The 72089-nt window shown below is 48.3% G+C and overlaps 2 protein-coding genes and 1 long non-coding RNA gene across 5 annotated transcripts; 2 read left to right on the top strand and 1 right to left on the bottom strand.

Moving 5' to 3' along the window:
• Window positions 1–30925: 30925 nt before the first annotated feature.
• LOC142905386 (uncharacterized) lies at window positions 30926–39231 on the bottom strand. Of its 2 annotated transcripts, none has more exons than XR_012929533.1 (4): window positions 38977–39231; window positions 36099–36179; window positions 34230–34285; window positions 30926–33894 (listed from the first exon to the last, which is right to left on the bottom strand). It is a non-coding gene; the product is annotated as an uncharacterized LOC142905386 (long non-coding RNA). The 2 variants fall into 2 exon arrangements; XR_012929534.1 differs by having other exon boundaries at window positions 30926–31881.
• Window positions 39232–40039: 808 nt separating this feature from the next.
• Window positions 40040–50799, top strand: LOC142905383 (uncharacterized). 2 transcript variants are annotated; one of them, XM_076051940.1, is made up of 7 exons: window positions 40040–40193; window positions 44840–45013; window positions 47157–47298; window positions 48040–48143; window positions 48707–48860; window positions 49698–49828; window positions 50586–50799. In XM_076051940.1, exons 1-7 carry the CDS (start codon window positions 40184–40186, stop codon window positions 50792–50794), a joined length of 924 nt encoding a protein of 307 aa, XP_075908055.1. In that variant the 5' UTR covers window positions 40040–40183; the 3' UTR covers window positions 50795–50799. The 2 variants fall into 2 exon arrangements, with proteins under 2 accessions (XP_075908055.1, XP_075908054.1); XM_076051939.1 differs by lacking the exon at window positions 40040–40193 and adding an exon at window positions 42483–42764.
• Window positions 50800–52488: 1689 nt separating this feature from the next.
• Window positions 52489–55076, top strand: LOC142905373 (uncharacterized). Its single transcript, XM_076051878.1, has 3 exons — window positions 52489–52616; window positions 53535–53674; window positions 54437–55076. The coding sequence occupies exons 1-3, from the start codon at window positions 52489–52491 to the stop codon at window positions 54898–54900; spliced, it is 732 nt and encodes a 243-aa protein (XP_075907993.1). The 3' UTR covers window positions 54901–55076.
• The last annotated feature ends 17013 nt before the right edge of the window (window positions 55077–72089 follow it).

Below are 72089 nucleotides of genomic sequence, written 5' to 3'. Positions count from 1 at the left end.
GTCTCTCTCTGTTTGTGGGTTGTCCCTCTGTGTGTATCTCTCTGTGTGTGTCTCTCTCCATGTGTATCTCTCTCGTTGATATGCTGGTCTCTCCTCGTAGTTGCTCCTGCCCGGCTCTGACATTGACATGCTAATCTTCTCATTGGCACAACCCCCGGTTGCTGGAGCCGTCTCACATTGACATGCTAATCACCTACATTTACATACAAATTCCATCTCTAGCTCCGGCCACGCACCCTTGGGTGAAGCCCACCTAGAGCCTATATAACCTCTTGTTGCAGCAGCTCTTTCTCATGCGTCAGCAGTTCTGCGGGGGCTGCTGCCCCCCGCCTCCTCCGTATCATTCATACTGCTACCCGACTGCTCTGTCGGGTTCGGGCTAACGCCTCCTGACTCCTCGTCCCCCTGTGCTCCCGCCTTTGTGGCTGCTTGCGTAGGCATGCCTCAACCGGTAGGGCCGACGGCTTTACGTTTATGCACACTCTACGTACCCAGGTGCTACGCGGGTTCACTGGCGGCGTGCTGCGGTGAGCGTGCTCGCGAAGCACGACTCCGTCCCGCACGTGAACAACCGGGTACGCCGACGCGTGACTCCACTCTGATTTAAAGGGGCCTTTAAACAGCCGCGCATATACGCGCACACCCGGCGCTTAGCTCTCTACCTCGCTATAGACAGCAGCCGCGCATGCATGTGACCGCAAAACAGTCGCACAGGTACGCGAGCGCTAAGCACCACCAAAAACAGTCGCGTAGGCGCGCGCACGCTGAACACTCCGCCTCGTAGTAAACAACCGCGCATGCACGCGAACACCAAGCACGCTCCCCCCTCCTCTTCACACTCACAAAGACCATACGACACAGTTTATCCCCCTACTAGTCATTTTATTTACCGCGAGTAACCCGTTTAACTACTCGTGATTGTGTGAGTCAGCAGGCCCCCCTAGCCTATCCTTCGGGAAACCTAGGCTCAATTCACCCTGCCTATAGCTCCACTTTCTACCCTCGAATAAATAACCCAAACTTACCTCTCTCTCTCTTACTCATGCTTACTTCCACTCTGCTGTGCTGGAAGCTGTAGAAGGGCGATCCGTAGAGGATTGAGCCTGGCTGCGCTGAAGCTCGTCACACAGACGACTCGAACGGCTGACTCCAATGCTCCGTGGACCGCGATGATTTTTGAAGAACTCTGGTCCCGCTACCCTAAGCCTCCGCGCATTTATCCACCCTAAAGGCATTCCATTGCTCTCGCGCTTGCCCACCCGTGCTCTTTAATATTCGGATCCATGACCTTACCTAGAACAAAAGGCATTCAGATGCTTCCGCACCCATGCCTGCCCTGTCCATTCAGAGGCCGAGTTATTCTCGTCTCTTTCACATTCGGATCCGAAATCTTACCTGTAACAAAAGCGTTCCGCTGTTCCCACACCCCGTGCTGCCTTGTCCATTCAGATTTCGGAATGCTCCTGTCCCGTTGTTATTGGGGTCCTAATTCTACCTATAACAAAGGAGTATCGCTGTTCCCACGCCCCGTGCCGTGTGTGTGATTTCATCCGCGGTGGCTTTACTGACCCTGCCGTAACCATGTCATTATAATATTGAGTCACGGCGCCGCGGTGCGGGCCAGCCTCGGTGGCAGGTCGCCCAATTTCCCGGCCGCAGAAAACCATGAAGCTTGATCCCATTAGGGGCTTCTGGATAAAAACCCGTCGGCCGGGTGACCTTCCCTCCCGGTCCTACGTGGGGTGTGTGTGCGATCGTGCGGGGGGGGGGGGGGGGCGGCGAGGGTGCGCCGCGTCGGCGTTGTCACCCCCCGGTGGTGGTGTCACGGCGGTGGGTACGGCCCCCGACGGAGCTGCTCCGCTGCGGCGGCACCACAGTTCTCCTGCTGTTTTTGTCTCACCTGATGACGGTTGCTTGTGTTGCTATCGAAACGTCGTGATCTATTAATTTTCTATCTACGTGACTTTACCGAAAGAACCAAAGCTTAAGTATGCATCTGCAGCAATCGTGCAGATCGACGTTGTAGCGAGTGGCCATTGTGAGTCGCCCCTCGTTCTCACCCCCACCCTTTCGTTCAGCCCCTCCCCCCAGTTCGGCACTGTATAATGCGGGGGGGGGGGGGGGTGACCTCGTGAGAGGATGGGGAGATTGACAGGAGGGGAAAGGAGTGACAGGAGGGAGCCAGGAGGGAGATAGAAGCCGGCGTGGAGCAGCGTGGTGTGGCTGTGGAACACAAGGAGGCGGGTGCCTCTATCCATGCACCCTCATTGTGTGCTGCTGGTGCATCGAGAAGCTTGACGCCGGACTGCCGAGAGATTGATAGAGAAGGAAAAAAACGCGAAAGGAGGGGTGAGGAGGGATGGCGCTCCATCTTCTACAAGGGGGGTGGGCATCTTCTACAGGGGGAGATAGGGAGTGAGTGGGGTGGGGGAGGCGGTGGGGTGGGTGGGATGGATGGATGGGTGTGGGGGTGTGGGTGGGCACCTATAGTGGGCACTTATGAAGAGTTGTATATTGGCGTGGTGAGCGCCTCAACCAGCCACATTTTTATTCTAAATACTGATGTTTACACAATGCACCAGGTGGACATAGGAAAGGCCCAAGATACCGTTCAGATATCATTCATTACAGATGAGGTCACTGGATTCATAGTGCAGTGCGGAAATCCCTGCACCACTGCTCCAAACACGTGGCAATTGCCATTCACCACGGCACTTGTGTGAGGCTATATGTATTTCAAGGTCACGTGATGTGTCAAAAAACCACACATCACTCGCTATTCGCCACTATGTGGAGTGACATAACCACGGTGCCTGTGCCAGACCAGGTGCACTTTGAGGCCATGTAAAGTGTCGAAGGTTCGCTGACAGGTCACCTGATACAACCAGGTGCCATGGTTTGACTGAGATGACTGGCAGATGCACCAGCTGGTCCCCCCTGCTGTGCCAACTTGCTGTATTTTAGCCGCTCGGCATTCCGCTCGTCATTGTGAGCGTCGCTCCTTTTGACACCGCTGGTACAAGTCTTTGGCGAATCCACTCAGCTCCACACCCTCCTGTAACACATCAGCCCATCTATTTTCCAGCCAGTATTATGCCCGTTTAGCCCCCTCTACCTGACCAAACGGAAGATGCTTAGGCATACAGTGGCTGGACATGCCGGCTACGTGACCCAGCTAATGCAGCCTTGCTTGCCACAGGAGCTCACTGATGGGAATGTTTCCAGATCTTTCGTGGATTTATGAGATCCTCACACAATACAGCTTGGTTAAACGCAGGATGGATCATAGCCAGGCCAGTCTGAATTTTCTACCTGGCATAGATGTTCCATTAGAGGGATCCATGTTTCACAAGCAGCATAGGTAAGGGAGGGCATGACTAGAAGAGAAGACGTGAAGCTTTGTGTAGAGCGATAGACCAGGACACTTCCACACAGCAGTATGCAGACAATGAGAAGAGAATGCCGCCTAACTGATTCGGAGTGAGACCTCACCTGTCAAACCAGAGCTAGTCATAAGCATACTGCCCAGGTCTGGAAAACTCTCCACTCTCTCCACAACTACTCCATCACCAGTGGGGAGTTGATGGAGTGGATTGTTAGATGGAACAAAATACCCAGGCAGATGCTTAGTTTTGGTGAGACTGATGGTAAGACGCCACCTCTTAGTGGCACACTCCAGGTACAGCAGCAGTGCCTCCAACTCCTCCTCTGAGTGAGCAGCAATTACCCACGACAGCCTGGAACTTAAGAGCTTCCCATACCTCACTGCCACACTCCCCCACCGCCTTCATTCTTTTGTTCAAAGGAAGTGCCACTCCTTGTTGTTTGGCAGTTTACTGCCCCGAGTGGAGAAGTGTTCACTCCTCATGACTGGAGCCAGAACCGATCCACTGGACCTCCTGTATTCCATAGAGGTCCAGGTGGTACCCGTCCATATCCTGACAGAGGAGTTGCAGCCTCTCCTCCACAACGAGAGTTTGGACATTTCATGCGGCCAATCGCAGCAATAACCTATTCCTGCAGGAACCCCAAAATGGGGGGTTCATTCCGTCTCTGCTAAATGGAGTTTGGCCAGTAGGCGTCATAAACACTTGTCCTCTGGGGCCTCCAGCTTATTTCAGCGTTTCCACCATGGTGCTTGGTAGAACAAGTGCCAGGTGGAAGGGTTAGCAGCCCCTCGCACACACATGTCCATACAAAGACGTACATACAAGTCCATTCACAAACATGAGCTAATTAGCAGATGAACGTTGTGTCCGTTTCACCCTACAGTAGATGTGTACAAAGACGTACATACAAGCGCATGCAAAAAAATGAGCTAATAGCAGATGACCGTTGTGTCCGTTTCACCCTACAGTAGATGTGTAGTGGGTCCAACTGAGTCGCAGACATTAACTTGGGAGAAACACTGTTTATTCAACACAACAGCAGCAACATAACATAACCTACGCTCAGGTCTTGAATGCCCATCTAGCCTTGTTACGGCAGAACTAGACACGGTTTGCTATCCCGGTTCGGACCACAAGCTGGGTTCCGGACCGCGTGGCTAGAGGCTTCTTCTCCCCGACGTGGATGTGCATCTTCGAACACCAACATTTAAAGAACCCCGAGCTCCTCACGGAGCTCCTGTTATATCCTCCTGGGCTGGGGCTGGCTCCGCCCTTAGCCCCGCCCACCTTCCAGGCTTCTTGGGCCCCTTCTCGAATGTTCCTGAGAGCTCTCCGGGACCACGTGACCGCTCCTTGGCCCCTGTCCACCGGTGCCCCCCCTCCCCTCCAGTATCGTCCGGTCACGTGACAACAGGTCAGTCAGCGTTTCATGCCCCAGAGTAAGCATGGCTGGCTGGCTGACGCTCGCTCTAGCTCCCTCCCTGGGAGCCGGCACCCCACACTGCTCGCGGTGCCTTCATGCTAACCAGCGCTCACACAACCACCGCTAGTGTTGGTACTGCAGCCCGCAATCCGGGCTGCCCGCAAATGACAACATTACCGGCCGTGACTTCGCAAGTCCCTGCACCACACAGTGACAAGTACAGTCACTACAGATGTGCTGTTCAAGGTGGGGAAGGCCAAATTGCTGGGCTACAGACTCTTCCAAATTTCGTCCATGCTGAACTCGATAAAGACTGGTACTGTTTTACCCGTCACTATGTACAGGAACCTCATCCCAATGCTGGGGGAATGGTACGTATGATCCATACCAACAGACAGAACCCTGTGTCCGTTATATTTGTATTTTCTTGAAATAACAAGGATACAGATATACCAAGAAAAAGGAAACGCACTCCCAAATTTTAACAAATGAGCATTGCGGGAAGACATACTCGCCTTTTAACTGTATCACCACGCTATGCAGACATGTTATGCACCCAGCAGCCCCAGTATTGAATTGCACATTAACTGCAGTAGTATGGAATTTCACCATCCACAATTGGCTTGTGATTTAGATGATGTCAGTGGTGTTTTTGCCTTACCCTTAGAATGTTTCTCTTCATTTTTTTGCAAATAAACACTAACTCGTGCATTTCGTTCCCATGCTCACCTGTTTAGTATATTTTAATTTGAAATAATCCTAGCACTACCCAGTGGAGGTTTTTAAAATATTTGGCATAGATATAAAATTCTTATCTCTTGATTGTCCATCCAAGAGAATCCTCCCTTGCACCATGAGCATCAAAACTGAAAGGTGGGCATTTCCTGAAAAGCGGGGATAGCCAAGTACCAAAGGTGCGGTTGGGATTAAAGGTAGGGTTGGGATTAAAGGTAGGGTATTGGGAGGTCTTATACCGCCTGTCTATTTTTATATTCTTTGGTTCTTTCAGTGAAGTCACGTAGAAAAACCCGATATTGTGTTATAGTCTAACTGGGGAAAGCAGTGGTTAGCGCGCCTTGCACTATGAAACTTGCGTCAGAGCTCAATTGCGAGCCAGGGTTAGCATCATTGGTGAGTGATATCTGACTTGGTTCCTGCATGCTCTCCCCTGTTCACCAGCACTGACTGGTGAGGTGGAGTGTGGTCAAAACAACCACCAAGACCCATGTGTCACGTGGAGGCATTCATGTGGCAGTGGATTCGCCAAGGGGCAGTGCATTATTTAAACCAGCAATGCGATGCGCGTCGTACCTTCAATCCCAGAAATCCGCAGAGGAAATAGTAGTACCAATGTGGCTGGCTTTTGTCTATCACAACTTTATCCACAGCAACATTGTAATCGCTGCAAGAAAGAAGGCGCATCAACGTTAATTGCACCCAACACTTCGGTATCTGCTTCAGCTTTTTGCACATGTCCACTCTGGTGGACTGCTATGATGTATTTATATATACACATTCGGAGGGGGGGTTCCTTTGACTCCTATAATCACCTTTAACAAAGTAAATGGCTTTTTGCCTTGGTTATTCTTACTTGAAAGTTAAAGTAATGATTCTATTCGACTGAAATTTACTGAAGCAAAAAATATTACTTTCATAGTTATCACATTTCTTAAGCTGCACCGCCATCTAGTGGTTACAAAAAGACAATAAAAACTTTTTTAACACAAGGTGGCACTGCATGATTTATTTCGGGGGTTAGCACGTGACCACGTGTACAAACTTCGGTGGGGAACGTATCCAGTTTACGACTTAACATTCATAGGCCACTGCCACTTGTGGCCTACAATTTCGAAATTATATCTATCCACCATAGCAAGCATCTTAGCTGCATTGATCTAGAACTAGAGGGCCATGTGTTTGACTCGGATAATTTTTGCACATTCACTCAAACTTGACTTAAAGCTTTCGGGGACTGCAGGAATTCATATTCTTGGGTATTTCGGTAAGGCCACGTAGATAGGTTCAAAGAAAAAAAGCAAAAATAACAAAACAACTACGACGTTTTGATCGCAACACAAGCAATCGCCATCAGGAGTAAAAAATAGCGGGAAAGCTGACCCAAGAAGAAAGAAAGACCCAAGAATATGTTCAGTCACTTCAAGAGCGTCTGCAATTAACTGAGACGGTGTGTTCATGTGTTGCTCGCCACAGGTATTTGAAAGTCCGATTTGGCCCACAGTAAAGAAAGGGTTCCCCACCGCGAGTCTAAAGCAATGTCATGCAGCTTACGGATAGACAGAGTTTTTGTTGGCCAGGTTGACAATTCCAGAGGTATTTTCAGCCACCGCTGTCACGATGTCTTGCTCAATGGCCATGGGCAGCACGGCATAGCCACAGTAATCTATCTGCTCCCCTTTGGGACAACAAAACACACCTGCATGTCAACATTCCTGCCCGTCCACGTGAGTGAGGCATGTGTGCAATTATTGCCATTAGCTGCAGCTTCCCTTCCCACTGCTAGTGAGATGACATCACTGCGTTGAGGTGGCAAACCCAGCTGGGCACGGGGAACATTATGAGAGATTGTGGCGGAGTGAAGGTGCTGCACTGAGTGACGACCTCCGAACCCAGAGGTGACACCGACGCTTGGATGGACTGCTGCACCCACAGCACTTTCATTGCGTTCAGCTGACTTAGATTATTAAGTTGCCCCCATAACGACCTGGCGTCATGTGATATTTTGTTTATGCGTCGTAAACAGGTTTAACGGACTGAGCTCATAAGCATATGGGCCTCACGTGAAAATGTATCAGATTTTAACAAATGTGATGCATACATCTCAGTTGCAGGCAGGCAGACTTCCCAAACACATAATCTGGTTATCAAGTTGGCAAGTGCAAAGGAGAACGGCGGTAGTGGCTCTGTGCTATGAACCTAGTCACCGGAGTCCAATTCCTGGCCACGGTTAACATCAGTGGTGAATGACATCTGAGCCGGTCTAAATCAATCCCCTCCCCACCTCCCATTCAGCAAGCTGTACTGACCAGCGTGGCACTGTATGGTCTAATAAGCCTCCATGATCAACATAGGGTGGGGAGGGTGTCAATCAAACAGTGGATAGACAAAAGGACTGTAATCTGCTTGTTAATAATCAGAATATCTATTTATACTGGAGGAATCCGATGAGCTATGAAGCTCATTTTCACAGATGTCCAGTAGTTTTCACAGATATCAGTAATGACTAATTGCATTACAAATCTCCATATATATAAAAGGCACAGTTGTGAATGTGTGTCTGTTCAAAATGTTTAGCGCACTTCCCGACATGCAACAAACTTGAAATTTGCCATGTGGGTACTTTACAGACTGTACACCATGCAAACATTATAAAAATAAACTTTTTTTGGGGGGGGGGGCTCAATAATGCATTTATATTTTTTGCACGGCAAGTGAGCTGTGCAGTCAAATCTGTCATGTGACCCGCGCATGTGAAAGCGTAACGCATTGTAGTGTAGTGGTTAGCGCACCGTGCTACGAACCCGGCGACCAAAGTTCGATTACCGCTCACGGCCACCACCGGTGACGATTATTTTTACCGGTCCTCCCCTAGGTCGACTCAGCATCAAACGAGTAACTGCTCTGTTGTGTGAACATCGCCACTGGGGAGACTAAGGCGGCGGATGTGGATCTTCGAACACCAACACTTAAAGAACCCCGAGCTCCTCACGGAGCTCCTGTTATATCCTACTGGGATGGGGCCCCAGAGTAAGCCTGGCTGACTGACGCTCGCTCTAGCTCCCTCGCTGGGAGCCGGCACCCCACACTGCTCACGGTGCCTTAATGCTAACCAGCGCTCACACAACCACCGCTAGTGTTGATACTGCAGCCCGCAATCCGGGCTGCCCGCAAATGACAACATTACCGGCCGTGACTTCGCAAGTCCCGACACCACACAGTGACAAGTACAGTCACTACAGATGTGCTGTTCAAGGTGGGGAAGGCCAAATTTCTGGGCTACAAACTCTTCCAAATTTCGTCCATGCTGAACTCGAAAAAGACTGGTACTGTTATACCCGTCAATATGTACAGGAACCTCATCCCAATGCTGGGGGAATGGTACGTATGATCCATGACAACAGACTGAACCCTGTGTCCGTTATATTTGTATTTTCTTGAAATAACAAGGATACAGATATACCAAGAAAAAGGAAACCCACTCCCAAATTTTAACAAATGAGCATTGCGGGAAGACATACTCGCCTTTTAACTGTATCACCACGCTATGCAGACATGTTATGCACCAAGCAGCCCCAGTATTGAATTGCACATTAACTGCAGTAGTATGGAATTTCACCATCCACAATTGGCTTGTGATTTCAGATGATGTCAGTGGTCTTTTTGCCTTACCCTTAGAATGTTTCTCTTCATCTTTTTGCAAATAAACACTAACTCGTGCATTTCGTTCCCATGCTCACCTGTTTAGTATATTTGAATTTGAAATAATCCTAGCACTACCCAGAGGAGGTTTTTAAAATATTTGGCATAGATATAAAATTCTTATCTCTTGATTGTCCATCCAAGAGAATCCTCCCTTGCACCATGAGCATCAAAACTGAAAGGTGGGCATTTCCTGAAAAGCGGGCATAGCCAAGTACCAAAGGTGCGGTTGGGATTAAAGGTAGGGTTGGGATTAAAGGTAGGGTAATGGGAGGTCTTATACCGCCTGTCTATTTTTATATTCTTTGGTTCTTTCAGTGAAGTCACGTAGAAAAACCCGATATTGTCTTATAGTCTAACTGGGGAAAGCTGTGGTTAGCGCGCCTTGCATTATGAAACTTGCGTCAGAGCTCAATTGCGAGCCAGGGTTAGCATCATTGGTGAGTGATATCTGACTTGGTTCCTGCATGCTCTCCCCTGTTCACCAGCACTGACTGGTGAGGTGGAGTGTGGTCAAAACAACCACCAAGACCCATGTGTCACGTGGAGGCATTAATCTGGCAGTGGATTCGCCAAGGGGCAGTGCATTATTTAAACCAGCAATGCGATGCGCGTCGTACCTTCAATCCCAGAAATCCGCAGAGAAAATAGTAGTACCAATGTGGCTGGCTTTTGTCTATCACAACTTTATCCACAGCAACATTGTAATCGCTGCAAGAAAGAAGGCACATCAACGTTAATTGCACCCAACACTTCGGTATCTGCTTCAGCTTTTTGCACATGTCCACTCTGGTGGACTGCTATGATGTATTTATATATACACATTCGGAGGGGGGGTTCCTTTGACTCCTATAATTACCTTTAACAAAGTAAATGGCTTTTTGCCTTGGTAATTCTTACTTGAAAGTTAAAGTAATGATTCTATTCGACTGAAATTTACTGAAGCAAAAAATATCACTTTCATAGTTTTCACATTTCTTAATCTGCACCGCCATCTAGTGGTTACAAAAAGACAATAAAAACTTTTTTTAACACAAGGTGGCACTGCATGATTTATTTCGGGGGTTAGCACGTGACCACGTGTACAAACTTCGGTGGGGAACGTATCCAGTTTACGACTTAACATTCATAGGCCACTGCCACTTGGGGCCTACAATTTCGAAATTATATCTTTCCACCATAGCAAGCATCTTAGCTGCATTGATCTAGAACTAGAGGGCCATGTGTTTGACTCGGATAATTTTTGCACATTCACTCAAACTTGACTTAAAGCTTTCGGGGACTGCAGGAATTCAAATTCTTGGATATTTCGGTAAGGCCACGTAGATAGGTTCAAAGAAAAAAACCAAAAATAACAAAACAACTACGACGTTTTGATCGCAACACAAGCAATCGCCATCAGGAGTAAAAAATAGCGGGAAAGCTGACCCAAGAAGAAAGAAAAACCCAAGAATATGTTCAGTCACTTCAAGAGCGTCTGCAATTAACTGAGACGGTGTGTTCATGTGTTGCTCGCCACAGGTATTTGAAAGTCCGATTTGGCCCACAGTAAAGAAAGGGTTCCCCACCGCGAGTCTAAAGCAATGTCATGCAGCTTACGGATAGACAGATTTTTTGTTGGCCAGGTTGACAATTCCAGAGGTATTTTCAGCCACCGCTGTCACGATGTCTTGCTCAATGGCCATGGGCAGCACGGCATAGCCACAGTAATCTATCTGCTCCCCTTTGGGACAACAAAACACACCTGCATGTCAACATTCCTGCCCGTCCACGTGAGTGAGGCATGTGTGCAATTATTGCCATTAGCTGCAGCTTCCCTTCCCACTGCTGGTGGGATGACATCACTGCGTTGAGGTGGCAAACCCAGCTGGGCACGGGGAACATTATGAGAGATTGTGGCGGAGTGAAGGTGCTGCACTGAGTGACGACCTCCGAACCCAGAGGTGATACCGACGCTTGGATGGACTGCTGCACCCACAGCACTTTCATTGCGTTCAGCTGACTTAGATTATTAAGTTGCCCCCATAACGACCTGGCGTCATGTGATATTTTGTTTATGCGTCGTAAACAGGTTTAACGGACTGAGCTCATAAGCATATGGGCCTCACGTGAAAATGTATCAGATTTTAACAAATGTGATGCATACATCTCAGTTGCAGGCAGGCAGACTTCCCAAACACATAATCTGGTTATCAGTTGGCAAGTGCAAAGGAGAACGGCGGTAGTGGCTCTGTGCTATGAACCTAGTCACCCGAGTCCAATTCCTGGCCACGGTTAACATCAGTGGTGAATGACATCTGAGCCGGTCTAAATCAATCCCCTCCCCACCTCCCATTCAGCAATCTGTACTGACCAGCGTGGCACTGTATGGTCTAATAAGCCTCCATGATCAACATAGGGTGGGGAGGGTGTCAATCAAGCAGTGGATAGAGAAAAGGACTGTAAACTGCTTGTTAATAATCAGAATATCTATTTATACTGGAGGAATCCGATGAGCTATGAAGCTCATTTTCACAGATGTCCAGTAGTTTTCACAGATATCAGTAATTACTAATTGCATTACAAATCTCCATATATATAAAAGGCACAGTTGTGAATGTGTGTCTGTTCAAAATGTTTAGCGCACTTCCCGACATGCAACAAACTTGAAATTTGCCATGTGGGTACTTTACAGACGGTACACCATGCAAACATTATAAAAATAAACTTTTTTTTGGGGGGGGGGGGGCTCAATAATGCATTTATATTTTTTGCACAGCAAGTGAGCTGTGCAGTCAAATCTGTCATGTGACCCGCGCATGTGAAAGCGTAACGCATTGTAGTGTAGTGGTTAGCGCACCGTGCTACGAACCCGGCGACCAAAGTTCGATTACCGCTCACGGCCACCACTGGTGACGATTATTTTTACCGGTCCTCCCCTAGGTCGACTCAGCATCAAACGAGTAACTGCTCTGTTGTGTGAACATCGCCACTGGGGAGACTAAGGCGGCGGATGTGGATCTTCGAACACCAACACTTAAAGAACCCCGAGCTCCTCACGGAGCTCCTGTTATATCCTTCTGGGCTGGGGCCCCAGAGTAAGCCTGGCTGGCTGACGCTCCCTCTAGCTCCCTCGCTGGGAGCCGGCACACCACACTGCTCACGGTGCCTTCATGCTAACCAGCGCTCACACAACCACCGCTAGTGTTGGTACTGCAGCCCGCAATCCGGGCTGCACGCAAATGACAACATTACCGGCCGTGACTTCGCAAGTCCCGACACCACACAGTGACAAGTACAGTCACTACAGATGTGCTGTTCAAGGTGGGGAAGGCCAAATTGCTGGGCTACAAACTCTTCCAAATTTCGTCCATGCTGAACTCGATAAAGACTGGTACTGTTATACCCGTCGCTATGTACAGGAACCTCATCCCAATGCTGGGGGAATGGTACGTATGATCCATGCCAACAGACAGAACCCTGTGTCCGTTATATTTGTATTTTCTTGAAATAACAAGGATACAGATATACCAAGTATAAGGAAACCCACTCCCAAATTTTAACAAATGAGCATTGTGGGAAGACATAGTCGCCTTTTAACTGTTTCACCACGCTATGCAGACATGTTATGCACCCAGCAGCCGCAGTATTGAATTGCACATTAACTGCAGTAGCATGGGATTTCACCATACACAATTGGCTTGTGATTTCAGATGATGTCAGTGGTGTTTTTGCCTTACCCTTAGAATGTTTCTCTTCATATTTTTGCAAATAAACACTAACTCGTGCATTTCGTTCCCATGCTCACCTGTTTAGTATATTTGAATTTGAAATAATCGTAGCACTACCCAGTGGAGGTTTTTTAAATTATTGGCATAGATATAAAATTCTTATCTCTTGATTGTCCATCCAAGATAATCCTCCCTTGCACCATGAGCACCAAAACTGAAAGGTGGGCATTTCCTGAAAAGCGAGCATAGCCAAGTACCAAAGGTGTGGTTGGGATTAAAGGTAGGGTTGGGATTAAAGGTAGGGTATTGGGAGGTCTTATACCGCCTGTCTATTTTTATATTATTTGGTTCTTTCAGTGAAGTCACGTAGAAAAACCCGATATTGTGTTATAGTCTAACTGGGGAAAGCTGTGGTTAGCGCGCCTTGCACTATGAAACTTACGTCAGAGCTCAATTGCGAGCCAGGGTTAGCATCATTGGTGAGTGATATCTGACTTGGTTCCTGCATGCTCTCCCCTGTTCACCAGCACTGACTGGTGAGGTGGAGTATGGTCAAAACAACCACCAAGACCCATGTGTCACGTGGAGGCATTAATCTGGCAGTGGATTCGCCAAGGGGCAGTGCATTATTTAAACCAGCAATGCGATGCGCGTCGTACCTTCAATCCCAGAAATCCGCAGAGGAAATAGTAGTACCAATGTGGCTGGCTTTTGTCTATCACAACTTTATCCACAGCAACATTGTAATCGCTGCAAGAAAGAAGGCACATCAACGTTAATTGCACCCAACACTTCGGTATCTGCTTCAGCTTTTTGCACATGTCCACTCTGGTGGACTGCTATGATGTATTTATATATACACATTCGGAGGGGGGGTTCCTTTGACTCCTATAATCACCTTTAACAAAGTAAATGGCTTTTTGCCTTGGTAATTCTTACTTGAAAGTTAAAGTAATGATTCTATTCGACTGAAATTTACTGAAGCAAAAAATATCACTTTCATAGTTTTCACATTTCTTAATCTGCACCGCCATCTAGTGGTTACAAAAAGAAAATAAAAACTTTTTTTAACACAAGGTGGCACTGCATGATTTATTTCGGGGGTTAGCACGTGACCACGTGTACAAACTTCGGTGGGGAACGTATCCAGTTTACGACTTAACATTCATAGGCCACTGCCACTTGGGGCCTACAATTTCGAAATTATATCTATCCACCATAGCAAGCATCTTAGCTGCATTGATCTAGAACTAGAGGGCCATGTGTTTGACTCGGATAATTTTTGCACATTCACTCAAACTTGACTTAAAGCTTTCGGGGACTGCAGGAATTCATATTCTTGGGTATTTCGGTAAGGCCACGTAGATAGGTTCAAAGAAAAAAACCAAAAATAACAAAACAACTACGACGTTTTGATCGCAACACAAGCAATCGCCATCAGGAGTAAAAAATAGCGGGAAAGCTGACCCAAGAAGAAAGAAAGACCCAAGAATATGTTCAGTCACTTCAAGAGCGTCTGCAATTAACTGAGACGGTGTGTTCATGTGTTGCTCGCCACAGGTATTTGAAAGTCCGATTTGGCCCACAGTAAAGAAAGGGTTCCCCACCGCGAGTCTAAAGCAATGTCATGCAACATACGGATATACAGAGTTTTTGTTGGCCAGGTTGACAATTCCAGAGGTATTTTCAGTCACCGCTGTCACGATGTCTTGCTCAATGGCCATGGGCAGCACGGCATAGCCACAGTAATCTATCTGCTCCCCTTTGGGACAACAAAACACACCTGCATGTCAACATTCCTGCCCGTCCACGTGAGTGAGGCATGTGTGCAATTATTGCCATTAGCTGCAGCTTCCCTTCCCACTGCTGGTGGGATGACATCACTGCGTTGAGGTGGCAAACCCAGCTGGGCACGGGGAACATTATGAGAGATTGTGGCGGAGTGAAGGTGCTGCACTGAGTGACGACCTCCGAACCCAGAGGTGACACCGACGCTTGGATGGACTGCTGCACCCACAGCACTTTCATTGCGTTCAGCTGACTTAGATTATTAAGTTGCCCCCATAACGACCTGGCGTCATGTGATATTTTGTTTATGCGTCGTAAACAGGTTTAACGGACTGAGCTCATAAGCATATGGGCCTCACGTGAAAATGTATCAGATTTTAACAAATGTGATGCATACATCTCAGTTGCAGGCAGGCAGACTTCCCAAACACATAATCTGGTTATCAAGTTGGCAAGTGCAAAGGAGAACGGCGGTAGTGGCTCTGTGCTATGAACCTAGTCACCCGAGTCCAATTCCTGGCCACGGTTAACATCAGTGGTGAATGACATCTGAGCCGGTCTAAATCAATCCCCTCCCCACCTCCCATTCAGCAATCTGTACTGACCAGCGTGGCATTGTATGGTCTAATAAGCCTCCATGATCAACATAGGATGGGGAGGGTGTCAATCAAGCAGTGGATAGACAAAAGGACTGTAATCTGCTTGTTAATAATCAGAATATCTATTTATACTGGAGGAATCCGATGAGCTATGAAGCTCATTTTCACAGATGTCCAGTAGTTTTCACAGATATCAGTAATGACTAATTGCATTACAAATCTCCATATATATAAAAGGCACAGTTGTGAATGTGTGTCTGTTCAAAATGTTTAGCGCACTTCCCGACATGCAACAAACTTGAAATTTGCCATGTGGGTACTTTACAGACTGTACACCATGCAAACATTATAAAAATAAACTTTTTGGGGGGGGGGGGCTCAATAATGCATTTATATTTTTTGCACGGCAAGTGAGCTGTGCAGTCAAATCTGTCATGTGACCCACGCATGTGAAAGCGTAACGCATTGTAGTGTAGTGGTTAGCGCACCGTGCTACGAACCCGGCGACCAAAGTTCGATTACCGCTCACGGCCACCACCGGTGACGATTATTTTTACCGGTCCTCCCCTAGGTCGACTCAGCATCAAACGAGTAACTGCTGTGTTGTGTGAACATCGCCACTGGGGAGACTAAGGCGGCGGATGTGGATCTTCGAACACCAACACTTAAAGAACCCCGAGCTCCTCACGGAGCTCCTGTTATATCCTACTGGGCTGGGGCCCCAGAGTAAGCCTGGCTGGCTGACGCTCGCTCTAGCTCCCTCGCTGGGAGCCGGCACCCCACACTGCTCACGGTGCCTTCATGCTAACCAGCGCTCACACAACCACCGCTAGTGTTGGTACTGCAGCCCGCAATCCGGGCTGCCCGCAAATGACAACATTACCGGCCGTGACTTCGCAAGTCCCGACACCACACAGTGACAAGTACAGTCACTACAGATGTGCTGTTCAAGGTGGGGAAGGCCAAATTGCTGGGCTACAAACTCTTCCAAATTTCGTCCATGCTGAACTCGATAAAGACTGGTACTGTTATACCCGTCACTATGTACAGGAACCTCATCCCAATGCTGGGGGAATGGTACGTATGATCCATGACATCAGACAGAACCCTGTGTCCGTTATATTTGTATTTTCTTGAAATAACAAGGATACAGATATACCAAGAAAAAGGAAACCCACTCCCAAATTTTAACAAATGAGCATTGTGGGAAGACATAGTCGCCTTTTAACTGTATCACCACGCTATGCAGACATGTTATGCACCCAGCAGCCCCAGTATTGAATTGCACATTAACTGCAGTAGCATGGGATTTCACCATCCACAATTGGCTTGTGATTTCAGATGATGTCAGTGGTGTTTTTGCCTTACCCTTAGAATGTTTCTCTTCATATTTTTGCAAATAAACACTAACTCGTGCATTTCGTTCCCATGCTCACCTGTTTAGTATATTTGAATTTGAAATAATCCTAGCACTACCCAGTGGAAGTTTTTAAAATATTTGGCATAGATATAAAATTCGTATCTCTTGATTGTCCATCCAAGATAATCCTCCCTTGCACCATGAGCACCAAAACTGAAAGGTGGGCATTTCCTGAAAAGCGGGCATAGCCAAGTACCAAAGGTGCGGTTGGGATTAAAGGTAGGGTTGGGATTAAAGGTAGGGTATTGGGAGGTCTTATACCGCCTGTCTATTTTTATATTCTTTGGTTCTTTCAGTGAAGTCACGTAGAAAAACCCGATATTGGGTTATAGTCTAACTGGGGAAAGCAGTGGTTAGCGCGCCTTGCACTATGAAACTTGCGTCAGAGCTCAATTGCGAGCCAGGGTTAGCATCATTGGTGAGTGATATCTGACTTCGTTCCTGCATGCTCTCCCCTGTTCACCAGCACTGACTGGTGAGGTGGAGTGTGGTCAAAACAACCACCAAGACCCATGTGTCACGTGGAGGCATTAATCTGGCAGTGGATTCGCCAAGGGGCAGTGCATTATTTAAACCAGCAATGCGATGCGCGTCGTACCTTCAATCCCAGAAATCCGCAGAGGAAATAGTAGTACCAATGTGGCTGGCTTTTGTCTATCACAACTTTATCCACAGAACATTGTAATCGCTGCAAGAAAGAAGGCGCATCAACGTTAATTGCACCCAACACTTCGGTATCTGCTTCAGCTTTTTGCACATGTCCACTCTGGTGGACTGCTATGATGTATTTATATATACACATTCGGAGGGGGGGTTCCTTTGACTCCTATAATCACCTTTAACAAAGTAAATGGCTTTCTGCCTTGGTAATTCTTACTTGAAAGTTAAAGTAATGATTATATTCGACTGAAATTTACTGAAGCAAAAAATATCACTTTCATAGTTTTCACATTTCTTAATCTGCACCGCCATCTAGTGGTTACAAAAAGACAATAAAAACTTTTTTTAACACAAGGTGGCACTGCATGATTTATTTCGGGGGTTAGCACGTGACCACGTGTACAAACTTCGGTGGGGAACGTATCCAGTTTATGACTTAACATTCATAGGCCACTGCCACTTGGGGCCTACAATTTCGAAATTATATCTATCCACCATAGCAAGCATCTTAGCTGCATTGATCTAGAACTAGAGGGCCATGTGTTTGACTCGGATAATTTTTTGCACATTCAATCAAACTTGACTTAAAGCTTTCGGGGACTGCAGGAATTCATATTCTTGGGTATTTCGTTAAGGCCACGTAGATAGGTTCAAAGAAAAAAAACAAAAATAACAAAACAACTACGACGTTTTGATTGCAACACAAGCAATCGCCATCATGAGTAAAAAATAGCGGGAAAGCTGACCCAAGAAGAAAGAAAGACCCAAGAATATGTTCAGTCACTTCAAGAGCGTCTGCAATTAACTGAGACGGTGTGTTCATGTGTTGCTCGCCACAGGTATTTGAAAGTCCGATTTGGCCCACAGTAAAGAAAGGGTTCAACCAACGCGAGTCTAAAGCAATGTCATGCAGCTTACGGATAGACAGAGTTTTTGTTGGCCAGGTTGACAATTCCAGAGGTATTTTCAGCCACCGCTGTCACGATGTCTTGCTCAATGGCCATGGGCAGCACGGCATAGCCACAGTAATCTATCTGCTCCCCTTTGGGACAACAAAACACACCTGCATGTCAACATTCCTGCCCGTCCACGTGAGTGAGGCATGTGTGCAATTATTGCCATTAGCTTCAGCTTCCCTTCCCACTGCTGGGGGGATGACATCACTGCGTTGAGGTGGCAAACCCAGCTGGGCACAGGGAACATTATAAGAGATTGTGGCGGAGTGAAGGTGCTGCACTGAGTGACGACCTCCGAACCCAGAGGTGACACCGACGCTTGGATGGACTGCTGCACCCACAGCACTTTCATTGCGTTCAGCTGACTTAGATTATTAAGTTGCCCCCATAACGACCTGGCGTCATGTGATATTTTGTTTATGCGTCGTAAACAGGTTTAACGGACTGAGCTCATAAGCATATGGGCCTCACGTGAAAATGTATCAGATTTTAACAAATGTGATGCATACATCTCAGTTGCAGGCAGGCAGACTTCCCAAACACATAATCTGGTTATCAAGTTGGCAAGTGCAAAGGAGAACGGCGGTAGTGGCTCTGTGCTATGAACCTAGTCACCCGAGTCCAATTCCTGGCCACGGTTAACATCAGTGGTGAATGACATCGGAGCCGGTCTAAATCAATCCCCTCCCCACCTCCCATTCAGCAATCTGTACTGACCAGCGTGGCACTGTATGGTCTAATAAGCCTCCATGATCAACATAGGGTGGGGAGGGTGTCAATCAAGCAGTGGATAGACAAAATTACTGTAATCTGCTTGTTAATAATCAGAATATCTATTTATACTGGAGGAATCCGATGAGCTATGAAGCTCATTTTCACAGATGTCCAGTAGTTTTCACAGATATCAGTAATGACTAATTGCATTACAAATCTCCATATATATAAAAGGTACAGTTGTGAATGTGTCTGTTCAAAATGTTTAGCGCACTTCCCGACATGCAACAAACTTGAAATTTGCCATGTGGGTACTTTACAGACTGTACACCATGCAAACATTATAAAAATAAACTTTTTTGGGGGGGGGGGGGGGGAGCTCAATAATGCATTTATATTTTTTGCACGGCAAGTGAGCTGTGACGTCAAATCTGTCATGTGACCCGCGCATGTGAAAGCGTAACGCATTGTAGTGTAGTGGTTAGCGCACCGTGCTACGAACCCGGCGACCAAAGTTCGATTACCGCTCACGGCCACCACCGGTGACGATTATTTTTACCGGTCCTCCCCTAGGTCGACTCAGCATCAAACGAGTAACTGCTCTGTTGTGTGAACATCGCCACCGGGGAGACAAAGGCGGCGGATGTGGATCTTCGAACACCAACACTTAAAGAACCCCGAGCTCCTCACGGAGCTCCTGTTATATCCTCCTGGGCTGGGGCCCCAGAGTAAGCCTGGCTGGCTGACGCTCGCTCTAGCTCCCTCGCTGGGAGCCGGCACCCCACACTGCTCACGGTGCCTTCATGCTAACCAGCGCTCACACAACCACCGCTAGTGTTGGTACTGCAGCCCGCAATCCGGGCTGCCCGCAAATGACAACATTACCGGCCGTGACTTCGCAAGTCCCGACACCACACAGTGACAAGTACAGTCACTACAGATGTGCTGTTCAAGGTGGGGAAGGCCAAATTGCTGGGCTACAAACTCTTCCAAATTTCGTCCATGCTGAACTCGATAAAGACTGGTACTGTTATATCCGTCACTATGTACAGGAACCTCATCCCAATGCTGGGGGAATGGTACGTATGATCAATGCCAACAGACAGAACCCTGTGTCCGTTATATTTGTATTTTCTTGAAATAACAAGGATACAGATATACCAAGAAAAAGGAAACCCACTCCCAAATTTTAACAAATGAGCATTGTGGGAAGACATAGTCGCCTTTTAACTGTATCACCACGCTATGCAGACATGTTATGCACCCAGCAGCCCCAGTATTGAATTGCACATTAACTGCAGTAGCATGGGATTTCACCATACACAATTGGCTTGTGATTTCAGATGATGTCATTGGTGTTTTTGCCTTACCCTTAGAATGATTCTCTTCATCTTTTTGCAAATAAACACTAACTCGTGCATTTCGTTCCCATGCTCACCTGTTTAGTATATTTGAATTTGAAATAATCGTAGCACTACCCAGTGGAGGTGTTTTTTTAATATTTGGAATAGATATAAAATTCTTATCTCTTGATTGTCCATCCAAGATAATCCTCTCTTGCACCATGAGCACAAAAACTGAAAGGTGGGCATTTCCTGAAAAGCGGGCATAGCCAAGTACCAAAGGTGCGGTTGGGATTACAGGTAGGGTTGGGATTAAAGGTAGGGTATTGGGAGGTCTTATACCGCCTGTCTATTTTTATATTCTTTGGTTCTTTCAGTGAAGTCACGTAGAAAAACAATAAGCAAAAATAAAGTGAAAAAAGTGATAAAAATAAAATAATAATAAAACAAAAATAACACTAATTTAGACTGTAGCCTGGTTCTTAATTGTAGTGAGTGTACTGGAAATCTATAATGTAGACTAGCCTGGTTATTAAGTTTGGTGAGTGTACTGGTAGTCTATAATGTAGACTATAGCCTGGTTCTTAACCTCGGTGAGCGTACTTGGCAGTTTATAATGTAGACTGTAGCCTGGTTCTAAACCTGATTGAGCATCCTGACAGTCTATAATGTAGATTTATTATTGGTTCAGTAATAAAAATAAAATAAAAACAAAAACCACAACGTTTCGATCACAACACAAGCGGTCGTAATCAGGAAAAGGCGGGTTAGCCTCTCAAGGCAAACTGTCTATAAAGGTTTAGAAATGGGCATAGCCCAAGTGTGTCGGCAGCATGGGCGGGGGCAGTTAATGTTAATGTAGAAGACGACAAGCAACTACACCAATCAAAGGGCCTCCAGGCAATCATTGCACCTCACTCCACACACTCATACTGCTGACTGTGGAGGTTTACAAGAAAACACAAATCAAGTCATGACCCAAAGTGGTTGACGACATCTTTCCAATGATTGGTGAGTTTATAACCATCCTCTCGGTTGAAATTGTGTCTGTATGTATGTGTAGTAGCATGGTTGGGCACTGTGTACATTTCCCATTCATCCTTACCTGTAGTAGCAGGCATGTGTCAATAGGGGGTGGTATACTGAATGGGTAAGATGAGTCGGCCCATTGGTCAAATAGGGCTGCCGGACCCAATGAGAGGGGCTTGGGGGGTATTCCAGAGCCCCCTAGAGAGTTCCAGAAAGAAGGCGTGGCTAGGGGCGGAGAGACCCTGAAACAGGTATAAAAGCCGGACCTCTAGACAGGTCCGGCAGTCATCGTCAAGCTGAAGACTGAAGACCTGCTTAGGCGAGGACCCTGGGAACCCCCGGACCCGACGTCCTTCTAAGGGCCGGGACCGAGTGGGCCAGTGGTTGGGACCCGAGGACCTTGGCTGGGTCGGGTCAGCTAGCCTCCTCTAGGACTCCTTAGCCGGAGGGCTGAGAGTACGTAGCCCCAGTTTATAGGGCACGCTAGCTCAGAGGCTATACCTCCCCAGGTATCAGGTGGTGGGGCCACTACCCCTTTGTGTTAGGGATCGTTACTGTTATTGGAATAAACGTGTTCCCTCTACAAGCCGTCTCAAGTCTCCTTGAACCCACTACATATGGATGGCTTCATGAACAAATCTTTGTCGATAGCCAGTAGGCTTGCAAAGTACCATCATCTTAGAGAAATCAATTTCGTCTGAGCCAGCTGCATTAAAATAATGATCAGCCACGGCAGAAGTATTGGTCCTACCGTGTTTCAAATCTGCCTTAAGCTCACGAACACGGTCCGAGACATGTCGTTTAGCTTCCCCAATGTAACTGCTGCCACAGATACAGCTTAGTTTGTAGACGCTGGGATATTGCATGTTAGGAATCTTGTCCTTGACAGATGGGATCAGATCACAAATGTAATGTACTGTGTTAAATCGGACCTGGATCTTGTGTTTGTTCATGATTTTGGAAATATTTTTGGTTACCCCTATGTATGGCAAGGTGGTGGTTTTGATTGGATCCTCAGATGGCTCCTTCCTCACGGTTCGGGTGATGGCTTTGCGGATTGTGTAGTCATAATATCCATTCGCCCTGAGAGCTTGGTGTACGTGTTTGAGTTCACTGGTTAGGTGTTCATGGTCGGAGATACATTGAGCTCTATGGTGTAGCGTTTTGATGAAGGAATTTTTCTTGGTTGGATGGTGGTGGGAATCAGGTTTTAGGTAGGCGTCAGTATAGGTTACTTTGCTGTAGACAGAATGGCTCATTGAGCCATCTGGTCTCTTTTTGATTAGGACATCCAAGAAAGGTAGCATGCCATCCTTTTCTACCTGCATGGTGAATTTGACGGATGGGTGTATGGAATTTATGTGGTTGAGGAATTGGTTCAGAGCTTCCGCCGGCCTCGCGGTGCACCATGGGACGGATGTCATGACCTGCCTGGGGGGTGGCCATCAGCAGCCACCCCGTCATCATCGGAACGACTGCCGTCCAAGGGTGCCATCTTGGCCGCCGCCGGTGATGCCGCAACCACACCAACGGGGCCCAGAGCGCTGCTGGGAGGTCGGCTGCAGCCCGTGCAGCAACGCCTGTCGCCACTCCAAGTCTTTTCAGCTGCTGCGACTGGTCGGCCTTTCAGCGCCGGTTCACCTCCCACCTGGAGATGACCGGCTGGTCGGAGGCAGAGGCGCTCCGCGCCCTCATGGCCACGCTGGATGATAACCCCCTCGCCACGTTCATCACAATCCCGCCAGCAGATCGGTCTACGTTGCAAGGCACCCTCCGGCACATGCAGGCGATTTACGGACTGCCATCCGACTCCCGCTACCATTTCGACATCCGGAGGAGAGCAGACTCAGAGTCGGCGCTGGCGTTCCGCAGCGCGCTGCTGGCTCTGGGAAGGGCCGCTTACCCTCACATGGACCAAGAGGCCATCGACTTGCTGGTGCTGCAGAAGCTCCTGAGCTTGGCTTAGAAGCTTTGCATTGTTATGCCGTCGGCCGACGATATTGGCCCGGCCGACGCCTGCAGCTCCGAGGAGGGGCAACTTCCCGACCACGCCTTCGCTTCATCCTCGGCAAGTGCCTGGAGGTCCAATGACCGCCGACCTCGGAGGGACCCACACCAGCAGGAACGGACGACTCCACGCTTTGCCGGGTCGTCTTTCACCTGCTACAAATGCGACCTGTGGGACCACGTATCATCCGGCTGCCAAGCTCCCCGTCGCGGCAACCTCGGACCACGGACACAAGAATAGCGATCGCCCTCAGGCTCAGGCAAGTCGTGGCACCTCACGCACCACACACGCACACCATCACTTTCTTCGGGACGGGCATGCGTCAGGCGGTGAGGAGCTGAGTAATTGGGGTAACGATCGGGTGCTTGGACCGGGTCAGTGGTCCCAGTTGGCCCACAGGGTGGTTGTCGCAGCTGCAGGTTTCTCCACTGTAATTGGCTTCATAGAGGGGGTTGAGGTCCAGATGATGGTCAACACCGGCGCATCGGCAACCATCATCTCGGACCTCATTTTTTACATTCTACCCAGAAACTGTCGTTCATTGCGGCCAGTTGATGTGCCGTGTTTCGCCACTAACGGGAATTCGTTGGGCATAATTGGGGGGCACCGATTGTCCTCGTTTTTAAAAACATGACGGCAGCCTCCGATTTTGCGTGGATTTTCGGCAGCTAAATAAAATCTCCATGGCCAATGCATATCCGCTCCCCAGGATGGACGGGTCGCTCGATGCCCTGGCAGGTGCGCGTTATTTTTTAATGCTGGACGTTTTGTCAGGATTCTGGCAATTGCCTCTTGACAAAGCGTCCAAGTCTAAGACGGCCTTCCGCACACCGCAGGGCCTCTTCGAATTTAACCGGCTGCCTATGGGTCTTCACTCGGCCCCAGCGACTTTCCAGTGCTTGATGGAGCTGGTCCTCGCTGAGCTCCAGTGGGATGCTTGCCTGATCTATCTAGACAATATTATCGTCTTTAGCCAGACTTTTGACGAGCACCTCGATCGAGTGTTATATATGTAGGTTATGAAAATTTGATGAAAATAATAAAAATTAAATGAAATTTTTGACAATGCGTAATTATCCTAAATTATGTTAATTGTTGTAATTATGCGTATAAATTATGCTAATTCGAGAGATAATCGTATTAATGTATGCGAGTGGTGGTGATTATGCTAATGCCAGCCGTTATGATAATCAAGCCCCGCCTCGTTGATGAGGGTCAGTTTTCAATCGGGATGAGACAATTAATCATATGAAGTTATGCTAGTGTGATGCATGTATGCCAGAGTAAGCTCCACTTCGTTGTTTAACTTCGTATTATCGATCGGTAATACAATTATTCTCGCTTTAACAATTACTGAGTGTATTAGTGTGTTATGTAAGGTCTCCAAGTTCATATCTCAATGCAGAACAGTTCTTATGCAGAATTCCGGAAAGAAACACACAATCACTTCTGCATTAATCAATTTTATTTTCTAACTAAACCTTAACTCTAGAAGATGCAACTCTCGACTTGGGATTATCAATACAGTACCATCGCAGTAACCATCACGATTGCGTTGTTTCCCTTTGGCAACGGCACATATTATTAATTTCACCGCGTAACGCGAGCTTAGTTGGTGAGAGAGAGTCGTTAAAAAAACATGCATACGCTATTCTAAACAAACCTGAATACTCTATTATGAATGATTATACTGGAATTTGCACACACAGTACCGGGTTCATTCATAGATCCATAAGCAACCCTCCAGGCAATTCTTATCACGTTGTTTCACTTTGTAGCAGAGCAATTAATTATTACTACACGAGCATGTGGAAAATATGTCCTTAATATTATGCGACGGTATTCATAGGAAAAGGCAGTCAAAGACAGCTATTATTCCCAAAGGCACAAATATATCGATAGATCCATCGGCAAGATTATATGATTACAGATATGGCTTGGAGTGAGGGTGGGCGATGGGGTGCGCGTCCTCCCCTGAGATCCTTATCTTGGGCCAAATTTTAATTAATTGTGGACCAAATCGCCTGATAAGGAAACCTGGTTAGACACGCTATTCCACCCCCCCCCCCCCCCCCCCCCCCCCCCCCGTGAGCGTAGCTCCGTGGTGAAGGTGTCAAGGATTAATTCGTATTGATGGATCTATTGGTAATTTATGCGATTAGAAGTACAACCCAAACAAAAGATTTGAGGGAAAAATTATGAATATACTTATAACGACGGATTGTTATCACTTGATCTGTCGCGATGTTTTCAAGGCCACTGATGGTTCACGTCTTGAGGATTAGGCTTTTTGTTCCTGACTCGTGTATGTGTGAGGGATATGGATTGTGATGAGTAGTCAGTGTTTGGAGTTGATTCTTTGCGTCAAGCAGACGCCTGGTTTGCTGTGTGGCGGGGGGCAGTGTGCGTCATACGTTTTAGTTGATTCTTCTCTCACAGTAGTCGGTTCGGGTTCGGCTGACGTAGGTTGACGAGTTAACACGTTGTTGTACAGTGAGGGAAAAAAGTATTTGATCCCCTGCTGATTTTGTACGTTTGCCCACTGACAAAGAAATGATCAATCTATAATTTTAATGGTAGGTTTATTTGAACAGTGAGAGACAGAATAACAACAGCAAAATCCAGAAAAACGCATGTCAAAATGTTGGAAATTGATTTGCATTTTAATGAGGGAAATAAGTATTTGACCCCTCTGCAAAACATGACTTAGTACTTGGTGGCAAAACCCTTGTTGGCAATCACAGAGGTCAGACGTTTCTTGTAGTTGGCCACCAGGTTTGCACACATCTCAGGAGAGATTTTGTCTTCTCTTTGCAGATCTTCTCCAAGTCATTAAAGTTTCGAGGATGACGTTTGGCAACTCGAACCTTCAGCTCCCTCCACAGATTTTCTATGGGATTAAGGTCTGGAGACTGGCTAGGCCACTCCAGGACCTTAATGTGCTTCTTCTTGAGCCACTCCTTTGTTGCCTTGGCCGTGTGTTTTGGGTCATTGTCATGCTGGAATACCCATCCACGACCCATTTTCAATGCCCTGGCTGAGGCAAGGGGGTTCTCACGCAAGATTTGACGGTACATGGCCCCGTCCATCGTCCCTTTGATGCTGTGAAGTTGTCCTGTCCCCTTAGTAGAAAAACACCCCAAAGCATAATGTTTCCACCTCCATGTTTGACGGTGGTGATGGTGTTCTTGAGGTCATAAGCAGCATTCCTCCTCCTCCAAACACGGCGAGTTGAGTTGATGCCAAAGAGCTCCATTTTGGTCTCATCTGACCACAACACTTTCACCCAGTTGTCCTCTGAATCATTCAGATGTTCATTGGCAAACTTCAGACGGGCATGTATATTTGCTTTCTTGAGCAGGGGGACCTTGCGGGCACTGCAGGATTTCAGTCCTTCATGGCGTAGTGTGTTACCAATTGTTTTCTTGGTGACTATGGTCCCAGCTGCCTTGAGATCATTGACAAGATCCTCCCGTGTTGTTCTGGGCTGATTCCTCACCGTTCTCATGATCATTGCAACTCCACGAGGTGAGATCTTGCATGGAGCTCCAGGCCGAGGGAGATTGACAGTTATTTTGTGTTTCTTCCATTTGCGAATAATCGCACCAACTGTTGCCACCTTCTCACCAAGCTGCTTGGCAATGGTCTTGTAGCCCATTCCAGCCTTGTGTAGGTCTACAATCGTGTCCCTGACATCCTTGGAGAGCTCTTTGGTCTTGGCCATGGTGGAGAGTTTGGAATCTGATTGATTGCTTGTGGACAGGTGTCTTTTATACAGGTAACAAGCTGAGATTAGGAGCACTCCCTTTAAGAATGTGCTCCTAATCTCAGCTCGTTACCTGTTTAAAAGACTCCTGGGAGCCAGAAATCTCTCTGATTGAGAGGGGGTCAAATACTTATTTCCCTCATTAAAATGCATATCAATTTATACAATTTTTGACATGCGTTTTTCTGGATTTTGTTGTTGTTATTCTGTCTCTCACTGTTCAAATAAACCTACCATTAAAATTATAGACTGATCATTTGTTTGTCAGTGGGCAAACGTACAAAATCAGCAGGGGATCAAATACTTTTTTCCCTCTGTAGTTGCGATGGTCGTCGGTAGATGGCGATCACAGCTCGCTCGTAGTGGCGGTTGTGCGCCGTCGGCATGGTGGCTGGCTCACAGTTGTGTCGTTGACGTGATGATTACTGGTTGCGCTATCTGGCGCTGGCGATACACGTTCGTTGCGATGCTCCTTTTGATGGTGCTGACTCGCACCGCGTAGCCTGTCACTAAACAGCGAGGCTCGCCATTATGGTGAGCTGTAGAGACTACTTCTGCGTCGGTGGTGGTTGATCTTCTGATGGTTGATCTTCTTCTGCAGGGATGAGTTGAGCTGGTCGGCTGGTTGCTGAGCTTGTCCGCTGGCTGATGGCTCCTCCTTACAAGGGCGGAGCTCCGTGATTTAGCTGTGTGTCGTGGTCTGGAGTGTGTGTGTCCGTATGTGTCAGTGTGTGTGTCATTTATGGCATGGTTCTGTTGCCCTCCTCTTTCCATAAACCATAAAAAAACAGATGTTACAAGTCGTCTCGAAGGCGTCTCTCTGTCTGCCTGTGCGAGAGGGAGGGCCAGTTCCCCCCCTGTATGACCTTTTCCTACACACAAAGGTTGGGTTAAGGTTTTTAAAGTTAACATTTTATTCCATCATAGTTTGGTATCGTACCACTTGCAGTTATGATTCTGTATGTGACTCAAGGTCTGTTGTGTTAGTTTTCCATCGTGGTTTTTTTTATTTTATTTCAAGGGAAAGTGCTCTCTTGAGCGTATGCATATTCTTATCACGTTCTGCGGGAAGACAAAGACGGCCGGGAGGCTCTCTCTCCGTTGCCGTCGGTTTACCATCGCTAAAATATCATTTGTTTTATGTTCAACAAGATTGTGATTCACCCCGTTATCCTGGCCCTTCCTCAGTTTTTATTAATTTTCGTCATACGTGTGTATGCTTTATCATTTTATTTCCGATATCCTGGGTTAAGAGGTAAGTTTCTTGATCCTGGGAATTCGTATTCCTTGGTGTTTGCAAGGTTATACAAACGGAATATAGTTAAACACGTAGGCTTTCGCGACCAATATTATTCATAATAAAGGTTTTTGGGTTAGATCGCGTTATTTATAAATGTGTCGTAACCCTCCACCACCCGACACAGCCAATCAGCAAAAAAGTGTCACGTTGACAAAAGACAAATAGTTCACTACTTTAGCCCACCGGTGTGTTGAAGAGTGAATCCACAACATTTACAATTTGAGTACGACGTTTCGCTGGTAATTACATCCAGCATCATTGGGCAATTCGCCAGAATGGTAAAGCCCTCGCTTGCTCCCGGTCTTAAATAGAGCAGCAGGGTGACGTCATCATTTAACTCATTTCAGGTGCAGTGATTTGAGGCGGAGGGGGGGTATTATAATTATATAATTATGTCTGGTTAATGCAGACATGAATCCTTGTAAAAAGATTTCAGTATTGTTGCCAGAAAAAAGGGGAAAAACTCTATTATTATATTTTGGTACTGGCAAAGGTCTAAAAATGTAGATGCTCACCCCGAGCCCTCATTACTTTGATAGTGCATTGTCTTTGAGCTGTACGCCTTTTGGCGTCATCTGGTCGAGCACCATAATGGTCGAGGCTCAAAAGAAAGTCGTCCCTTGGTGTGGACCAATCAGTTTCAAGGACAATGCATATATTATCATAGTATGTTTTTGTTTGCATTTTGACTGCAGGTATTGTGGTTAATGCATACATGAATCCTTGTAAAAAGGTTTCAGTTTTGTTGTCAGAAAAAAGGGGAAAAACCCTATTCTTATCACCTGGTATCGTCAATAAAAGACATCTCACTGTCCCCAGGTGATGTACTTGTTAGTTTCGATGTAGTTTCTTTGTTCACCAGAGTTCCTGTGTCCGATACCATTGCAATAATTGAAGATTTGGTCCAACAAGTATTGAATGCTGATGTACCGGCCCTGGTGAGACACTGCCTCACCAATACATACTTCACCTGAAATGAAACATCCTACAAACTGAAGGCACCTCAATGGGTTCTCCCTTATCTCCGGTTGTAGCCAATATTTTCATTTTAAGAAATGAGACGGACGCCATCCAGGCATCCACTCTACACCCGTCCTTGTGGATGAGGTACGTGGATGACACGTTTGTCATCTGGCCACATGGCTGACCAGCTCTGAACCAATTCCTCAACCACATCAATTCCATACACCCATCCATCAAATTCACCATGGAGGTAGAAAAGGATGGCATGCTACCTTTCTTGGATGTCCTATTCAAAAACAGAACAGATGGCTCAATGAGTCATTGTCTACAGGAAAATAACCCATCCTGACGCCTACCTAAAACTTGATTCTCAGCACCATCCATTCCAAAAGAATTCCCTCATCAAAACGCTACACCAATAATTGCCTGGTGGGCCTTTGATTGGTGTAGTTGCTTGTCTTTTCCTACATTAACATTAGCTGCCCCACCCATGCTGCTGGCACACTTGGGCTACGCCCATCTCTAAACCCTTATATAAACCTTCTTTGGTTCTTTCGGTAAAGTCACGTAGAATGAGAATAAAATAATAAATTGATAAAATAAAATAACAATTTATTATTTTATTCTCATTCTACGTGACTTTACCGAAAGAACCAAAGAAGATGAATCATTGCAGTCACGAAAGCTTTAAACCCTTATATAAAGTTTGCCTTTAGAGGCTAACCCGTTTTACCGATGACCTTTTGTGTTGCGATCGAAACGTCATAGTTTATTTATTTATATTACTGAAAGAACCAATAACAAGTCTACATTATAGACTGCCAGTACGCTCACTCAGGTTAAGAACCAGGCTACAGTCTACATTATAGACTACCAGTACACTCACCCAGCTTAACCATTGCTACAGTCTACATTATAGACTACCAGTACACTCACTCCAATTAAGAACCAAGCTACAGTCTACATTAGTGTTTTCATTCACTTCATTATTTTATTTATCTAAGTGCCTGTTTTCTCCATTCTATTGCAGAGTTCAGCCTTTTAAAAATTATGTCACTTTTGTTTCTTGTGTTCATAGCACCACCATTGCCACTGCTGCTGATGCTCCGGATGCTGGCCCGTGCGACCAGGGCAACAACGTGCCCGCGGGTCCAGGGAGTCCCAAGACCCGCTGGCGAAGGGTAAGTAACAGACGGCATTGCCAACTCGGGGGAGGAGGGGGTAGCCAACAAGTATTCATTAAACGTTGGAAGCAATTATATGACGGAAACAGTCGCACAGTCGTTTGTCTGCGACACTGTGAATTATCAGCCGCAGCTAACATGAGTGGTGAGTGATATTTAGAATAGATTCCAGGTCGCCTCGTGAATCAATCCGTAGTGTCGAGCACGGTCACAAATGGTAAAACACTTCCCATGACTTCCGGGTATGACGGTTTTTTATTCATCAATGGATTGACAAAGGGCTGTATATTCCTTATTATTTATAATCTTACAACAGACTTAAACACAAGATCATGAGACAGTCAGAGTGTGGAAAGGAGGAAGATGCATAGTTTGTCGTGTAATATGAGTGTGTGTGGTAGAGCTCAGGTTCAAGTTTCATTATTTAGGTATAGCCCTGCTCTTGAGTCGGGTGCAACCGCAACAAACAAAGTATGAAGAGAACATCTAAAAGCGACGACACGCAACAGAAACATCCTTGATAAACCAGCAAATCTTCCAGAAAAAAAACCCACTGCATTACAACGCTGTGTGCAAAAATCCCAGTGTGATGCAAGTCAAACAATAACAACCATAAGACAATTTAGATTAAAGTTATCAGGCCAACTCCGCACTTCCGCAAGAAACATGGCTTAACCATGTTTTCAAAAACACCAAAATAAAGCTGTAAAAACAATCTAACAACAGTAATCAAAGGAACTGCGATTCAAATTTAACAATAAACGATATACATAACATGTACGTAACGGTCAACCTAATGAATTGAGTCCTTGACATTAGCAGAGGTATCAAGATATAAAATTTATTAGAACTATGGCCGTGGTAATAACTATCCATTATTGATGAAGAAGCCAATGAACAACAGGATGGCTGGAATGAATCAATGATCGTCGCCGGCAATCAATTAAATTGCTTCGTGGTGGGTCCATTGAGCTGGGTTTGGGGCAGGAATTAGGTGACCATAACAAAGAAAATTCTAACGTTTACCAAAAGGTATTTTGAACATCGATGCAATCATCGCTTTGCTTATGTTTCCAATACTGACCACTGTCCGTTTAATCTCTCTCCGCTGTATCCCAGTGTCCCCTAGGAAGCTGTACATGCGACCATTGGATCGTCGAACTCACAGCAACGCGGTACTTCACAGGAAAACCTGTGTAGACGACAATAAAAAGGAGCAGTTAAAGACTTGCAGGTGCAGCAGCCACATCAGCAAAAAACAATTAAACTTAAATTCATGCGCATTGGCTACGAACGGACTCTGGAAATTGACATTCCAGAGTCCAGGGCGGGGTCGACTCAGGGCACCTGCTTGGGGCAGGAGGTGGAAAAGGAGGCGGTCACGGTGCAGTCCCGGAAGAAGAAAGTCCTCTCGGAGTGAGTAAAAGCAAGTGCAGTGAACAATCTGCAGATGAGTTGCCACTGTAGCTGCACAAACGCACAATCAGCAGACACGCGGCTAGCGGAGCGGGATGCTAGCACGGCACAATCAAGGGGCAGGTCGACGCCGCTGTCCAAACGGACGAGCTGGCCGTTGGTCCACCGTGGGATGCCGTGAGCTGGGACAACTCGGACAGCCGTTCCAGCAGCAGTGACAGGGACATGAATGGTGCTGAGAGTGAGCTGGGATTGACGTATCCCTTTTGACACCAAGGCTGTGCTCACCTAAGACAGAGGCGATTTGAGACGTCATCCCGGAATCAGACCAACCCTCCCATTGAGTTTTCATCCGTAGCCCGTCGAGCGAGCGATAATGGTCTGGTTTTCTCAGAGAAGAGAGAAATTGGTGAAGATCTGACATGATCGGCACAATAACGGCTTAAACCCTTGATCAAAAGGGGGTGGTTGGTGAGCCATGACGTTGCCAGAAACCCTGGAGTCAGGCCGAAGTGCAAGTTAAGTAACGAGTGATGAACACAACACAGGGATAAACAATCGTGAAAGGGCTGTATGGTTGTGGCATGGTTGTTGTGAATAGTGGAGGTTATTGAGTGGTTGTGGCTAGCTATGGTTCTTTGCTGTAACAATTGCGATAGCCTTTCTCACATTGTAAACACAAATTATGGTGAACATAATTTATTCCACTATAATCAACTGTGATAAATAGTTGATTACGACTAGCTACTTGCCCCTTATTCTGCATTCTATTGCAGAGTTCAGCCTTTTGACATTTTGCCGCTTTTTGTTTCTTGTGTTCACAGCAAGGAAGATGCCACCATGACTGCCGTGAGCACAGCCACCACCACAAATGTCACTGCCGCTGCTCCGGATAATGACCTCGCCACCAGAGCAAGCACGTGCCCACAGCCCAGGGAGTTCCACGACTCGCTGATGAAAAGTAGCAGACGGCATTGCCAACACGGGGGAGGAGGTGGCAGCCAGAATTCAATGATGAAACGTTTTAAACACTTATATGACGGAACCAGTCACACAATTGTTTCTTTGCTGCACTGTGAATTTTCAGCCACGGCTAACATGAGTGGCGAGTGATATTTAGAACAGATCCCAGGTAGCCTTGTGCACCCACCCGTAGTGACAAGAACAGTGACGAATGGTAAAACACTTCCCATGACTTTCATGGCAGTGCGGAGGCATTTTCCACTTAGTAATAGATTGACAAAGGGCTGTATATTTGTTATTATCTCAACACTTAAACACAAGATCATAAGATAGTCAGAGTATGGAAAGGAGGAAGATAAATAGTTTGTCCTCTAATATAATGCGTGTGCATGGTAGAGCTCAGGAAACGGTCAACCTAGTAAATTGAGTCCTTGACATTAGTAGAGGTATCAAGATATTAAATTTATAAGAACTATGGCCTGGTAATACTATACATTAGTGATGGGGAAGCCAATGAATGACAGGATGGCTGGTCGGAATCAATGAGCATCGCAGCATCAATCAAACAAAGTGCTTCGTGGTGGAACGCATTGAGCAGGGTTGGGGGCAGGAATTCGGTGACCTTACCAAGGAAAATTCCAACGTTTACCAAAATAAATTTTGAACATCGATGCAATCATCGCCCTGTCCTCGTGTTTTTAATACTGACTACTGTCCGTTTCATCCCTCTCTGCTGTCTCCCACAGTGTCCCCTCGGAAGCTGCACACGCCGACCTCCAGGTGGACTCCCCAAAGCCACTGACTGTACAAGAGCAGCCGTGCAGTCCTGGAGCAACAGGAGAAGATCAAAGAATATGCACCAGAGCATTGTCATCATCAGCAGCAGCATATTCAGCGCAGCGTTTTGAGACAGCAGTCGGCACAGGAGCCGGCACAGGAGCCAGTCGCAGCGAAAATCCATAAGAAGAAAGGCCTCTGGAAGCGACCTAGGACATTCTTCCGCTGATAAATATAATTTTTCCAGAGACCTGTTCGCATCGGAAATGTAAATGTGATTGGTAAGTAGTTTTCGTAATGTATCAAGAGTTAAGATTTTAATGTACATTTTTATTGAGGTACTGCGTGCTGCGAATGACAATAAATATTCTGATTCTGACTTACCGCGAGTCCTGATGCTGGCTTTATTGTTGGAAGGGGTGCAATCAGTCAACACAATTCTACACACGGGGCAGGCATGCACACAGACACACAAAGACATAGACGAGGCACGCGCGTACAAATACCCGCCATTCGCCACTGAGTGAGGTGATGTCACCACGCCGCCTATGGTAGGCCAGGTGCATTGAGTCCACGTGGAGTGTCGAAGGCTCACTGACAGTGGGTCAAGGGATAGACCCAGGTGCAATGGGTTGACTGAGATGACTGACAGATGCACCTCCTGTGCCCCCTGCTGTGCCATCTTGCTGTGTTTTAGCCGCCTGGCTCTCCGTTCGTCGTAAGCGTCGCTCCTTTTCCCTCTGTTGTTGTTGGAAGGCGACGGCCTCCAACTGCCCAGTGGCATCCTTCACGAGTCTCCATAGAGGCCGATCTTGACACCACTCGTACCAGTCTTTGGCAAGTCAACCCAGCTCCATAACCTCCTGTACCGCATCATTCCATCTCTTCTCTAACCCGTACCACGCCTGTTTAGCCCCCTTTATCCGGTGAATAGATGCCTGGTTAAGCCCATTTTGGATCGTAGGCAAGCAGGCCTGAATGTTTCTAAATCGGCGCAGATGTTCCATTAGAGGGGTCCATGTTTCACAAGCATAGAGAAGGGAGGGCATGACTATGGCTGAAAAGACCCGAAGCTTTGGGTGGAGCAACAGATCAGGGTTGTGATAAAATCCACAACCTCCTTGCATAGCAGACGAGGTAGTTGACATGTCGTCACCACAGCTGTCACTGCTAAACACCATTTTACAGTTTTGCTTTTCACGCTGTGAGACATGTTTCATGATTCATGTTATCTTCGCAATCATAATTGTAGCCTGTACGAGTACCTTCCTCCGTAAAACCCAATAAAAGTGGGTGTCACCACGCTACACATGTACCAGGTCTACGCCTTGTTTATTTTACTTAAAATGTAACGTATTCGCGTCAAACTTGTCAAATGTACTAATTCCGTTATGAACGCTTTGTCGCAGAATTTAATCAGGCCAACATTTCTGGTCAACGGTGCCACAAAGTGTTCCATTGGTCCGTTTATTACATCGCGTTTCTGAAAACGTATTTATTGACAGAATTGTCAGAACAGATCATCAGGAAAACATTGTTCAGAAACATTTAATTTGCATGCGTTCACAGCGTAGGATTGTGATGAGGGTTCAGCAACTAAAAAGTGTATGGCTCCAAACAGCTCAAGGGGTCCTGGATGCATATGGAAAAAAAATAACAGCAGAGCTGTGCCAAAGATCTCAATTCACATCCTGATAACAATTAAAAAGCTCACCATTACAATGGCACTGTGCAAAACAAGTCACAACGTATTTAAGCATTTGTTTCGTGAAACTTTGTACTATTCTGTAAACTGAGTTAATAATAATTTAAATTTATAAAGCGCCTTTAAACAATCGTTCTCAGGGCGCTATGCATGGGAAGCTGTAACATAATTTAATGTCAACCAAGGAAAAGTGAGAAAGACATTTTAAACAGATGCGTTTTTAGTCCAAATTTGAAATGTTTTGTCTTGGAAATCCTGATCTCGAAGGAGCAACGAGTTCCAGAGTTTAGGTGCCGCAATTGCCAAGGCACCGTCACCACCCAAGTGTGACGCCTAGACCATGGGAGAATGAGCAATGCACAGTCTGAGAATTTTAATGATCTTGATTAAATGTCTGAAGGAGGTCCTGAATGTGGGGAAGAGAAAGTAAATTTCAACTGCTCCAGCGCATAATGCTTGTAGTCACGTGATGCACCCAAAATAAAATGTATCTGCTCAGGGCCCCCAATGGGCCCACACCGCCGCTTCCCGTTCCACATTCTCAGTACCGTAGTGTGCTCCGGTGTTGGTAGCTTGTAGAGAGCATCGCAAACATGTAGACACACCGGCGTCAGCGGGCAGCACGCTTCCTGGGACCAACACAGATGCAACACCACGTAGGATATGTTAACGACCTCGCCTGGTATACGGGAGGGGGAGGTGGGGAGGGTGGTGATGGGGGGGGGGTGGGGAGGGTGGTGGTGGGGAGGGTGGTGGTGGGGGGTGGGTGGTGTAGTTTTACATAGCAGCCCCCCAAACAAACGTTTTTGAGTGTTAAGTCGTTTGAGAGGGAAACGTACGGGCACAGGAGTATTTTTATATGTATATGTCTTTGTTGCGTTATGCAGGAGGGCACACATGAGCCATGCATCCGGATCATAGTCCTTAAATAAGTATATTAATGTTTTCAGACACTTCAGGATGAAGTTAGTTTTACATTAGTGGTATTTAGTAACTTTGAAAAATTGGTGAACAGGTTATGGTGTTTTCCAAAATAAACAGGTGCGTCTTGGTTAAGTGATTTCTGATGAGATTTATTGTAAAGGTACAGTACGGGTTCATGTGTGTTGTGATCAGATTTTACTTTTCCAGTTTTTTGGGCATGGAGAGATAGCTCAGGATAAACGTTATTTACAGGTTGTTTTTAGAGTCCTTGCGGCAGAGAGAATGCCCAGGCATATGTAATGTTAGCATTTCTCTCTGGGGTTGGCCTCATTTACAAACTATTCACGGCTGCACATGTGTACAGTATTAAGCTGCATGAGCGATTTAGCGCGTTTTTTTTTACTCATTGTAATTCTTCTTGATTTGAAGTGTTCGTGACTGCAAGGGTCCATACTCTTCGGTTCTTTTGATAAAGTCACGTAGGTAAAAATTAAATACATTAAATAAGATCAAACAAAAATGAAAACTAAATTAAATCACGACGTTTCGGAGGCAACGCAAGCTTCCTTCATCAGGTGACTATACTGAAAGAACCAAAGAGTATAGATAATTGTAATTCTGTCTGTCCACAGTTATGAGAATTGGGGTAGTGTTAGTAGAGTAGTAATGGGAAACGAAAGAGGGTATGAAGAATATATAATAGATGACAGAAATCTGATGAACGATGGACGAATAGAGAGAGATAGGAGGAAGAGAAAGGGAGATGAGGAGGGGATTAAGAGTTAGAAGAGATGATAATGAGGAACAGATTAACTAAACTAGTATTTTTTTATTTTACCAGCTAAGGCCGACTGAGCTATTAGCTATTTTTCCAGAAGCCTCCTGGTCACAAATGATACCTCAACGAGGTGGCTTATGTGGAAATGTATAGAAGTCAAATACTCTAAACGCCTGTTTCTAAATGTGGAGGGGAAAACTGGAGAAGAATCCATGCGACCACGGGGAAAGAGACACCGCAAACTCCAAATATACAGCAGCAGGAGTCAGGGTCGGGATCGAACCCATGACCTCCTGTACACCAGGCGAGGTAGTCAACAACTCATAGCCACCGTGGTGATGAGAGACGCAGATTTCAAATATACAGAAGCAGGCGTCAGGGTCGGGATCGAACCCATGACCTCCTGTACACCAGGCGAGGTAGTCAACATCTCATAGCCACCGTGGTGATGAGAGACGCAGATTTCAAATATACAGCAGCAGGCGTCAGGGTCGGGATCAAACCCATGACCTCCTGTACACCAGGCGAGGTAGTCAACATCTCATAGCCACCGTGGTGATGAGAGACACAGATTCCAAATATACAGCAGCAGGCGTCAGGGTCGGGATCGAACCCATGACCTCCTGTACACCAGGCGAGGTAGTCAACATCTCATAGCCACCGTGGTGATGAGAGACGCAGATTCCAAATATACGGTAGCAGGCGTCAGGGTCGGGATCGAACCCATGACCTCCTGTACACCAGGCGAGGTAGTCAACATCTCATAGTCACCGTGGTAATGAGAGGCACACAGATTTCAAATATACAGCAGCAGGCGTCAGGGTTGGGATCGAACCCATGACCTCCTGTACACCAGGCGAGGTAGTCAACATCTCATAGTCACCGTGGTGATGAGAGACACAGATTCCAAATATACAGCAGCAGGCGTCAGGGTCGGGAGTTGTTAACACATCGCCACCGTGGTGGGTGGACGGCGAGGTGGGCTGCTGGGTGGTGGGAATTTAAGCATTGAAGAAAGTTGTCCAACGTTTCAGCTGCCGCGCCGGGCTACAGAATCGGCCTCTGGATTGTCAGCCCGCGGTGCGCTGCCAACCATTACACGGCGGGAGATTAAAATTCACGCACAAGCAGTTGTACACACACCTGTAATCTGTGGTCCTCCGTCAACTTAAAATAAGTTTCCCCTCGCCTATTCAGTGCATTTATCACGGTGAAAAAATATCCCTGCGCAAACGATCGCTCTGCTTTGCAGAGTTTAGTAAGGTTATATTTTTTAGTGTGTATGTGATGTGTTCTCCTCGCATTGCACACGTGTTATCATGTTGATGCACGACCTTGCCATTCGGAACTTGACCGTGTATTGCTTTGTGCATGTTTATTTTGTTGTAACCAGGTTTATGTAACGAGGTCCCCAATAAAAATGGAACATATATTGGCTCAATGAGTTTTACCCGTTGGCAAAATTAAACCAAATCTTGCCTGAATACGGACATGCAAACATTATCCATAATTGTTTTTTTTTGGGTTCTATCGCGTAAATATGAATGTCGTTAAAGCCGCCTCACCCTACACAGATAATTAGTGAGGTTTGTCACGGAAACAGCAACACCGGTGCGTTTGGTGAGTAAACCCACGACATTTCCACGATACAAAGACGCACAGGAGCATCAGCGATATCGGCAAAACACAATCACGTTCGAGTGTGTGTGTGTGCATCTGCTTACCTGTCAACCCATACGGTTCGCGCGTATTATTGTACAGGGACATTGAGTTAAAAAAAATGTTGTGTTTCTTCCTTGTGATGAGACCCTTGTGGGATGAACGTTGAGATTTATAAGGGCACGGGGTGACCAATAAGGTCTGAATTGCTCTGTAATAAGGTAGGGCACTGATAAGGGATTAACAAATATGCATCTGTAAAGATCGTTCAGATCGACGTCGTAGCGAGCGGCCATTGCGAGTCCCCGCCCCCTTCGTTCCGCCCCTCCCCCCCCGGGTCGGCACTGTCCATTGCGGGGGGGGGGGGTGACCTCGTGGGAGGATGGGGAGATTGACAGGAGGGGGAGGGAGCCCCCCTATTGAGTGGTGGGGGGCCGTCATCTACAGTGGGGGGCCGTCATCTACAGTGGGGGGGGGGGGGGCATCGGGGGATGTCGGCTTCACGCGAGTCTGCTGAGGTGTGTGGTGAGTGATGGTCGTGAGTGTAGTTTTACTTCGGAGCCCCTCAAACAAACGTTTTGAAGTGTTGAGTAGTTCGAGAGAGGGAAACGTACGGGCACAGGAGGACTATTTTTTTATATTTATTTATCTTTGTTGCGTTATGCAGCAGGTCACACACAAGCCATGCATCCGGGAAATAGTCCTTAAATACGTATATGAATGTTTTTAGAGACTTCAGGATGAAGTTAGTTTTACATTAGTGGTATTTAGTGTTTTAGATAATTTGGTGAACAAATGTAAGCCATCTGGCTACCATGAGAGATTCGTTCATGAGGCTATCCACATATACAAGCACAGAGACAATTTCAACTGAGAAGATGGATTCTGGCTTAGCAATCATTGCAAGGATTTGATCAACCATTTCAGGTCTTAATTGATTGTTTACGCTTACGGTGGCTTTCAGACAGCACACATTAATTTTTCGTCTCCCCCCTCCTCTTTTCAGAACATAGATGGACTCGTCCTTCTAAACAAATTGTCAAATCGCTGCCCGTGGTGCAAACGTTTTTTAATAAATAAATAAAAAGCCGTTTATAAATAAATAATTTATGCGAACCGCCACTTCTTTCAAATTTTTCTTGCCGTTGGTTTTCACACCTGATAATGCCCGTTTGTATTATGGTCGAAACGTCGTGAGAATTTTTATTGTTTTATATATTATATTATTTTATTGTTTCCCTTCAACGTGACTTTACAGAAAGAGCTAAGAATATGAATATAGGTGAGTCTTGGTTAAGTCATTTCTGATGAGATTTATTGTAAAGGTACAGTACGGGTTCATGTGTGTTGTGATCAGATTTTAGTTTATCAGATTTTGAGCAGGGAGAGATAGCTCAGGATAAACGCTATTTACAGGTTGTTTTTAGAGTCCTTGAGGCAGAGAGAATGCCCAGGAATATGTAATGTTAGCATTTCTCTGTGGGGTTGGCCTCATTTACAAACTATTCACGGCTGCACGTGTACAGTATTCAACTGCGTGAGCGATTTGGCGCGGTTTTTTAAACTCATTGTAATTCTAGATTTGAAGTTTTCGTGACTGCAAGGATCCATACTCTTTGGTTCTTTCGGCAAAGTCACGTAGGTAAAAATTAAATACATTAAATAAAACAAAAATGAAAACTAAATTAAATCACGACGTTTCGGAGGCAACGCAAGCTTCCTTCATCAGGTGACTTTACCGAAAGAACCAAAGAGTATGGATCATTGTAATTCTGTCTGTGGACAGTTATGAGGATTGGGGTAGTGTTAGTAGAGTAGTAATGGGAAACGAAAGAGGGTATAAAGAAAATATAATAGATGACAGAAATATGATGAACGAGGGACGAATAGAGAGAGATAGGAGGAAGAGAAAGGGAGATGAGGAGGGGATTAAGAGTTAGAAGAGATGATAATGAGGAACAGATTAACTAAACTAGTATTTATTTTATTTTACCAGCTAGGGCCGACTGAGCTCTATCGTTCCGTCCCTCCCCCCGGTTCGGCACTGTCCATTGCGGGGGGGGGGGGGGGGGTGACCTCGTGGGAGGATGGGGAGATTGACAGGAGGGGGAGGGAGCTCCCCTATTGAGTGGTGGGGGGCCGTCATCTACAGTGGGGGGGGGGGGGGGCGATTTACGGTGGGGGGGCCGTAATCTACAGTGGGGGGAGGGGTGACGACGTGGGAGGATGGGGAGATTGACAGGAGGAGGCCCCCCTAATATACAGCAGCAGGCGTCAGGGTCGGGATCGAACCCACGACCTCCTGCACACCAGGCGAGGTAGTTAACATCACCTAGCCACCGTGATGATGATGATGAGAGAAGGGGTGATATGGGAGGCTATATAGAGGACTAAGATAGACGGCCAGTAAGATTGGGAGAGTAGCGAGGAGTCGTGACTAGGGGCAGGAGACGACGGGGAAGGCAGAGAGTACACAGTGGACGATGTAAATTGTGATCCACTCGTGAAATGTCCCGTTTAGCCGAAGTCAGTGGCCTCTTTTCAGTCCAGACACTCCCCTTTATGTAAAGTATCAGAAACTATCTAAAGCGAACGAAAGCGTGTATTTGCAAAACAACAAAAAACTATTTTAAAGACATCTATACATCACACCATTATTCTGCACACCGAACAGCCGCTTGGGACGTTAATCTTGCAGCACTAAACAATTCAACGGATATCGTCTTCCTAAGTTTTACTCATTTAGAACATCTATGAAGAGAGCGAAATGTTTTAAATTGTGACTGACAGGCAAAGCTCTTACAACCGTGCTCATTTTAACAACCGTGACATTTACACATACAGTATATTGCAAGTTAGATCGTACCGTTTTGTTGCCAACTGCTTTGCATTGTGGACCCGCGTTCAGCGATTGTGAAGACAAGGCTTAAGAGGTTTTTTTGGGTTAGATCGCGTAAATATTAAACCCGCAACCACCCGACACAGCAAATTAGTAAGGGTTGCAACGTAAACAGAATGTGGCCAATTCGTTACTGGTACAGCACACCGGTGTGTTGGAGAGCAAATACAGAACATTTACAATCCGAGTACGACGTTTCGCCAGTCATTACAACTAGCTTCGTCAGGCGACAGCCAGATCTGTGGAGAAATTCTATTTTGTTCTTTAAATAGACGGATAGATGTGATGATATCTTGTGATGTGCAAAGGAGGGGGAGATGAAAACATGAATTATAATGGCTATCCGTTGCCGGTTGGGTTATTCATATGGTAATCAGCGTACATTATGCATGCACATAGTTGCGACTTTAACGCCACATTCATATTTACAAGGTCTAACCCAAAAAACCTATATTACAGATATTGGCCGCGAAAGCCTACGTGTTAAACCAAAGCTTAATGGAGCATATTCTTGGTTCTTTCGGTAAAGCCACGTAGACGGAAAACAATGAAATAATACAAATATATTTTTGTTTTATTGTGAAATAATAAAAATATTTTTTTTATTTTATTGTTTCCCTTCTACGTGACTTTACCTAAAGAACCAAGAATATTAATTCCTGCAGTCGCGAAAGCTTTAAATCAAAACTTAATAGAGCAGTGAGCGGGCAGGATGTAGGGGGCGGGGCCAGCGTGGAGTGGGCGTGGCCTGCGGATGTGAGACGTCATAAATTTAGCACCCGCCCCCCACACGTGATCAAGCTCAACGGTGACGGCAAGCAATCATCACGCGCGCGCTGCTCGTCCACGTTATTGCTGGCTGACAAAACGGAAGCCTGTTGCTTGTCGAGGGCGGATCAAGAGTTTTAAACATGAAGCAAGGATTAATAATGAGGCTTCTCCGGGCCTACCTAAGTACTCTCTAACTTTCTATCATCATCTTCATGTGTTTCTCTAAGTACAGTACATGCATTTCAACGTCTGTGTCTCTCTATCTCAGTGTATTTGTGTGCATGTGTTTGTCTCTGAGTGTCTCCATGTCTGTATTTATCTGTGTATCCGTGTCTTTGTGTGTGTATGCATGTCTCTGGGTGTGTTATGCTTATTTTTGTGTCTTTATGTATGTGGATGATTTGTGTCTCCATGTTTGTGTGTCGATGTTTATTCGCGGATAATGTTTTTTTTCACATGACTCCTCTTTTCCTCAAAATTCACGGATAATAAGGTTCCATTCCACAAAAATGTATAGAATAATCCGCAGATAATCCTAGATAATGGGCGTGGCCTGCGGGTATGTGACGTCACATAATTAAGCCCCGCCCCTCACACGTGATCTCACTTCACGGTGACGACACGCAATATCGTAATCACGCACGCTGCTAGTCCACGTTATTCCTGGTTGACAAAACGGGAGCCTGTTGCGTGTCGAGGGGTTTATTAAGGGGTTTCTCAGGGCCTACACAGATACCGGCGCGCGTGTGTTTGTGTGTGCACAAGTGTCTGGCCATGAAAACCACTGATAATGTTGCGTTACCTACAACATAACAGAGTGTCTGCACACACTCAATGTTGCTCAACCATATATCTCTCGTGTGTCTCAGTGCTTCCGTCTATATGTGTCTCTCTACATCTCTGTCTTTGTACTTTACCTTCCTCTCCTTATTTCTACGTGTGTTTCTAAGTCCAGTACCTGCATCTCGGTGTCTGTTTGTGTCTCTCAATCTCTGTATTGGTGTGCTTGTGTGTGTCTCTGAATGTCTCCATGTTTCTGTGTGTCTCTATATTTCTCCGTGTATCCATGTCGTTGTGTGTTTATTATGCATGTTTCAGTGGGTATGTTCTGTCTGTTTTTGTGTCTTTACGTATTTCCGCGTGTGTCCATGTTTGTGTATCTGGATAATATGATGTATGTTTCACGTGACTCTTATCCGCAAAATTTACGGATAATAGGGTTACATAATACGATGTACTCTTGGATTCCTTCCATTCCTTGGCTGCTACACCACTAATATTTTCGACCTTCCGTAATTTCTTATGGTGACAGGTCCTGCCAAAGCCCACCAAATTGTTGTAATTAGTTGCATATGGGTGCCCGACCCTATGCATATCAGTAATCACATTCTGGAAAATACCAATTAATTTCAATTACCCATGAACCTGACGTTTTTAGACTATGAAAAGGCATTCTACTCAGAAATATCAATATGCATATTCGGAGGGAAATCAGACAAGCTGACACTTTTCCCAGAATTATTCACAGTGAAATTAGGAAAATATAATTTAATTGGAGAAACATACACATACAGTAGAACCCCACTTAACGACCACCCCGGTTGACAACTAACAACGGACCTCCATAGAGTCCATTGTGTATTGTATAGTGTAGTGTATAGTAGCGGAGTGTATAGTAGTGTAGGGCCTCCATAGAGCCCAATGTGTTCGCTTACCGACCATTCCTATGTCAACGATGGGCGTACGACGAGCACGCGACTGCTCATTTCGGCCAATCGGCAAGCTTCAAAGTGATCTGACCAGGCCTCGGCCAATCAGTGATGTCTATTCATGAGCATTGGGAATTGTTTACATTTGGTGTTGGCTGCCTTTGAAGTGGAAACATATCTTTTGAATTCTTGGTGTACTTTATTTTCCTATACTCGCTTCACGACCAAATCACTTAACAACCGGTTTCATAGAACCAATTACCGTCGTTAAGAGGGCTTCTATTGTTTTTATTAATGGAGAAAATATAAACCATCTCGTCATAAGAATGTGTAATAGCCTCCTTTGGCTCAGGGCTGTAAACGGGAGATGATCACTGCCCCAATTCTCATTTTAGCAGGAACTCAGTTTGGCCCAACATTTCTCATTCTCAGAGATGTTATTTTGAAAAATAACCACCTAAAAACTATGTCGCAAAAAAAACTGCTGTATTTATGCTACTCACCACTTTTTTATAACTAACCCTATCCTTCCCTTCTTTATGGCTGCAGGATTCCCGCTTAGCAGGGAACTGGAACCAAAGAATGTGCACATTGTTAAGACATATGTAATTATGGAGCAATATATCGGCTGGGGGCTGCATTTCGTACAGCGCGGAGAATATATACAACTGGTTTCACTTACTCCTGGAAGTTATGCTCAACGAAACGGAATACTGCAGCCAGGTAAGACACTGCACACATGCACGGGCCAAGCAAGTACTGCGATATGAGGTGTAGGGATGCCCATTATGTTTTTGATGTTTTTTTAAAACAACAGTACATCAGACGTGGCCAAGTGGTTCAGAGGTCAGAACACTGAACTGAGAGCCTTTGAGATCCTGAATTCAGATCTGGGTTTCAGCTGCCTGTGACTAAAACAGGTTTGGTCTCAGCTCGGTCAACAATGATGACATGTTTGGTAACATCACGTGAAATTTGGTGTTAAAATTATTCTGATGAAATTCGAGCACAGAGACTGATGGGGCAAGTTCTAATAGTGGGCACCTATGAAGAGTTGTACATTGGCGTGGTGAGCACCTCACCCAGCCACATTTGTATTCCCAATGCTGATGTTTACACAATGCACCAGGTGCTCATTTAAGATGGAATTTATCTCGGAAAGGCCCAGGACACCATTTAGATATCATTCATTACAGTTGATGTCACTGGATTTATGGTGCAGTGCGTAAATCCCTGCACCACTGCTCCAAACACGTGGCAACTTCCATTCACCACGACACTTGTGTGAGGCTATATATATTTCAAGGTCGTTGTTGTGTCCACACAACATCACCCGGTATTCACCACTAAGTGGCAGTGACATCACCACGGCGCCTGTGCCAGGCCAGATGCACTTTGAGGCCATGTAAAGTGTCGAAGGTTCGCTGACTGGAGGTCACCTGACACAACCAGGTGCCATGGTTTGACTGAGATACCTGGCAGATGCACCAGCTGACCTCCCTCCTGTGCCAACTTACCGCATTTTAGCTGCCTGGCACTCCGCTAGTCATTGTGAGCGTCGCTCCTCTGCCCTCCGTTGTTGTTGGAGGGCGACTGCCTCCAACTACCTGGGTAGCGTCCTTCATGAGCTTCCTCCAAAGAGGACGATCTTGACACCGCTGGTACCAGTCTTTGGCGAATCCACTCAGCTCCACATCAGCCCATCTATTTTCCAGCCCGTGTTGTGCCCGTTTAGCCCCCTCTATCTGGCCAAACAGAAGATGCTTAGGCATACAGTGGCTGGACATGTCAGCTACATGACCCAGCTAACGCAGCCTTACCTTCCAGAGGAGCTCACTGATAGAATTTGTAAGCTCCTCACGCAATACAGCTTGGTTAAATGCAGGATGGATCATAGGCAGGCCAGCCTGAATTTTCTACCTGGCATAGATGTTCCATTAGAGGGATCCACGTTTCACAAGCATAGATAAGGGAGGGCATGACTAGCCGTCAAGCTTTGTGTAGAGCGATAGACCAGGACACTTCCACACAACAGTATGCAGGCAATGAAAAGATAATGCCGCCTAACTGATTCGGAGTGAGACCTCACCTGTCAAACCAGAGCTAGTCATAAGCATACTTCCCAGGTATGGAAAACTCTCCACTCTCTCCACAACTACTCCATCACCAGTGGGGAGTTGATGGGGTGAATTGTTTGATGGCACAAAATACCCAGGCAGATGCTTAGTTTCGGTGAGGCTGATGGTAAGACGTCACCTCTTAGTGGCACACTCCAGGTATAGCAGCAGTGCCTCCAACTCCTCTGAGTGAACAGCAATTACCCACGACAGCCTGGAACTTAAGAGCTTCCCATACCTCACCGCCACACTCCCCCACCGCCTTCATTATTTTGTTCAAAGAAAGTGCCACTCCTTGTGGTTTGGCAGTTTACTGCCCCGAGTGGAAAACAGTTCACTCATGATAACTGGAGCCAGAACCGATATACTGGACCTCGTGTATTCCACAGAGGTCCAGGTGGTACCCGTCCATATCCTGCCAAAGGAGTTGCAGCCTCACCTCTGCAATGATAATTTGAACATTCCACGTGGCCAATCGCAGCAATAACCTGTTCCTGGAGGAACCCCAAGATGGGGGGGGGGGGTGGGGTTCATTCCATCTCTGCCAAATGGAGTTTGGCCAGTAGGCGTCATAAACACTTGTCCTCTGGGGCCTCCAGCATGAGCTTATTTCAGTGTTTCCACCATGGTGCTTGGTAGAACAAGTGCAGCCCCTCGCACACACATGTCCATACAAAGACGTACATACAAGCACATGCACAAACATGAGCTAATTAGCAGATGAACGTTGTGTCTGTTTCACTCCACAGGAGATGTGCTGTTCAAGGTGGGGAAGGCAAAATTGCTTGGCTTCAGACTCTTACACATCTCATCCATGCTGAACGCGATAAAGACTGGTACTGCTATACGCGTCACTGTGTACAGGAACTTCATCCCACTGCTGGGGCAATGGTACGTACGATGCATGCCAACAGACAGGACCCTGTGTCCGTTATATTTGTATTTTCTTGAAATAACAAGGACACATATACCAATAAAAAGGAAACCCACTCCCAAATTTTAACAAATGAGCATTGCGGGAAAACTTACTCACCTGTTAACTGTGTCACCACGCTGTGCAGACATGTTATGCACCAAGCAGCCTCAGTATGGAATTGCACATTAACTGCAGTAGCATTGGATTTCACCATCCACAATTGGCTTGTGATTTCAGATGATGTCAGTGGTGTTTTCGCCTTACCCTTAGAATGTGTTTTTTTCTTTTTGCATATAATCACTAACTTATGCATTTCATTCCCATGCTCACCTGTTTAGTATATTTGAATTTGAAATTATCGTAGCACTAGCGGAGGTTTTTAAATATTATTTGGCATAGATATAAAATCCTTTTCTGTTGATTGTTCACGCAAGATAATCCTCCCTTGCACCATGAGCACCAAAACTGAAAGGTGGGCATTTCCTGAAAAGCGGGCATAGCCAAGTGCCAAATGTGTGGATTGGATTAAAGGTAGGGTATTGGGAGGTCTCATACCTCCTGTCGATTTAGGAAATTGGTTAGGTTCATTGGGTAGACAAGTCCTCGTGGCTGCTTGGCTAGTTGATTGTGACTAGCTACTTGCCCGTTTTCTCCATTCTATTGCAAAGTTCAGCCTTTTGACATTCTTGCCACTTTTTTTTGTCGTGTGTTCACAGCACCACCAATACCACTGCTGCTGTTGCTGCTCCGGATGCTGGCCATGCGACCAGGGCAACAACGTGCTCGCGGTGCAGGGCGTCCCACTACCCGCTGGGGAAGGGTAAGTAGCAGACAGCATTGCCCACTCGGGGGAAGAGGGGGTAGCCAAAATGTATTCATTAAACGTTGGAAACAATTTAATATATTTCTTATTATTATTTATTATCTTACCTCACTTAAACACAATATCAAAATATAGTCAATCAGAGTGCGGAAAGAAGGAGGAAGATACATAGTTTGTCTTGTAATATGATGAGTGTGGATGGTAGAGCTCAGGTAACGGTCAACCTTGTGAATTGAGTCCTTGATATGAGCACAAGTATCAAGATGTGAAATTTATGAGAACTATGGCCGTTGTAGTACCTATACATTAATAATGAGGAAACGAATGAATGACAGAGGATTGCTGGCATGAATAAATGAGCGCCGCAACATCAATCAATCAAAGTGCTTCGTGGTGGATCCATTGAGCAGGGTTGGGGGCAGGAATTAGGTGACCTTCCCAAAGAAAATTCCAACTTTTACCAAAAGGTATTTTGAACATCGATGCAATCATTGCTCTGTGCTTGTGTTTCCAATACTGACCACTGTCCGTTTAATATCTCTCCACTCTTTCCCCCACAGTGTCCCCACGGAAACTGTCCATGCAGACCACTGGACCGTCTGCTCACAGCAAAGTGGTACTTCACGGGAACACCTGTGCAGACCATAATAAAAAGGAACAGTTTAAAAAAGACTTACAGGAGGAGCAGCAGCCACATCAGCAAAAGCAGAAAAAGTGAGTAAAAGCAAGCACAGTGAATAGTCTGCAGATGCGTTGCCACTGCAGCTGCACAAACGCACAATCAGCAGACACACGGCTAGCGGAGAGGGATTCTAGCACGGCGCAATCAAGGGGCAGGTCGACGCCGCTGTCCAAACGGACGAGCTGGCCGTTGATCTACTGTGGGATGCCGTGAGCTGGGACAACTCGGACAGCCGTTCCAGCAGACACAGAGGAAAATTCGAAACGTCATGCCGGAATCAGACCAACCCTCCCATTGAGTTTTCATCCCTAGCCCATCTAGCGAGCGATAATGGTTGGTTTTCTCAGAGGAGAGAGAAATTGGTGAAGATCTGACATGATGGGCACAATAACACCTTAAACCCTTGATCAAAAGGGGGTGGTTGGTGAGCCATGACATTGCCAGAAACCCTGGAGAGTCAGGCCGCATTATAGGTGAAGTAACGAGTGATGAACACAACGTAGGGATAAAAAATCGTCAAAGGGCTGCTACAAAGTGTTTTGAGGAATAGGTTAGCTTGCATAGTGATTATAACTTGGGAAAACCTCCAGCTCCATATGAATAGCAGTTGTGTACGGTTGTGTCATGGTTGTTGTGGATAGTGTAGGTTATTGAGTGGTTGTGGCTAGCTATGGTTCTTTACTGTAAGAATTGCGATAGCCTTTCTCACATAGTAAACGTAATTTATGGTGAACATAATTTATTACACTCTATTAAACTATGATAAACTGATAGTTGATTACAACTAGCTACTTTGCCCTTATTCTGTATTCTATTGTGGAGTTCAGCCTTTTGACATTCTTGCCGCTTATTGTTTCTTGTGTTCACAGCAAGGAACATGCTACCATGACAGCCGTGAGCACCACCACCAATGTCACTGCTGCTGCTCCGGATAATGGCCTCACCACCAGAGCAAGCACATCCCCACAGGCCAGGGAGTCCCATAACTCGCTGATGAAGAGTAAGTAGCAAACGGCATTGCCAACTCGGGGGAGGATGGGGCAGCCAGAATTAATTGATTAAACGTTTGAAACTGATTTGACTGAAACAGTTTCAAAGTTGTTTCTGTGCTGCACTGCGAATTATGAGCTGCGGCTAACATGAGTGGTGAGTTATATTTAGAACAGATTCCAGGTTGTATTTTGCACCCACCTGCAGTGACGAGCACAGTGACGAATGGTAAAATACTTCCCATGACTTTCGTGGCATGGGGGAGGTGTTGGTAATGGATTGACAAAGGGCTATATATTTCTTATTATTTATGATCTTACAACAGACTTAAACACAAGATCATAAGATAGTCAAACAGAGTGTGGAAAGAAAGAGGAAGATAGTTTGTCCTCTAATATAATGTGTGTGCATGGTAGAGCTCAGGAAAGGGTCAACCTAGTAAATTGAGTCCTTGACATTAGCAGATAGATCAAGATATTAAATTTATGATAACTATGGCCGTGGTAATAACTATCCATTATTGATGAGGAAGCCAATGAACGACAGGATTGCTGGCAAAAATCAATGAGCGCCGCAACATCTATCAATCAAAGTGCTTCGTCGTGGATCTATTGAGCAGGGTTGGGGGCAGGAATTAGGTGACCTTACCAAAGCAAATTTCAACGTTTGCCAAAAGGTATTTTGAACATCGATGCATTCATCGCTCTGTGCTTGTTTCCAATACTGACCACTGTCCGTTTAATCTCTCTCTGCTCTGTCTCCCACAGTGTCCCCTGGGAAAGACTTGCAGGAGCAGCAGCAGCCGCATCAGCTCAAGCAGAAAAAAACAATTCAGCTTGAATTCATGCGCGTTGGCTACGAGCGGACTGTGGAAATTGACATTCCAGAGTCCATGGTGGGGTCGACTCAGGGACAGAAGGTGGAAAAGGAGGCGGTCACGGTGCAGTCCCGGAAGAAGGAAGTCCTCTCGAAGTGAGTAAAAGCAAGCACAGTGAAAAATCTGCAGATGCTTTGCCACTGCAGCTGAACAAACGCACAATCAGCAGACACACGGCTAGCGGAGCGGGATGCTAGCACGGCACAATCAAGGGGCAGGTCGACGCCGCTGTCCAAACGGACGAGCTGGCCGCTGATCCACCGTGGGATGCCGTGAGCTGGGACAACTCAGACAGCCGTTCCAGCAGCAGTGACAGGGACATGAATGGTGCTGAGAGTGAGCTGGGATTGACGTATCTCTTTTGAAAGCTAGGCTGTGCTCACCTCAGCAGACACAGAGGCGAATTCGAGATGTCATCCCGGAATCAGACCAACCCTCTCATTGAGTTTTCATCCCTAGCCTGTCTAGCGAGTGATAATGGTCTGGGTTTTCTCAGAGGAGAGAGAAATTGGTGAAGATCTGGCATGATGGGCACAATAACGCCTTAAACCCTTAATCAAACGGGGGTGGTTGGTGAGCCATGACATTGCCAGAAACCCTGGAGTCAGGCCGCAGTGCAGGTTAAGTAACGAGTGATGAACACAACGCAGGGATAAGCAATCGTTAAAGGGCTGCTGCAAAGTGTTTTGAGGAATAGCAGTCCACTTGCATCGTGATTACAGCTTGGGAAGACATTCAGCTACATATGAATAACAGTTGTGTACGGTTGTGGCATGGTTGTTGTGGATAGTGGAGGTTATTGAGTGGTTGTGGCTATGGTTCTTTGTTGTAAGAATTGCGATAGCCTTTCTCACATGGTAAACATAATTTATGGTGAATATAATTTATTCCACTATAATCAACTATGATAAACTAATAGTTGATTACGACTAGCTACTTGCCCCTTATTCTGCATTCTAATGCAGAGTTCAGCCTTTTGACATTCTTGCCGCTTGTTGTTTCTTGTGCTCACAGCAAGGAAGATGCCACCACGACTGCCGTGAGCACCGCCGCCACCACCACCACCAATGTCACCGCCGCTGCTCGGGATAATGACCCCGCCATCAGAGCATGCACGTGCCAACAGCCCAGGAAGTTCCACGACTCGCTGATAAAGAGTAAGAAGCAGACGGCATTGCCAACTGAGGGGAAAAGGGGGCAGCCAGAATGAATTAATTAATCGTCTGAAACCATTTTATATATATATTTGTTATTATTTATGATCTTACAACACTTAAACACAAGATCAAAAGATAGTCAAGCAGAGTGTGGAAAGAAGGAGGAAGATACGTAGTTTGTCCTCTAATATAGTGTGTGTGTATGGTAGAGCTCAGAAAACGGTCAACCTAGTAAATTGAGTCCTTGACATTAGCAGAGGTATCAAGATATTAAATTTATGACTATGGCCGTGGTAATAACTATCCATTATTGATGAGGAAGCCAATGAACAACAGGATGGCTGGCATGAATCAATGATCGTCACAGCATCAATCAATCAAAGTGCTTCGTCGTGGATCTTTTGAGCAGGGTTGGGGGCAGGAATTAGGTGACCTTACCAAAGAAAATTTCAACGTTTGCCAAAAGGTATTTTGAACATCGATGCAATCATCGCTCTGTGCTTGTGTTTCCAATACTGACCACTGTCCGTTTAATCTCTCTCTGCTCTGTCTCCCACAGTGTCCCCTGGGAAAGACTTGCAGGAGCAGCAACAGCCGCATCAGCTAAAGCAGAAAAAAACAATTCAGCTTGAATTCATGCGCGTTGGCTACGAGCGGACTGTGGAAATTGACATTCCAGAGTCCATGGTGGGGTCAACTCAGGGACAGAAGATGGAAAAGGAGGCGGTCACGGTGCAGTCCCGGAAGAAGGAAGTCCTCTCGGAGTGAGTAAAAGCAAGCACAGTGAAAAATCTGCAGATGCTTTGCCACTGCAGCTGAACAAACGCACAATCAGCAGACACACGGCTAGCGGAGCGGGATGCTAGCATGGCACAATCAAGGGGCAGGTCGACGCCGCTGTCCAAACGGACGAGTTGGCCATTGATCCACCGTGGGATGCCGTGAGCTGGGAGAACTCGGACAGCCGTTCCAGCAGCAGTGACAGTGACATAATGGTGCTGAGAGTGAGCTGGGATTGACGTATCTTTTGAAAGCAAGGCTGTGCTCACCTCAGCAGACACAGAGGCGAATTTGAGACGTCATGCCGGAATCAGACAAACCCTCCTATTGAGTTTTCATCCCTAGCCCTTCGAGTGAGTGATAATGGTCTGGGTTTTCTCAGAGGAGAGAGAAATTGGTGAAGATCTGACATGATGGGCACAATAACACCTTAAACCCTTGATCAAAAGGGGGTGGTTGGTGAGCCATGACATTGCCAGATACCCTGGAGAGTCAGGCCGCAGTGTAGGTGAAGTAATGAGTGATGAACACAACGCAGGGATAAACAATGGTTAAAGGGCTGCTGCAAAGTGTTTTGAGGAACAGAGGTCCACTTGCGTCATGATTACAGCTTGGGAAGACCTCCAGCTACATATGAATAATAGTTGTGTACGGTTGTGGCATGGTTGTTGTGGATAGTGGAGGTTATTGAGTGGTTGTAGCTATGCTTCTTTGTTGTTAGAATTGCGATAGCCTTTCTCACATGGTAAACATAATTTATGGTAAACATTATTTATTCCACTATAATCAACTATGATAAACTAATAGTTGATTACGACTAGCTACTTGCCCCTTATTCTGCATTCTATTGCAGAGTTCAGCCTTTTGACATTCTTGCCGCTTGTTGTTTCTTGTGTTCACAGTAAGGAAGATGCCACCACGACTGCCGTGAGCGCCGCCACCACCACCACCAATGTCACCGCCGCTGCTCGTGATAATGACCCCGCCATCAGAGCATGCACGTGCCCACATCCCAGGGAGTTTCACGACTCGCTGATAGAGAGTAAGTAGCAGTCGGCATTGCCAACTCGGTGGGGGGAGGGGGCAGCCAGACTGAATTAATTAATCGTTTGAAACAATATGATGGAAACAGTTGCAAAGTTGTTTCTGTGCTGCACTGTGCATTGAGCCACAGCTAACATGAGTGGTGAGTGATATTTAGGACAGATCCTGGGTTGCGTTGTGCACCCACCTGCAGTGAAAAGCACAGTGACGAAGAGTATAACCCTTCCCATGACTTTCGTGGCATGGGGGAGGTATTTTTCAATAAGTAATGGATTGACAAAGGGCTGTATATTTCTTATTACTTATCCTACAACACTTAAGCACAAGATCATAAGATAGTGCAACAGAGTGTGCAAAGAAGGATGAAGGTAGTTTGTCCTCTAATATGATGAGTGTGTATGGTCGAGCTCAGGAAACGCTCAACCAAGTAAATTGAGTCCTTGACATTAGCAGATGTATCCAGATGTAACATTTATGACAGCTATGGCCGTGGTAATAGCTATGCATTAGTGATGAGGAAGCCAATGAATGACAGGATGGCTTGCATGAATCAATGAGTGCCGCAGCATCAATCACTCAATCAAAGTGCTTCATGGTGGATCCATTGAGCAGGGTTGTGTAGGAATTAGGTAACCTTACCAAAGAAAATTCCAACGTTTACCAAAAGCTATTTTGAACATCGATGCAATCAACGCTCGGCGCTTGTGTTTCCAATATTGACCCCTGTCGGTTTCTTCCCTCTCTGCTCTGTCTACCACAGTGCCCGCTGTGAAGCTGTACGCACCAACCAGCAGGTGGACTCTCCAAAGCCACCTACTGTACAAGAGCAGCCGTGCAGTCCTCGAGCAACAGGATCTCAAAGAATATGCACAGTGGCAATATCAGCAGCAGCAGGAGCATATTCAGCGCAGCTCTTTGAGACAGGAGCGGGCACAGGAGCGGGCGCAGGAGCGGGCGCAGAAGCGGGCGCAGGAGCGGGCGCAGGAGCGGGCACAGGAGCGGGCGCAGGAGCCGGCGCAGGAGCCGTCGCAGGAGCGGACACAGGAGCCATCGCAGGAGCCGGCGCAGGAGCCGTCGCAGGAGCGGACACAGGAGCGGACACAGGAGCGGGCGCAGGAGCCGGCGCAGGAGCCGGCGCAGGAGCGGGCACAGGAGCCGATCGCCGCCAAGATCCACAAGAAGAGAGGCCTCTGGAAGCGACTTAGGACATTCTTCTGCTGTTGAATATAATTTTTTACAGAGACCTGTTCGCATCTGAAATGGATGTGGATACAGCCACATTTGTCGATGTGATTTGTAAATATTTTTCATAATGTATCAAGAGTTAAGATTATAATGTACATTTTTTTATTGAGGTACTGTTTGTTGCGAATGTAAATAAATATTCTGATTCTGACTTACCGTGAGTCCTGATGCTGGTGCATTTTGAGTCCACGTGAAGTGTCGAAGGCTCACTGACAGTGGGTCATGGTATAGACTCAGGTACAATGGGTTGACTGAGATGACTGGCAGATGCACCACCTGTGCCCCCTGCTGTGCCATCTTTCTGTGTTTTAGCCGCCTGGCTCTCCGCTCGTCATGAGCGTCGCTCCTTTTCCCTCTCGTTGGAAGGCGACTGCATCCAACTGCCCAGTGGCGTCCTTCACGAGCCTCCTCCAGAGGCCGATCTTGACAAGTCCACTCAGCTCCAAAACTTCCTGTACTACATCGGTCCATCTCTTCTCTAACCCGTACCATGACCGTTAATCCCCCTTTATCCAGCAAAAAGAAGCCTGGTTAAGCCCATGATGGATCATAGGCAGGCCATCCTGAATCTTTCTAATCAGCGCAGATGTTCTATTAGAGGGGTCCACGTTTCACTAGCATAGAGAAGGGATGGAATGACTGTGGCAGAGAAGACCCAAAGCTTCGTGTGCAGCGACAGATCAGGGTTGGGATCAAACCCACGACCTTTTTGCATAGCAGACGAGGTAGTTGACATGTCACCACAGCTGGAACTGCTAAACACCATTTTACGGTTTTGTTTTTCATGCTGTGAGACATGTTTCATGATTAATGTTATCTTCGCAAACATAGTTGTTGCCTGTACGAGTACCTGCATCTGTAAAACTATTAAAAGTGGGTGTAACCACGCTACACGTGTACCAGGCCTACGCCTTGTTTATTTTACTTAAAATGTAACGTATTCGCATCAAACTTGTAAAATGCACCAATTCCGTTATGAACGCTTTGTCGCGGAGTTTATTGGGCCAACATTTCTGGTCAACAGTGCCACAAAGTGTTCCATTGGTCCGTTTATTACATCGCGTTTCTGAAAACGTGTTTATTGACAGAATTGTCAGGACAGATCATAAGGAAAACATTGTTAAGAATCATTTATTTTATATGTGTTCACAGCGCAAGATTGTGATGAGGGTTCAGTAACTAAAAAGTGTATGGCCCCAAACAGCTCAAGGGGTCCTGGATGCATCATGGGTGGTGGGTAGGTGGTGGGGGGGTGATTCGTGGTTGGTGGGGGGTGGGTGAGTGGTGGGGGAGCGCCATCTACAGTGGGGATGTGTGGTGCCACAACAGCGAAGCCGCTCCGTCGAAACCGGGGCCGTTGCTGTGCTGCTGCGACCGAGAAGCCACCCGGCTCCCGTCACAGCACTTCCCCTGCCACCCTCCCCCCCCCTAAACACACACACACACTCAAGTAGGGCCTCATGGGGGTGCTCCACGGTTTCTCAGGGTCAGGGAATTGGCAGCCCCCCCCCCCCGCCAGGCCAAATGGCACTGCGGCGCCGTGGCTTAACTTAAAATTGAATGACCACGTCGAACTCACTGAGAACCGCAGTGAGGAGATGCCCAGGACACACGCGGACCAGCAGACAGGTGGGGAGCTGGGCAGCGCGGGCTAAGCATCTCTACCCATGGTGCACCGCGGGTTATCGTCTCTACCCATGATGCACCGCGGATTAACGGCCCTACCCATGATGCACCGCGGATTAACGGCCCTACCCATGATGCACTGCGGATTAACAGCCCGACCCGTGATGCACCGCGGATGGGCGGTGCGAGGGCTTTGAAAGGAGCATAAAAAGGGACGCTTTGGGGAAGCACGGGGCCATTTATTTTTTGACTGGAGATGAACAGGAGGGAGGGATCGAGGAGCCGTCACCTCACTGTTACTCGCACGTCCGTGAGACGGGGCAGAGAACAGCCAGATTCTATTTACAGGATCATCTATCCGCGACCTCCATCGCTGCGAGGTCGGACCGTAAGTACGAGGGAGAGAGGTAAGACAAAGGGGCGAAATTCGGAGAGAAAATAGAGGGCAGACAGGTCGATTAAGTATCGGGCAGTAGAGATATAGGTTAGACCTGTCCTGCTGGTCCGTAATGACACGCGCAGTCTAGTTCGTTTATTCGTGGGGAATAAACCGTCAGTAGGGTGAGTACGGAGGGGCGGTGCGTGGTGTGGCGAGCCTGCCCGCGGTGATTCTTTTGTTTGCGCGTGAGTGAGTAATTTTATCCACGTGTTTGCGCTCGCACGGGTGGGTTCACTCGGGGCTTGACGTGCATGCCGGGGCAGCAGTAACGTGCTATCACCCTGGGAATTGAAGCACGGGTCCTTCGATCATTAAATTCACTAGTGCGTGGTGTGGTGAGCCTATGCATCGTGTGGTACTGGTTGTAGTTCGCCCGAGCCAGTACAGGGGCGTGCAGGAGCAGCGGCGCTCACGGCACCCGCCGTGCGTGTAGCGCGTAGAGATAAATTGGGGAGCGGGTATTCCGCAGCGCAGCCTAATTAGTTGCTTCTGAACGGCTGCAACGGTAAATGAAGCAAGATTACACAATTCAAGTACGCGATGCTGCTGGCGGTGGTTACCGCGTGAGTAGAGCTGCGAAGTGAGGTACACGGGCACCCACGGGCATAATCATACACCGGGTGTTGCAGTTGTGGTAGTGGTATGAATTTAACGGGGAAGTCGGGGGCCAACGGCCCCGACAATTCGGTGATGGCGTTGGACGGTAGCCCCCACAGTTTGGTGTCAGGAGCGGTATGAACCCCCGCGGTACTCCACACGAAAATAAGATATGTGTTTACAGGCACAGGGACCCCTTCGTGGAAAGCGTTTGCCCGCAACATCACAGGGGCTAAAGAGCTTAATGGTTGGACGGACGCGCAGGCGTTACGACAACTCACTATTAATCTAGACGGGCGGGCGGTGGATTTTGTGGAGGCACTACCCGCAAGCACCCAAACCCAGTTGGAAGAGTTGATGCACCAACTCGACCTACGCTTCGGCACACGTAATGTGAGACAGTCAAAGACGGCCTTAGAGGTGCGCCGCCGCCAACCCGGCGAGGATTTTCGCGATTACGCTGAAGACGTGCGATCGCTAACACGGATCGCCCGCCCAGAGTTCGCAACAGAGGTGATTGACGAGCTGGCCGCCGACAAAATCCTCCGATATTTAGCCCGCACCGCGTGGTGGCAGCCTAAAGTAGGTGGTGCGAGCCTGCCCTTTAATACCCTCGTCGAGTGCGCACTCGAGTGTAAGGAGCTGGACAGCGAGTGCACGCAGCTTCGAGGACTAGGACGAGAGCATGCCATCGCAAGTCTGTCCACCGAGGAGGAAGACGAGGAACAGGAACTCACCAGGGCGGTAAGGGGGCGAGAGAGGGAGCCTCCAGCATCCCGCGACACAACCCCGGGATGGGTGGCTGGGATACAGACAGGCATAATGGATGTAGCCGGCCAGGTGACCCAAGTAGGTGACAGGGTGACCGAAGTAGGCGATAGGGTGACCCATGTACGCCAGGAAGTGAATAAAAATATGAAAACCATCCAGTCCGAGATGGGGGAGATACGTTCCACAGTGGGGGGGCTGGCCATACGGGTGTCCCAGTTAGAGTCCGACCTTGGACAGCTGCGTACGGGAAGGGGAAGGGGAAGAAGGGATGGGCAGGGGGCCTCCTATAGGACCGTCCCCCGGGTGTGTTACCTGTGCGACCATCAAGGGCATCTCGTGAGGGACTGTCCCCAGATCGCCCGCGCTAGAAACGCGCCAGGGTTAAACGCCAAGGCTTCCCCAGAGAGGGGACCACCGAGGGGGACAGTCGGCATGGTCCCAACACAAATAAACTGTAGTAATAATGGGGAGCAAGTGACCCCCATACAGATTCCGACCACAACACCCAAGGACACGGTGAGGACGGGCGACTGGCTGTGGGAGCTGGTAGCAGGAATCACGGGGGCCACGTCGCTGGTGGAAGGGCAGGTGAATGGGCAGCGCACCCGGATCCTACTGGACACGGGGGCCGTAGCCTCACTCGTGAGCGCCGCGCACTGCAGCGTGCTCGGGGTTGACGTGAGCCGCCTGCAGGCCCCGGATCGCGCGCTGCACACAGCGAGCGGAGCCGGGATGGGGTTGCTGGGAAGGATCTCCCTCGAGGTCCGTCTCGGAAACCAGGTATGCACAAAGGAATTCTACGTCTAGAGTGTGTTGTGCCACGAGTGTATTGCAGGTACGGACCTCCTGGAAAAGCTGGGGCTCAACGTGCAGCCCCGCCAGCGATGCGCCACCGTGGAGGGCAGCGGGAAGCGGATTCCGTTCCTGAGACCCAGACCAAATCGCCCTCGCTTCACACCCGTGGCCACTACCCTGGTGTCGGCCGTCACCATCGGGCCGCTTTCCGAGATGCTGGTGCCAGTGGCAACCCCCTCCACCGACCCCCCACACCGACCATCGGGCGAGGTAATGCTAACTCCTCACCCGGAGTTGGCAGCACGGTACGGAGTTGTAGGGTCAGCCACGCTGGTAAACGCAGATGGGGGCCGACTATTCATGCGGATGTTTAACCCACACAGTACCCCGGCAATGCTAAGACGACGCACCACAGTAGCTACCATACACCCCTTGCACGCGCGCCACTCTAACGATTCGGTGTTTGCACTCTGGGCGGAAGACCCTGGCCGCCCCGAGGACAACCAGGATCTGGCCTGGCGGGTCGGCCCGACCCCCCGGGCCGAGATCGTCCCCCTGCATGATGCGTTACATGTGCCTTGGGCAGATTTACCTAAGGGGGGGGCCGATCAGCTGCGCGGGTTGTTACGGGAGTACGCCGACGTGTTCAGTGAGCACGATTCAGATGTAGGCCGAACAGACCTTGTTAAGCACCAAATTGACACAGGTGCAGCCCGACCGATCAAACTCCCCGCATACCGGGTGGGCGCGCCCGAACGGACCCAGATCAAGGAGGCAGTCCCTGATATGCTACGCGATAACATAATTCAGCCCTCGGCGAGCCCCTGGTCTGCCCCGGTGGTGCTAGTGACGAAAAAGGACGGGTCGACCCGGTTCTGCGTTGATTACCGAAAGTTGAACACAGTCACCCTCGGCGACGCCTTCCCCATACCGCGCATCGACGACACCTTTGACAGCCTCGCAGGAGCACGGTATTTTTCCACCCTCGATCTGGCGTCCGGGTACTGGCAGGTGGAGATGGCGGAGGAGTATCGGCCGAAAACCGCATTTACCACCCCGATGGGGCTGTTCGAGTTTCGAGTGCTTCCGTTCGGACTCACTAATGCGCCCGCGACGTTCCAGTGGTTGATGGAGTTGGTGATGCGGGGCTTACAGTGGGAACAGTGCCTGATTTACCTGGATGACGTGATAGTGTTCAACAGATCTCTGTGCGAGCACTGGTCCAGGTTGCGAGAGGTGATCCAGCGACTGCGAGCAGCCCATCTCAAGCTCAAACCACGTAAGTGTTACATTGCACAGCGCGAGGTAGGGTACCTCGGACACCGAGTCAGCGAGGTAGGGGTACGCACCGATCCGGAAAAGGTGCGCGCAGTGGTGGAATGGCCACGGCCAAGGAACCTGACGGAGATCAGGTCATTCTTGGGACTTGCCACCTACTATCGTCGATTTGTAAAGGGATTCAGCGAGATTGCACGCCCCCTCACCCAACTCACCTCCCCTAAGAACCCCTATCGATGGACGGAGGCCTACCAAACGGCCTTCACCACCCTCAAAGACCACCTCACCCACACCCCCACCCTAGCTTTCCCCGATTTCACCACTGATTTTATCTTGGACACCGACGCCTGCAGCAGTGGGCTGGGCGCGGTGCTGTCACAGGTACAGGGTAGGACGGAGCGGGTCATCGCATACACCATTCGGACCCTGAGTGGGGCCGAGCTGAATTATCGCGTGACCCATGAAGAACTGTATGCCGTGATCTTCGCGTGTAAACAGTTCCGACCGTATTTGTACGGCAGAAAATGTCGGGTGCGCACCGACCATTACGCCCTGCAGTTTCTCCTTACATTCAATGAACCGCGGGGGCAGATGGCCCGATGGCTGGCGCAGCTGCAGGAGTACAACCTGCAAATAGAGTACCGAGCTGGGCGTACGCACGCAAACGCGGACACCTTGTCGAGGCAGCCCACGGTGTGCGCCGAGACAAGGGTGGAGGAAGCTTTCCCGTGCTTCACGGGGGGCCGTTGCTGGCAGGTGGCGTGCCCCCAGGAGCGCACCGAGACTAACCCTCCCTCGGTGAGAGGCAGTGCAGTATGTACCACAGAGACCTCGGTAGGAGGAACCAGGGACCCAGGGGACCACTCGGCGGGCACGGGGCCCACACCCCGGGGCCCGACGGGTCGCGCAACCCCACCCGATCGGATCCAGGAGGACGTCGGCTGCGCCTTTCCGGGCCTGGACGACGCGCAGCTGAGACGGATCCAGCTGCGGGATCCAGATCTGGCGGCGGTGGAAGCGGCCCTACGGGAGAAGAAGGACGCCCTACCAGGACCCTGGAGTGGTTTGTACGCCCGGTTGTGCGTGCAGAATGGGGTAGTACGAGAGATGACCGAAGCCGGCCAGCCTGGGTGCATCTGTGTTCCCGCCCAGGTGCGACCCCAGCTGCTAAGACTGGTGCACGACCACCCGCTCGGGGGCCATGACGGGGAACGGCGCACTCGGGAAACCCTGCGGCGCCAGTATCTCGGGCCCAAGTTAGGACAAGACGTGGCCGTCTGGGTACAGGGCTGACGCGCGTGCCAGCAATGCGGGCTGAAACCAGCGCGATACCAGGTACCCGTGAGACCGTTCCGCGTCAGTCGAACGAATCAGCTGGTTGGGTTCGACTTGCAAGGGCCATTCCCACGATCCCACCGGGGCAACTGATATATTCTCGTAGCGGTGGAGTACTTCACACGCTATCCCGTAGCGGTGGCCATCCCTGATAAGACAGCCCTCGTAGTGGCCCGAGCATTCATGGAACACTACGTACTTAAGCACGGGATCCCCGAACAAGTCATTACCAACCAGGGTAGTGAGTTCGAGGCAGAGCTATTCCAGGCGCTGTGCCGGGATTTCGGGATCCAGAAGGACCGAACTACGGCGTACCACCCCCAGGCAAATGGGATGGTAGAGAGGATGAATCAGACTCTAGCCGGGAAGCTTAAACGCATGGCGGCCGCGAATCAACGGGACTGGGTGAACACCTCCCATATGCTCTGTTCGCCTATGCCACCACGGTACACACATCTACGGGACAGACCCCGTTCCTAATGATATTTGGTCGTGAGTCTCACCTGCGCACAGATCTGCTGTTCGGTGTCCCTCCGCCGCAATGGAAGGAAGGGAGCCGCCCCATGGAGCACCTGATGGAGACCCTACGAGGAGCTAGGGGCCGGGCCTACCCGCAAGGCGAGGTCGCACACCAGCGGCAGGAGCAGGGCGCCCGACCCCAAATGGAGCCCCCTTTCTACTCGGCGGGCTCTAAGGTATGGCTGCACACCCCTCACGTCGGGGCCGGGCAGGCGGGGAAGCTAACCACCTACTGGCGGGGACCCTGGACCGTGGGACGACAGATCTCCCCCTTGACGGTACTGATTCAGGGGGAGGAGAGAGGCCGGGAGATGGTGGTCAAGGTCCGGCGACTAAAACCATGGAGGGCGGCCCCAGCAAAGGAGAACCCCACCGCTCGAGTACCCCGAAACCCTGGGGTCCCCACACCCCCCATACCCGGGGGCCTTGCACGGTATATGGGCCCCACGGAGCCCCGGGCCCCGGGGGGTCCTGACCCGGGCCAGGGAGGACGGGGACGACGGCCCCTGAACCCTACCATCCTCGAGTTTGTTTCCCAGCCCACAGGTGCCAAGGACCAAGGAAAACCGCTGGAGTGGAGGAGGAGACCGCCGCCCGAACTCCGGGAGACGGAGCCACCACCCCCGAGGCCGGCCACGAGGACTGGACGAGTCCCACGGACCCCGCGGCGCTACCTCGTGGGAGCAACCCAGGCAAGGTGCTCTAGTCAACCCGGAACGGGGACTGGCACCTCGGGGGCTATGTGGTGCCACAACAGCGAAGCCGCTCCGTTGAAACCGGGGCCGCCGCTGTGCTGCTGCAACCGAGAAGCCACCTGCCTCCCCTCACAGCACTTCCCCCGCCACCCTCCCCCCCCCCCTAAACACACACACACTCAAGTAGGGCCTCATGGGGAGGGGGGGGCACCTGCCCTGAGTTTTAATCCGAGAAGCCCCTTCGTGGGGGTGCTCCACGGTTTCTCAGGATCAGGGAATTGGCAGGCCCCCCCCCCCAGGCCAAATGGCACTGCGGCGCCGTGGCTTAACTTAGAATTAAATGACCACGGCGAACTCACTGAGAACCGCAGTGAGGAGATGCCCAGGACACACGCGGACCAGCAGACAGGTGGGGAGCGGGGCAGCGCGGGTTAAGCGTCTCTACCTATGGTGCACCGCGGGTTAGCGTCTCTACCCTTGATGCACTGCAGATTAACGGCCCTACCCATGATGCACCGCGAATTAACGGTCCTACCCATGATGCACTGCGGATTAACGGCCCCACCCGTGATGCACCGCGGATGGGCGGTGCGAGGGCTGTGAAAGGAGCATAAAAAGGGATGCTTTGGGGAAGCACGGGGCCATTTTTTTTTACTGGAGATCAACAGGAGAGAGGATCGAGGAGCCGTCACCTCACTGTTACTCGCACGTCTGTGAGACGGGGCAGAGAACAGCCAGATTCTGTTTACAGGATCATCTATCTGCGACCTCCATCGCTGCGAGGTCGGACCGTAAGTACGAGGGAGAGAGGTAAGACAAAGGGACGAAATTCGGAGAGAAAATAGAGGACAGACAGGTCGATTAAGTATCAGGCAGTAGAGAGATATGTTAGACCTGTCCTGCTGGTCCATACTGACACGCGCAGTCTAGTTCGTTTATTCGTGGGGAATAAACCGTCAGTAGGATATGAACCGCGTCGTGTTGTCTCTGTGAGTACGGAGGGGCGGTGCATGGTGTGGCGAGCCTGCCCGCGGTGATTCTTTTGTTTGCGCGTGAGTGAGTAATTTTACCCACGTGTTTACGCTCGCACGGGTGTTTTCACTCGGGGCTTGACGCGCATGCCGGGGCAGCAGTAACGTGCTATCACCCTGGGAATTAAAGTACGGGTCCTTCGATCATTAAATTCACTAGTGCGTGGTGTGGTGAGCCTATGCATCGTGTGGTACTGGTTGTAGTTCGCCCGCGCCAGTACGGGGGCATGCAGAAGCAGCGGCGCTCACGGCACCCGCCGCGCGTGTAGCGCGTAGAGATAAATTGGGGAGCGGGTATTCCGCAGCGCAGCCTAATTAGTTGCTTCCGAACGGCTGCGACGGTAAATGAAGCAAGATTACACAATTCAAGCACGCGATGCTGCTGGCGGTTGTTACCGCGTGAGTAGAGCTGCGCCGTGAGGTACACGGGCACCCACGGGCATAATCATACACCGGGTGTTGCAGTTGTGGTAGTGGTATGACTTTAACGGGGGAGTCGGGGGCCAACGTCCCCGACAATTCGGTGATGGCGGGGGACGGTAGCCCCCACAGATGCGCCATCTGGGGATGTCGGCATCACGCGAGTCTGCTGAGGTTTTTGGTGATGGTCGAGAGTCTAGTTTTACATAGGAGCCCCTCAAACAAACATTCTACAAACAAAATGAGGGTACCCCAATGGGTTCTCCCTTATCACCAGTGGTAGCGAATGTTTTCATGGAGAAATGTGAGACAGATGCCATCCAGACATCCACCCTACGTCCTTCCTTGTGGAAGAGATGCGTAGATGACACGTTCGTCATCTGGCCACATGGCCTGCCAGCACTGAACCAATTTCTCAAACACATTAATTCCATACACCCGTCTATCAAATTCACCATGGAAGTGGAAAAGGATGGCAAGCTACCATTCCTGGATGTTTTAATCGAGAAGAGACCTGATGGCTCTTTGGGACATTCGGTCTATAGGAAAGCCACCCACACGGATGCCTATCTAAAGCCTGACTCCCACCACCATCCAGCCCAGAAGAATTCCCTCATCAAAACACTACACCATAGGGCCCGTTGCATCTCCGAGCAGCACCACCTAGCTAGTGAGTTGGAGCACGCACACCAAGCCCCTAGGATGAATGGATACTCGGACCGTACAATCCGCAAAGCTGCCTCCCCAGCCATGGGGAGACAACCTTCTGAGGATCCAACCAAAACCATCACTTTACCATACATAGCAGGGGTTACCAAAAATATTTCCAAAATCTTAAACAAACGTAAGATCCAGGTTCGTTTCAACACAGTACACAAAATCCGTGATTTAATCACACCTCTAAAGGATGTGATTCCTGACATGCAATACCCTGGTGTCTACAAACTGAGTTGTGGTTGTGGCAGCAGTGACATTGGGGAAACTAAACGACATGTCTCGGACCGCGTTCATGAACATAAGGCAGATCTGAAACACGGTAGGACCAATACATCTGCCGTTGCTGATCATTGTTTTAACGCTGTGGGCTCACACGAAATTTATTTTTCTAAAACGAAGGTACTCTGCAAACCCACCGGCTATCATCAGACATTTGTTCATGAAGCCATCCAGATACAGTGAGGGAAAAAAGTATTTGATCCCCTGCTGATTTTGTACGTTTGCCCACTGACAAAGAAATGATCAGTCTATAATTTTAATGGTAAGTTTATTTGAACAGTGAGAGACAGAATAACAACAACAAAATCCAGAAAAACGCATGTCAAAAATATTATAAATTGATTTGCATTTTAATGAGGGAAATAAGTATTTGACCCCCTCTCAATCAAAAAGATTTCTGGCTCCCAGGTGTCTTTTATACAGGTAACAAGCTGAGATTAGGAGCACTCCCTTTAAGAGTGTGCTCCTAATCTCAGCTCGTTACCTGTATAAAAGACACCTGTCCACAGAAGCAATCAAGCAATCAGATTCCAAACTCTCCACCATGGCCAAGACCAAAGAGCTCTCCAAGGATGTCAGGGACAAGATTGTAGACATACACAAGGCTGGAATGGGCTACAAGAACATTGCCAAGCAGCTTGGTGAGAAGGTGACAACAGTCGGTACGATTATTCGCAAATGGAAGAAACACAAAAGAACTGTCAATCTCCCTCGGCCTGGGGCTCCATGCAAGATCTCACCTCGTGGAGTTGCAATGGTCATGAGAACGGTGAGGAATCAGCCCAGAACTACACGGGAGGATCTTGTCAATGATCTCAAGGCAGCTGGGACCATAGTCACCAAGAAAACAATTGGTAACACACTATACCGTGAAGGACTGAAATCCTGCAGCGCCTGCAAGGTCCCCCTGCTCAAGAAAGCACATATACATGCCTGTCTGAAGTTTGCAAATGAACATCTGAATGATTCAGAGGACAACTCGGTGAAAGTGTTGTGGTCAGATGAGACCAAAATGGAGCTCTTTGGCATCAACTCAACTCGCCGTGTTTGGAGGAGAAGGAATGCTGCCTATGACCCCAAGAACACCATCCCCACCGTCAAACATGGAGGTGGAAACATGCTTTGGGGGTGTTTTTTCTGCTAAGGGGACAGGGCAACTTCACCGCATCAAAGGGACGATGGACGGGGCCATGTACCGTCAAATCTTGGGTGAGAACCTCCTTCCCTCAGCCAGGTCATTGAAAATGGGTCGTGGATGGGTATTCCAGCATGACAATGACCCAAAACACACGGCAAAGGCAACAAAGGAGTGGCTCAAGAAGAAGCACATTAAGGTCCTGGAGTGGCCAAGCCAGTCTCCAGACCTTAATCCCATAGAAAATCTGTGGAGGGAGCTGAAGGTTCGAGTTGCCAAACGTCAGCCTCGAAACCTTAATGACTTGGAGAAGATCTGCAAAAATGAGTGGGACAAAATCCCTCCTGAGATGTGTGCAAACCTGGTGGCCAACTACAAGAAACGTCTGACCTCTGTGATTGCCAACAAGGGTTTTGCCACCAAGTACTAAGTCATGTTTTGCAGAGGGGTCAAATACTTATTTCGCTCATTAAAATGCAAATCAATTTATAACATTTTTGACATGCGTTTTTTTTATTTTTTGTTGTTGTTATTCTGTCTTTCACTGTTCAAATAAACCTACCATTAAAATGATAGACTGATCATTTCTTTGTCAGTGGGCAACGTACAAAATCAGCAGGGGATCAAATACGTTTTTCCCTCACCGTATATAAACACAGACACAACTTCAACCGATAAGATGGTTATAAACTGAGCAATCATTGGAAGGACATTATTAACCAGGTAAAGTCTTAACTGACTGTAATGTTTCCATCCTACCTGCCGATGTCAGCTGTTATTTCAGACTCTCTGAGTACATCACCAGGTTAAATGTCTTCACATTAACGGGCTAAGTGTTTCACTAACACAGCTACCATTGCCCCTTTCCCTCGATGTGGCGGGAGCTCTCGTTTTTTAACAGACTATAACTGGCTGTTATGTATCCGTGTATGTGTCTCTCTCTATGTTTGTGTCTCTCTGTTTGTCTCTCTGTGTGTATCTCTCTCTTTATTGCGTCTCTGTGTATCTCTCTTTGTGTCTCTCTGTCTCTCCCTCTGCGTCTCTGTGTGTCTCTCTGTGTGGGGGTTGTCTCTGTGTGTCTCTCTCTGTGGTTGTCTGTCTCTCTGTGTGTCTCTCTTTTTGTGTCTCTCTGTTTGTGTCTCTCTGTGTCTCTCTCTCTCTCTCTGTATGTGTCTCTATGTGTGTTTCTCTCTCTCTGTGTGTGTATCTCTCTTTCTGTGTGTCTCTGTGTGAGTATCTCTCTGTGGGGGTTGTCTCTCTGTGTGTGTGTCTCTCTGTGTGTGTCTCTGAAGTGTGTCTCCGTATGTTTCTCTCTCTGTGTGGGTCTCTCTCTCTCTAAGTGGGTCACTCTCTCTGTCCCTCTCTATGTGTTTGTGTCTCTTTATGTGTGTCTCCCTCTCTGTGTATCTTTGTGTGTGTCTCTCTCTATGTGGATGTCTCTCTCTGTTTGTGGGTTGTCCCTCTGTGTGTATCTCTCTCTGTGTGTCTCTCTCCATGTGTATCTCTCTCGTTGATATGCTGGTCTCTCCTCGTAGTTGCTCCTGCCCGGCTCTGACATTGACATGCTAATCTTCTCATTGGCACAACCCCCGGTTGCTGGAGCCGTCTCACATTGACATGCTAATCACCTACATTTACATACAAATTCCATCTCTAGCTCCGGCCACGCACCCTTGGGTGAAGCCCACCTAGAGCCTATATAACCTCTTGTCGCAGCAGCTCTTTCTCATGCGTCAGCAGTTCTGCGGGGGCTGCTGCCCCCCGCCTCCTCCGTATCATTCATACTGCTACCCGACTGCTCTGTCGGGTTCGGGCTAACGCCTCCTGACTCCTCGTCCCCCTGTGCTCCCGCCTTTGTGGCTGCTTGCGTAGGCATGCCTCAACCGGTAGGGCCGACGGCTTTACGTGTATGCACACTCTACGTACCCAGGCGCTACGCGGGTTCACTGGCGGCGTGCTGCGGTGAGCGTGCTCGCGAAGCACGACTCCATCCCGCACGTGAACAACCGGGTACGCCGACGTGTGACTCCGCTCTGATTTAAAGGGGCCTTTAAACAGCCGCGCTTAGCTCTCTACCTCGCTATAGACAGCAGCCGCGCATGCACGTGACCGCAAAACAGTCGCACAGGTACGCGAGCGCTAAGCACCACCAAAAACAGTCGCGTAGGCGCGTGCACGCTGAACACTCCGCCTCGTAGTAAACAACCGCGCATGCACGCGAACAGCAAGCACGTTCCCCCCTCCTCTTCACACTCACAAAGACCATACGACACAGTTTATCCCCCTACTAGTCATTTTATTTACCGCGAGTAACCCGTTTAACTACGCGTGATTGTGTGAGTCAGCAGGCCCCCCTAGCCTATCCTTCGGGAAACCTAGGCTCAATTCACCCTGCCTATATCTCCACTTTCTACCCTCGAATAAATAACCCAAACTTACCTCTCTCTCTCTTACTCACGCTTACTTCCACTCTGCTGCGCTGGAAGCTGTAGAAGGGCGATCCGTAGAGGATTGAGCCTGGCTGCGCTGAAGCTCGTCACACAGACGACTCGAACGGCTGACTCCAATGCTCCGTGGACCGCGATGATTTTTGAAGAACTCTGGTCCCGCTACCCTAAGCCTCCGCGCATTTATCCACCCTAAAGGCATTCCGTTGCTCTCGCGCTTGCCCACCCGTGCTCTTTAATATTCGGATCCGTGACCTTACCTAGAACAAAAGGCATTCAGATGCTTCCGCACCCATGCCTGCCCTGTCCATTCAGAGGCCGAGTTATTCTCGTCTCTTTCACATTCGGATCCGAAATCTTACCTGTAACAAAAGCGTTCCGCTGTTCCCACACCCCCTGCTGCCTTGTCCATTCAGATTTCGGAATGCTCCTGTCCCGTTGTTATTGGGGTCCTAATTCTACCTATAACAAAGGCGTATCGCTGTTCCCACGCCCCGTGCCGTGTGTGTGATTTCATCCGCGGTGGCTTTACTGACCCTGCCGTAACCATGTCATTATAATATTGGGTAACGGCGCCGCGGTGCAGGCCAGCCTCGGTGGCAGGTCGCCCAATTTCCCGGCCGCAGAAAACCATGAAGCTTGATCCCATTAGGGGCTTCTGGATAAAAACCCGTCGGCCAGGTGACCTTCCCTCCCGGCTCTACGTGGGGTGTGTGTGCATTCGTGCGGGGGGGGAGGGGGGGGGCGGCGAGGGTGTGCCGCGTCGGCGTTGTCACCCCCCGGTGGTGGTGTCACGGCGGTGGGTACGGCCCCCGACGGAGCTGCTCCGCTGCGGCGGCACCACAGTTCTCCTGCTGTTTTTGTCTCACCTGATGACGGTTGCTTGTGTTGCTATCGAAATGTCGTGATCTATTAATTTTCTATCTACGTGACTTTACCGAAAGAACCAAAGCTTAAGTATGCATCTGCAGCAATCGTGCAGATCGACGTTGTAGCGAGTGGCCATTGTGAGTCGCCCCTCGTTCTCACCCCCACCCTTTCGTTCAGCCCCTCCCCCCAGTTCGGCACTGTATAATGCGGGGGGGGGGGGGGGTGACCTCGTGAGAGGATGGGGAGATTGACAGGAGGGGAAAGGAGTGACAGGAGGGAGCCAGGAGGGAGATAGAAGCCGGCGTGGAGCAGCGTGGCGTGGCTGTGGAACACAAGGAGGCGGGTGCCTCTATCCATGCACCCTCATTGTGTGCTGCTGGTTCATCGAGAAGCTTGACGCCGGACTGCCGAGAGATTGATAGAGAAGGAAAAAAAAGAGAAAGGAGGGGTGAGGAGGGATGGCGCTCCATCTTCTACAAGGGGGGTGGGCATCTTCTACAGGGGGAGATAGGGGGTGAGTGGGGTGGGGGAGGCGGTGGGGTGGGTGGGATGGATGGATGGGTGTGGGGGTGTGGGTGGGCACCTATAGTGGGCACTTATGACGAGTTGTATATTGGCGTGGTGAGCGCCTCAACCAGCCACATTTGTATTCTAAATACTGATGTTTACACAATGCATCAGGTGCTCATTTAAGGTGGAATCGACATAGGAAAGGCCCAAGATACCGTTCAGATATCATTCATTACAGATGAGGTCACTGGATTCATAGTGCAGTGCGGAAATCCCTGCACCACTGCTCCAAACACGTGGCAATTGCCATTCACAACGGCACTTGTGTGAGGCTATATGTATTTCAAGGTCACGTGATGTGTCAAAAAGCCACACATCACTCGCTATTCGCCACTATGTGGAGTGACATAACCACGGCGCCTGTGCCAGACCAGGTGCACTTTGAGGCCATGTAAAGTGTCGAAGGTTCGCTGACAGGTCACCTGACACAACCAGGTGCCATGGTTTGACTGAGATGACTGGCAGATGCACCAGCTGGTCCCCCCTGCTGTGCCAACTTGCTGTATTTTAGCCGCTCGGCATTCCGCTCGTCATTGTGAGCGTCGCTCCTTTTGACACCGCTGGTACAAGTCTTTGGCGAATCCACTCAGCTCCACACCCTCCTGTAACACATCAGCCCATCTATTTTCCAGCCAGTATTGTGCCCGTTTAGCCCCCTCTACCTGACCAAACGGAAGATGCTTAGGCATACAGTGGCTGGACATGCCGGCTACGTGACCCAGCTAACGCAGCCTTGCTTGCCACAGGAGCTCACTGATGGGAATGTTTCCAGATCTTTCGTGGATTTATGAGATCCTCACACAATACAGCTTGGTTAAACGCAGGATGGATCATAGCCAGGCCAGTCTGAATTTTCTACCTGGCATAGATGTTCCATTAGAGGGATCCATGTTTCACAAGCAGCATAGGTAAGGGAGGGCATGACTAGAAGAGAAGACGTGAAGCTTTGTGTAGAGCGATAGACCAGGACACTTCCACACAGCAGTATGCAGACAATGAGGAGAGAATGCCGCCTAACTGATTCGGAGTGAGACCTCACCTGTCAAACCAGAGCTAGTCATAAGCATACTGCCCAGGTCTGGAAAACTCTCCACTCTCTCCACAACTACTCCATCACCAGTGGGGAGTTGATGGAGTGGATTGTTAGATGGAACAAAATACCCAGGCAGATGCTTAGTTTTGGTGAGACTGATGGTAAGACGCCACCTCTTAGTGGCGCACTCCAGGTACAGCAGCAGTGCCTCCAACTCCTCCTCTGAGTGAGCAGCAATTACCCACGACAGCCTGGAACTTAAGAGCTTCCCATACCTCACCGCCACACTCCCCCACCGCCTTCATTCTTTTGTTCAAAGGAAGTGCCACTCCTTGTTGTTTGGCAGTTTACTGCCCCGAGTGGAGAAGTGTTCACTCCTCATGACTGGAGCCAGAACCGATCCACTGGACCTCCTGTATCCCATAGAGGTCCAGGTGGTACCCGTCCATATCCTGACAGAGGAGTTGCAGCCTCTCCTCCACAACGAGAGTTTGGACATTTCATGTGGCCAATCGCAGCAATAACCTATTCCTGCAGGAACCCCAAAATGGGGGGTTCATTCCGTCTCTGCTAAATGGAGTTTGGCCAGTAGGCGTCATAAACACTTGTCC

This window comes from Petromyzon marinus, chromosome 53 (assembly GCF_048934315.1).
Source record: "Petromyzon marinus isolate PM22_M1 ecotype Great Lakes invasive population chromosome 53, UKy_Petmar_22M1.pri1.0, whole genome shotgun sequence".
NCBI classification, from domain to species: Eukaryota; Metazoa; Chordata; class Hyperoartia; order Petromyzontiformes; family Petromyzontidae; genus Petromyzon; species Petromyzon marinus.
The sequence above is the reverse complement of the archived record's forward strand: the minus strand, read 5'-3'. Positions and strand labels throughout refer to the sequence as shown.

Excerpts from the sequence above, each read along its gene's own strand:
- LOC142905373 (XM_076051878.1), top strand. The coding sequence starts at position 52,489 with ATGCGCGTTGGCTACGAGCGGACTGTGGAAATTGACATTCCAGAGTCC. Across the intron at positions 52,617-53,534 it reads AAGAAGGAAGTCCTCTCGGA|TAAGGAAGATGCCACCACGA; the intron begins GTGAGTAAAAGC and ends TTGTGTTCACAG. Across the intron at positions 53,675-54,436 it reads TCACGACTCGCTGATAGAGA|TGCCCGCTGTGAAGCTGTAC; the intron begins GTAAGTAGCAGT and ends TGTCTACCACAG.
- LOC142905383 (XM_076051939.1), top strand. The coding sequence starts at position 42,722 with ATGAAGCAAGGATTAATAATGAGGCTTCTCCGGGCCTACCTAA. Across the intron at positions 48,144-48,706 it reads CCACTACCCGCTGGGGAAGG|TGTCCCCACGGAAACTGTCC; the intron begins GTAAGTAGCAGA and ends TTTCCCCCACAG. Across the intron at positions 48,861-49,697 it reads CATCAGCAAAAGCAGAAAAA|CAAGGAACATGCTACCATGA; the intron begins GTGAGTAAAAGC and ends TTGTGTTCACAG.